Below are 71131 nucleotides of genomic sequence, written 5' to 3'. Positions count from 1 at the left end.
AACCATCTGCCTGCTTCGGCCTCCCAGAGTGCTAGGATTACAGGCGTGATCCACCACGCCTGGTGGCCCCTGGAATCTTGAAGAGAATCCAAAGGCCCTGACAGAACAGATCTAGCTGTATTCTGCCATTCGCTCACTCAGTGGCTCTGTCCATTCCTGTTGGGGAGGGGGGGTTAGTGTTGTGATTGTCAAACCAACTACTTGGGAGGCCATGGAGGGTGTGATTTTGGAGTCAAATGGAGCTGGGTTTACAATTTGGCTTGGATATTTACTGTGTGCAGGACAAAGTGATGGAACCTTCTGGGCTTGGTTTTCTTGTTTACAAAACAGTGGGAATAATACCAACCTCAGAGGATGGTTATAAGAGCTAATGACATAGTGTGTAATATGCTTAGCGGGGTGTTTCTACATAGCAAAACCCAATAAAGGTGGTCATTGATCATTATTTTTATGGACATGAAGATGCTCTGTACCTGGTAAGTATTTCACAAATTTGGTGGGCATCATGTTTTGGACAGCCTAGCATCTAAATCCCCCTTCCTCCATCCCCCCACTCCCCTAGGACAGGAATGACAGATATTCACCGTCTCTGTCCCCTGCTCCCTGGGGGCCTGCGTGGCCAACTGGATATTCCTGCAAAGGGAGAAGGAGAATCTTATTTTGGCAGAGGGGACTGAGGCAGCACCACCAGTGTCCTAGCCAGGCCACACCTGGGCTGTGATCCTGCGTGCCCTTCTGCTGTCAGGAACCCTTGGTATTTTTGCCCATTTTCTTTTCTTTTTTAAAAATTTTTTTAATAATTTTTTTTTTTTTGCTACTTTAAAGAAAAATAGAGATGGGGTCTTGCTGTTGCTCAGGCTAGTCTCAAACTCCTGATCTCAAGCAATCCTCCCACCTTAGCCTCTAGAGTGCTAGGATTACAAGCATGAGCCACCACTCCTGGCCTTCTTTTCTTCTTTTTTTCTCTTTGAGACAGAGTCTCACTCTGTCGCCCAGGCTAGAGTGCTGTGGCATCAACCTAGCTCACAGCAACCTCAAACTCCTGGGCTCAAGCAATCATCCTGCCTCAGCCTCCTGAGTAGCTGGGACTACGGGCACATGCCACCATGCCCGGCTAATTTTTTCTATATATTTTTAGTTGTCCAGCTAATTTCTTTCTATTTTTAGTAGAGACGGGGTCTCACTCTTGCTCAGGCTGGTCTCAAACTCCTGACCTCAAGCGATCCTCCCACTTCAGCCTCCCAGAGTGCTAGGATTACACACACCGGGCGGGTGAGCCACCTCGCCCAGCAGTTTTGCCCGTTTTCTTATCCTGGGTATTTGGCCTTCGGGATTCTGTGAGCTGCCTGATATGTTGCCAAAAACATGACAAAACAAAACTTTTCCACTTCATTAGCCAGATTTGGCTTCTGTTTCTTATTACTGGGAACTCTGATGAAAACACCTGGTGCCCCAAATAAAGCAAGTTATCAAAAACAGGGCTGTGAGGTTTGACACACCAGCGGGACTGACACCACGGGAGCACACTTGTCCTCCCGGTTTGTTCCCTTAGCTTTGAGAACAGGCAACTCACAACAAAGGAAAAATTGTCAACCAAAAGTTGAACCTCAAATCTGAGGAGTAAACCAAGTATGAATTAAAATAGAGAACATTTTCTCCTGTCAGATTGGCAAATGCACATACATACACATACGTGTGTGCGTGTGATGAAATGGTAACAGCTGGTGTTGGCAAATGAGTAAAGTGTCTCACGAGGTCACAGACACAGTGCCCAGCCTGGGCCAGTCCCAAGGGAGTCCAAGGAAGTGTTGGGACCTTACTATTAGAGGAACACTTTAAAGATCGCTTCCCTTGGCCTGAGCAGCTTTTCTATAGGACAAGAGCAGGAACAGTTCTTATTCCCATGTGCGTGATTTTGCCGGAAAGTATGACATGGCTGTGCCTTTAAAAACATTGTGGTGAGGCCAGGTGCGGTGGCTCACACCTGCAATCCCAGCACTTTGGGAGGTGGAAGAATTGCTTGAGGCCAGCAGTTTCAGACCAGCCTGAGCAACATAGCGAGACCCTGTCTCTACAAAAAATAGACATATTAGCCAGGTATGGTGGTGTGCACCTGATCGTACCGCCGCACCGTAGCACAGGCAACAGAGTGAGACCCTGTCTCAAAAAAAAAAAAAAAAAATTGTGGTAAAATATACATAGCATAAAAATTTTCCATTTTTAACCCTTTTTTTTTTTTTTTTAAGAGACAGGGTCTTGCTATGTTGCCCAGGCTGGACCTGAACTCCTGGGCTCAAGTGATCCTTCTGCCTCAGCCTCTCCAGTAGCTGGAACTACAGGCATGCGCCACCACACCCAACCATTTTAGCCATTTTTAAGTGTACAGTTTGGTGGCCTTAAGTGCTTTCACACTGTTGTGCAACCAATCTCCAGAACTCTTTTCATCTTGCAAAACTGAAACTCTGTACCCATTAAACAATAACTTTCTATTTCCCTCCCTCCCCTGGTAGCCACCATTCTATTTTCCGTTTCTGTGAGTGAGTTTGACTACTCTAGGTACGTCATATAAGTGGATTCATACAGTATTTGTCCTTTTGTGTCTGGCTTATGGCAGTTACCATAATGTTCTCAAGGTTCACCCGTGTTACGGCTTGTGTCAGAATTCCTTCCTTTTTAAGGCTGAATAATATTCCATTGTATGAATATACCACATTTTGTTTATCCATTCATTTGTTGATGGACAGACACCGGGTTGCTTCTACAGCAAGCCAGCAGCCCCATGGGGTGGGTGAGGGCCACTGCCGGCCAATTTGGGTCTTTTCCAAATTAGGAAAAAATGCCCGTTCTTCCTGGCAGCCCCACAGCTTGGAAAGCAGAGCAGGGACGAGATTAGAGCTCCCACTCAGGTCCCTGGCACGGTGCCCTTGCACAAAGCATGGCCCACACTACTGCACATGGCGGCCTCAAGGCAGGCATGGCTGCAAACTTTCCTCTGTGGGTGAGGAAAGTGAAGCACAGCGGCGGGAATTTGCAAGCCGGGAGCACAGGCAGAATGAGGCCTGCTTTAAAATGTAGATCTTTATTTTCTTTTCTTTTTAGAGATGCAGTCTCGCTCTGTCATCCAGGCTGGAGTGCAGTGATGCAATCATAGCTCACAGCAACCTCAAACGCCTGGGCTCAAGTGATCCTCCTGCCTCAGCCTCCCGAGTAGCTGGGGTTACAGGTGTGCGCATCGCTGTGCCCAGCTGGCACCTGTTCATTTAGAAGCAGCCTTGGAGGCTGCCCCATGGAGACACTTGGGCCTCCCTTATAGAGAGCACGGGCAGTGGCAGGGAACCTGGGAGTGGCTCAGTGGGTGTGTGACCTTGGCTCAGTACCGGCCCCCTCTCTCCTTGTTATTTAAATACCTTTATTGAGACATAATTCGTATATTAATAACATACAATTCACACATTTGAAGTGTACAATTCACTGGCTTTTAGTATACTCACATAATTGTGCATGGATCACCACAGTCAATTTGAGGACATTTTAATCACCCTAAGACTAGGATTCCTTAGCTGTTCCCTCCCCCCCACCTTCCCCTCCCCCCAGCCGTAGACAACCACTAATCTACTTTCTGCCTCTATGGATTTCCCCATCTGGACGTTTCATATAAGTGGAATTATTTAATATGTAGTCCTGTGCAGTTTTTCATGACTGGCTTTCCTGTAGCATAATGTTTCAAGGTTCATCCATGTTCATGTTGTAGCAGGCATCATTGCTTCATTTTTTTTTTTTTTTGGAGACAGGGTCTTGCTCTGTTGCCCTGGGTTAGAGTGCAGTGGCATCATCATAGCTCACTGCAACCTCAAACTCCTGGGCTCAAGTGATCCTCCTGCTTCAGTCTCCCAGGTAACTGGGACTAAGGTCCACACCACCATGCCCAGCTAATTTAAAATATATATTTTTTTAGAGATTGTCAGGTGTGGGGACCAGATGTCGGGTGCGTGTTCCCTGGTTCTTGGTTCCCAGTACCGAAGAATGGTTACTGGTTGACGGAGCCAATGAGCAGACCAAGCAGATGCAGGCAGAGCACCAGAGTCTATGAAAGCAGAGTGCATTCCAGAGAAGGAATGGGCCAACCCCCGAGAGTGGAAGAGACCATGAGTTTAACAAGATTTTCTCTTTTATGTTGATTTCCTAATTTTATGTTAAGTGAGGGGTGGAATATTTATAGTTTTTCTTAGAAAAAGGTGGAGAATTCCTGGAATGGTGAATCCTCCCCATTTTTAACCTTGGAAGGCAATTTCTGGGGGTTGCCATGGTATTTGTAAACTGTCCTGGCGCTGGTGGGTGTGATTTTTACTGTTAATGAGAGGAGGTCACTTGAGGATACTGTCACCTTACTTATATGCATGCTCTAAGGACCCTCTTTTGTGACCTTGTTCGTATCTCTACTTTGTGGCCTTTCTACCTCTTTCTGGTTGATTAGTCCATGGAGACCCCTATTGTAGACCAAACATCTGTTCAGTCCTTGGGAACCCCTTGACACATCATCTGTTCCTTCTTGGAAGCCTCCATTCTGGCCAATTTGTTCCTCCTGGTACATAAATCATCTCCTAATGTCATCTATTTCTCAATGGAACCCTGCCCCCCAGATAAAGCATCTGTTCCCCTTCCTCCTTGTCCCAACCTAACAGGATGGGGTCTTGCTATGTTGCCCAGGCTGGCCTCTAACTCTTGGCCTCAAGTGATCCTTCCACCTTGGCCTCCCAAAGTGCTAGGATTACAAGTGTATATCACTGTGCCTGGCCTTCATTCCTTTTTATGGTTGAATAATATTCCATTGTATGGACATACTGCACCTCTTTATCCATTCATCAACTGATGAACTTTTGGGTTGATTCCATTTTTGGGTGCTGGGATTACAGGCATGAGCCACCGCACCCGGCATAGATATTATTTTTATTTAGGTATAGTGAAGCCAACAGATCAGGAGATGTTTGCCATTGAAATAATGCTGTTATGGACATTTTTTGTAAGCTTTTATGTGGACGTTATGTTTCCATTTCTCTTGGGTATATACCTGAGAGTGGAATGGCTGGGGCATGTGTTGTCTGTATGTTTGATTTTGGGGAGCTGCCAAACTGTGCCCCAAAGTGGCTGCACCATTTGACATTTCCACCAGCAGCGTATGAGGGTTCTGGTTTCTTGACATCCTTGAAATACTCCTAATGGTTTGTTTTTTGATGGCAGCCATGCCCTGGCTGTGAGGAGCATCTCACTGTGGTTTTGATGTGCACTTCCTGGTGGCTCACCTTCCCTTGCTTCTCCCACGCTCTCTTCTGCCTCGGCAGGATCCGGAGGTTTCTCAAGGCCCGAGGGTCATTGTCCCACCCACTTGTCTTCCCTTCCCTCTCCCTCACCACACTCCCTGACCCCCACCCAGAGCAGCGACTCTTCGTGGTTGAGGGAAACCCTTCACGAACTCAGAATGTCAAGCCAGAGGGCCCTGTGCCTTCGCCTCGCCCAAACTGCCAAACTGTTTCACAGGTGAGGAAACTGAGGCCCAGAGGGATGAGGGCTATGGACAGGTGCTCAGCATGGCAGTGGCAGAGCTGGGTTCACATGGACAATGCAGACGTGCTGAGGGGGCTGGAGAGCTGAGTTGGAGTTCATCCATCCGTGTGACCGCGGGCCACTTTCTGAACCCTCCTCAACAGCAGCTTCCTCATCCATATAACGGAGATATATGGGGTTGTTTTGTGGATATAAAATAATTATCATAATACATGTTCAATAAATAATTTATGTAATTTTAATTTTAGAATAATTAATATTTATATACCTATGATAAAAGAAATCCAACAGTACAAAGGAGCATACAATGAAAAACAAATCTTTCCCCACCCCCTTCCTGGGGGCCACCGTGACCACCGGCTTCTCGTCTCTCCTTCCAGATCTCTCCTGTGCATGGAACAGCAGTTATTTATCACACGGGACCCTGGGGTTGGTGGAGATCATTAACTTGCCTGCCTTTCTAGGCTGGCCTTTCCCGCTTTGCCCCCTCCCGTCCGCCCCCTGCACCAGCACACAGACCGCGGGGCTTCTGCATTTGTCCAGCTCCCCCTTCCCGAGCCCCCTCCACCTGGTAATGATTTCCTAGAGAGTCTCCCAGGGGTCTCCATGGGGACGTTTCCTGCTCCAATCTCCATGGCAACTCTTCAGGTTGCCATGGTGACACTTAAGTGATTATTTGGAGACCCTTAAATAAATCACCCGTGGTGGTATATGCTAGAAGCATTTGGCTCCAGCTCTTGCGTTCAGGGCCAGAGTTGGGGCCCAGGCCCGAAGGCAGAAATGGGGGAGGCAGGAGATGGTGGTCGGGGTCCATGGCCCTTGGTCTAGGCCAGCGAGGGGCCCTCTCGGGGCAAAGTTGGAAGTTTGAATCTTTTGCGAAGTGGTGTGAGTACAAGCAGCAGGCTGGTGCAGTGTTCGCCTGGGAGATCCCGCAGCAAGGAGGACGTCTTCCCCGGACTGCGGGCTCGGGAGGAAGGGCAGCTGCAGGCAGCTGTGCAGTGACCCAGCAGGGCTTCTGCCACAGGCCTGCGGGCTCCAGGGCCCTCACTCCTCCATGCCAAAGTCTAAGGGGGAACCTAAGATTGAACCTACTCCTGCACGACATGTTCATTTATTGGACCAATATGTTTAAAGCACCTACTACGTGCCAGGCACTGTGCTAAGCACTGGGGATACAGCAGTGAATAAAACAAAGCCCTTGTTCTCGTGGAGCTTAGGTTTGGGGGTGAGAGACAATTAGCAAAATAAGTAAAACACACCAGTTAGTGTTAGGTTGCAGGGCCAGTGCAGGCGGTTAGAGCATGACAGGGTAAGCTGGGCACACACTGACACCAGGGCTGGGGTCCCCAGGCACGGCCACGGGGCTCAGCTTCAGGGCTCAGGACAATTCCCGAAAGGGAGAAGGGTGAGGTGTGAGAGGAACTGGCCAGGACTTGCGACGCCCCCAGCTGTCAGCACAGCTCAACGATACACAAAGCCTTCCGGCTTCTGGATGCCTCACGAGACGCTTCGAAGCAGACAGATGTGGCTGGGAGCTTAATCTCCACTACACAGATGGGGAAACTGAGACCCAGAAGGGAGGCAGCATGCCTAAGGCAATGGTGCAAATGGCAGAGTGATGACTAGAACTTGAGTCTTGGGTATCTTAGTCCAGAGATTGGATACCCAGGGGATTTACTGCCAGGCCTGCAAATCGATGAGTGCTGTCTTACAGAAGACTGAGTCGCTTGTCTCGCACACCTGGGAGACCAGTGTAGTCTATCCGGGGAGAGTCTGGTTGATTTTATGTCTAACACCAAGGTCAGGTGACTATGTCGTGCCCCCCTGACTTGGAACTTTATCACAGTCCACTGACGCCTGATGTGTGTGGTCAGGGAATGGGTCAGGCCCCGTCCTCGGTCATGGGACAGACCGAAGGGCACAGGCACTTGGTTCACCTGACTCTGACTTCCCAGCCACTGGCTCCTCCAGGAAATGGGGAAATTTGGAAGCACAGGCCTAAGGCCTGGGCAACCCAAAAAACTCCCTGGGGAGGTGGTGAGACTTGGGTCTTTCTACATTGGGGTGTCTCTGCCTCTACTGAGTGTGGACTATCTGCCTTCATATAGGGCTCTGGTTTGGGGCCAGGTGAGCAGGCAATAGAAAATGGTTTCTGGTCGGTTTAAGCCCCAAGAAGCATTTACTGGAAAGTTCCCTGACAGTGAGTGAAGGATCTGAGTGGCCAACCCACAGGCTATGTGGCTATTGAGCAACTTTTTTAAAAAAAAAACTTTTATTTCTCTTCTTATCTTTTTGACTTAAAAGCCTGGATCTGAGCTATTTAATTTTATCTTTAGCACTTGAAACCTGAAATGTGCTGTTAAGTATAAAACATACACTGGATTTTAAAAACTTAGTATAAAAAGAAGAGTGAGCCAGGCATGGTGGCTCATGCCTATCTATAATCCTAGCACTTTGGGAGGCTGAAGTGGGAGGATTGCTTGAGGCCAGGAGTTTGAGACCAGCCTGGGCAACATTGTGAGACCCCATTACTTAGGAAAAAAAAAAAAGTGAGCTTGAGTGTTGTGGTGCATGCTTGTAGTCCTAGCTACTTGGGAGGCTGAAGTGGGAGGCTCACTTGAGCCCAGAGCCCAGAAGTTCAAGGCTGCAGTGAGCTATGATGATGCCATTATACTCCAGCCTGGGCAACAGAGCAAGACCCTGTCTCAAAAAAAAAAGTGTAAAATACTTCATTAATGATTTTTGTATTGATTAATGTTGAGATGGTATTTTGGACATGTTGGATCAAATAAAATATGTTGTTAAAATTAATTTCTCCAGTTTCTTTACTTTTTAATGTGGCTACTAGATTTAAAATTACATATGCAACTTGTACTATATTACTGTTGGACAGTGCTGTGTCTAGATTAATTCCACAAGGAAAGGGGCCACAGCAAAATTTTGTTCACCACTGCATACCCAAGGGCAGGTATTGGGACCAGGACATAGCAGGTAGGCAAAAAAACAGCGTTATTTGTTGAATGAATGTTTGACAGTCACATTTTCCATTAGCACAGAAACATTTTGGACAGCCTGCTGAAGGGAATGTGATCTAATTTAAACGTCAGTTTACAAAAATAAACAAACAAAAAAACCCCACCATAACTCAGGCATAAAATTTGCAAGAAAGGGAAAGGGAGAGTGAAGGGTCAGGGGTTCCTTGGTCTCACCCCACCCTAGCAGCCTCCCCGTTCTCAGGGGCCCTGGGGGATATTCTAAACTTTGTCAAGCCAAAAAAAAAAAAAAAAAAGGATCCTGATCCATCAGAGGCAGAGATACGATCATTCCCCACTTCCTGTCCTCCCCGCCCCCTGAGTCTCTGTGAACAGAGGCCCCTATTTTTAGCCAGGCACATGGCCATCAGAGTCCAAACATTTTCCAGCCTCCCTGGAGCTGGAGCTGGGTTTGGCTACGTAAGTTCTGGCTGACGGGATGTAAACAGAAGTGTCAAGTAACTTTTGGGAACTTTCCTTAAAGGGAAGTGCTATTCCTCTTTCCCCTTCTCCTGGCGGGAATGCCTGGCGCTGGAGCAGCCACCTTGGACCATGAGGAACAGGAGAGGACGGAGCCACACCCAGGGGGTGGTGGAGTGCAGGCTGGGAGGGGCCCGGGTTCCTCCCTGGTAACTGTGAAACTGCTGTATCAGCCCTGGAATGAATTTTTTGTGTTAGAAAAAAAATCTTACATATTTTTTCTTTCGTGAATTTTGAGACAGGGTCTCACTCTGTCACTGAGGCTAGAGTGCAGTGGCGTCATCATAGCTCACTGCAACCTCAAACTCCTGGGTTGAAGAGATCCTCCTACCTCAGCCTCCCAAGTAGTTGGCACTATAGGTGTGCACCACCACACCTGGCTAATTTTTCTATTTTTTGTAGAGACGAGGTCTTGCTCTTGCTCAGGATGGTCTCAACCTCCTAACCTCAAGCAATCCTCCCTCTTCGGCCTCCCAGAGTGCTAGGATTAAAGGCGTGAGCCACTGAGCCCAGCTAGAAAATCTTATGTATTTAAAGCTGTTAACTTGCATTTTGTCCTACCTGATACCAGTACCTTTCCTCCTGAATAACTGGTGCCTACTAGCTTTATGTTGCTATCACTGCAAGGGACTACTCAACTACTTTCAGAATACTCAAGTACTTTCCAGAACAAGATCTGCTCCAAGATGACTTGATTTCTTTACCATCAGGTACTGATTCAAAAAAAAAAGAAAAAAAAAAACATTGCCAGGTGCTGTGTTAAGTGCTTGTAGTTCCAGCTACTCGGGAGGCTGAGGTGGGAGGATCGATTGAGCCCAAGAGTTCAAGTCCAGCCTGGACAACATAGGGAGACCCTGTTTTTTAAAAAAAAAAAAAATTGGCAAGACCTTTAGAAGGTACAAAATCAGAAAGGTACAACAGAACATAGAGTGAAAAATAAGTCACTTCCTACCTCTGTCCTTCAGCCACCCAGTTTCTGTCCCCAGAGGCAACCATTATTAATGGTTTCTTTCTTTCTTTCTTTTTTTTTTTTGAGACAGAGTCTCACTCTGTTGCCCGGGCTAGAGTGCCATGGCATCAGCCTAGCTCACAGCAACCTCAAACTCCTGGGCTCAAGCAATCCTCCTGCCTCAGCCTCCTGAGTAGCTGGGACTGCAGGCATGTGTTACCATGCCTGGCTAATTTTTCTATATATACTTTTAGCTGTCCATATAATTTCTTTCTATTTTTACTAGAGATGGGGTCTCGCTCTTACTCAGGCTGGTCTTGAACTCCTGAGCTCAACAATCTGCCCGCCTCGGCCTCCCAGAGTGCTAGGATTACAGGCGTGAGCCACTGCACCCGGCCATTACTGGTTTCTTAATACGGTCTTTGCTGACGACTTTTAAATGACAACCTCTCTTTTAAAGAGGAAAACAAAGTTAAGTTCCCCTGTTATATAATAAATCTAAATAAATATCCATATCCACATCTCTCTATAAAAAACCTTTGTCTGACTTGTCCTGGTCTTACCACTCGTGACTCTAAAGTGGGATCACACTTAATGGCCCAAATTAAAATGTTCAAGCCCTCAGCTGCAAGACTGCCAATGTCAGTCCACTGCCCTAGCCTTCCTTCTCCACCGTATAAAACACTTCCCAGGATCTACCGATGGAGCAGACGGTGGGGCAGTCGTTATGTCTGGGGAGGCTGGGTCCCCAAGGCCAGAGAGCACAGCTCCATCTGGGTGAATTAAAAAGAGCCAGAGGATTGGTTTTCACTTATGAATCCACAGACCAGGCACTATAGTTGCAAACATGTAGTGTGTACTATGTGCCACGCATGGTACTAAGACCTTTATACGCATAATCATGTTTACACCTCACAATGACCTTAAGAGTTAGAGGCTACTGTATAGGATTCCCATCTTATAAATGAATTAAGTGAGACAAAGAAATGTTAAGTCATTCATTCAAGGAAGAAAGGGGAGAGTTGGGATTTGAACCCAGGCTCTTAACAAGATGACCCTGTCCAGGAAAGCTCCATTCGTGCAGGGCCTTCCTGAGGGCCTAGTGCACCACCAGGCACAGAGAAGCTTAACAAATATTCCTGTGTTTAAATGTTCACACATTAACACTGCACGTAGGTTGGGGGTAGGGAATGGATGCATCCTTTCCCAGTGCCTGTAGGCAGGGTCCTCTGCTGAGGGCATACCCTCTAGAATCCAAGCCTAAGGGAAGGAGGCCAAATTAGGCCATGAAAGGCCCTGCAGGGGCCTGAGGTGCTGAGCCTGCCCACAGGAGCCAGTCCCTGGATCTGCAGCTTTGACCCTAGAGTGTGCAGGACACGCTTTTGCCAAATTCGATCCTGAACCTCTTTGCTCCAACCCCTTCTGCTGAAGAATTCTTTCTAGATGCAGTAATATCTGATTCACTTGTGTTTACGGCTGCACTCCTAATACCTAGAACAGTGCCTGGATGTAGCCCTAAATCTTTGTTGAATGAATGAGTTAAAGAACAGTGAAGCTAAATACCTGATTCTGGCCAGGTGGCACTTCCAATGCACAGACTTTGATCTTTCAATGCCTCCTGCTAGGGCTGAATTGCTACCTCATGTCTACGTCACAGGGGTGGGGGTGAGCGGGGCACTGAGTTGACCTCCAGCACTCAGGGAGGTGAGCTTGTGGCAGAAGATACTTTTTTTTTTGAGACAATCTCGCTGTGTCACCTGGTGGAGTGCCGTGGCATCATCATAGCTCACTGCAACCTCAAACTCCCGGGCTCAAGCGATCCTCCTGCCCCGAGTAGCTGGGACTATGGGCGCGCACAAGCAGCAATGACTAGGGATACTTCTCATTCTAGGAGTGAGAGCTCATGCAAATCTTTCACTACCCACAAGGATAGCTCTGTTATAGTTTTTTTTTTTTTTTTTTTGAGACAGAGTCTTGCTCTGTTGCCCATGCTTGAGTGCCATGGTGTCAGCCTAGCTCACAGCAACCTCAAACTCCTGGGCTCAAGCAATCTTTCTGCCTCAGCCTCCCAAGTAGCTGGGACTACAGGAATGCGCCACCATGCCCGGCTAATTTTTTCCGTATATTTTTAGTTGTCCAGATAATTTCTTTCTATTTTTAGTAGAGACAGGATCTTGCTCTTGCTGAGGCTGGTCTCGAACTCCTGACCTTGAGCGATCCTCCTGCCTCGGCCTCCCAGAGTGACAGGATTACAGGTGTGAGCCACCGCGCCCAGCCATGCTATAGTTTTACATAGAGCAAGTTGTTCCTCTTTTGAATTTTGGTAGAAAAATAAAGAGGCCTGCCAAGAGACAGCAAAAATTCAAGAAATAATGACTGTACAGTGTCAGGTTCAATCAGACATGATTCAGTGTGGATACACATGGATAAACACTGAAATAGAAACAGGGCACCATTAATATATCGGGCACAGACACTGAGACTCCAGAATGTCTCTCTCATCCCTAAAGCAGGGGGCTGTAACTGAGTCAGTGACTATTTTAATCCTCCTTTACACAAAAGATGTAAAAATGGCAAAGGACTGGATAGACCAACCACTAAAGAAATATGTAACTGTTCATGGATGAGACTGAATTTAAGTGTGTTACTTCTTCCAAACAGCCCCAGAGAGTAAAATGTTACCCTTCCATTGAGCTCTTTTTTAGTGCAGTGACATCATCATAGCTCATTGCAACTTTAAACTCCTGGGCTCAAGTGATCCTTCTGCCTCAGCCTCCAGAGTAGCTGGGACTACAGCAGGCGCACACCACCATACCCAGCTAATTTCTCTATTTTTTGCAGAGATGGGGGTCCCACTATGTTGCTCAGGCTGCTCTCGAACTCCTGGGCTCAAGTCATCTTCTCACCCTGGCCTCCCGAAGTACTGGGATTACAGGTGTGAGCCACCATGCCCCGCCTGAGCTGATCTTAGAGCTCTGGGCCGGTATAAAGCCAATGCCAGGGCAGGCAGAGGAGCGTATCAGGGAGAAGTTTAACCCGCAGCCAGTAGGGTTCACCAGTCCATGCTGCCTATGCCAGTGGTCCCAGCAGCACTGGCAGTACCAGGAGGACCAATTTTCTCGGGACACATCCTGTCCCATTGGGCGATACATTCCCTTGCATAACCATTCTGCTCCAAGGTTGGCCTCGTTTCCAGAGTGTCACACAATGATCTGCACCCGTCACAATCACACACATCTCATACAGACTCCTCAGCACCCAAGTGAGCACTAGCTCGAGCAGGATGAGGCTCCTCGGCGGTGCTGCCTTTATTACTCCCGGCCGCACGTTACGGTCACGGCCTCTTCTCCGTTCCAAGTGTGTGTCATGTGCAGAGGAAAGCAGGTGCTGCTGTTCCCTCCTACTGCTCAGTTCCACCCTCCCCTTGCCCTTGCATGTAGCCCAGTAGTTCTGGATCTCATCAGGCCTACGGCTTACCTCCTAGGCAAGTTTTCAGGAAGGCAGCTGGTGGTGGGCAGGATCCTCTGTGGCCCTTCCCAGGTTGCATAAGAGAAGCAGGGTTCTCGGTGAGATCGAGTGGAAACCCTGAATCATCATTTGTTAATGAACTCAACCCTCTGTCGTGAACCAGGCTAGCTCAATTCAAAGATACAGGGGGGACTAAACATTAAGAAAAATGGCAGTTTTTCTAAAAAATTACTTTTAATTTTTATATGGGAGGGAATAAGGAGGGAGGTTCAATTTCCTTTTTGGAGACAGGGTCTCACTCTGTTGCCCTGGGTAGAGTGCAGTGGTGTCATCATAGCTACTGCAACCTCACATTCCCAGGCTCAAGCGATCCCCCCGCCTCAGCCTCCTTAGTATTAATAGCTGAGACTACAGGTGAGTGCTATGATGTCCAGCTAATTTTTCTATTTTTAGTAGAGACGGGGTCTTGCTTTTGCTCAGGCTGGTCTCGAACTCTTGAGCTCAAGTGATCCTCCTGCCTTGGCTTCCCAGAGTGCCAGGATTATAGGCATAAGCCACCGTGTCTGGCCAAAATGGCATTTTTTCACATCACTCATCCCCTGAAAGAAGTCTGTAGGTCCACCTTGTGGATGGAGGGGGACCAAACTACAAATTTTAATATAATTTTAAATTTGAGCATTGGCCAAAAATAACTCAGGCCAAGAATTCCTAATTGACAATCACATCAGCACTGGAGGGAAAGAACTCACTCTAATACAGATACAAGAACCAATGGTTATACTAAGTACCTTAACAGCATTGAATCAGAACTTGGGAAATCAACTAGGGCTTGTCCAAAGAATGTAAGTATAATTCTACAGAAAGCCCTCTTGTCCCCACCTCAGCAGGCCCCAAACTCCAGTGAGGCTTCTCCAGGCCATGAAGAATGGGTTTGGCTATTGTCCCAGGGCAGAGCCCTGCCATGGGGGTGTGAGGTAGACGAAATCCACAGGGTAGTCAGGGGATGCCTACAGAAGACATTTCCGATCAGCTTGGGCTCACAAGACTCTCAGCTCCATTACAAATCCTAGACAGCTTAACCAGTTTGTCCAGCGACACTTCAATGCTGGCTTTCTTGGTTTCTATTGCTGCTTGATTTCAAAAGTAAAATAAAAGTAACCAAAAATTCCAAATCCCTCAAATGGAACAAATAAATAATAGCGACAATATTTACATGAGTATGCCACAGTGAGAGATCCTGGCAAGACTGAGAAATGGAAAATGCAGAAGGTGGCCTGGCCCGTGTGGGGCTTAGAGGGGGCTCACCGTCAGGTATGGGACACAGTAAGTGGGATGGGCATCAAGACCTGGCTGGGCCTCCTCCCAAGCCCAGGGAGGCAGGGTGGGCAGGAGGGGCTGGGCTGTCCACAGACGGGGTTTCAAACAAACAATAAAACCTGCAGCTCTCCCAGGCAGTGGGGTGCAGTCAGGCTCACCAGTATGAGCTGTTCCCCATCAGAAGCTGCTCTTGGGGACGCCAGGGGCCTTCTCTCACTGGCAAAGGTGGGGACGTCAGGGCCTCTGTCCCAGGGAGCACAAAGCTCTTCACATCAGCTGCAGACAGGACAAGGAGCCAAGGTCAGGAATGGTCCCCTCTTCCCTTGGACTATGTGACAAGGGGGATGTGGAATTCGTTTGTGTCGAAGATCAGGGGCCTCCTGGGAGGGCTTGGGTCCCTGTCAGCCTTGTGGAGCAGCTTGAAGAGCCCGGTTCCAATGTTCATTGGGATCCCCATGATGATGCACTCAGACACCCCTGAAACCAACAAGAATCAAGATCAGAGAGCTTCCGAACACACAGGCGGTTCCTAGGAAGGAGAAACTATTGACTTAAGTGTCAGAAATTGAGATGAGTCCCAGCTCTACTCCACATCAACTGGTTAAACTTAGGCAAATCACTCTTTTCCATCTAGAAAGGGGGGGTGGCTGTGGGGACAGGCTTATTGCCGTGCTTCTGCACGGGTGCGGGAACTCTGCATCCGCAGGGAAGGGCAGTGCCTGTGCACAGCCCAGCAGCCTGTTGGAGACTGAGCCAGCAGCACCAATTCTCCTCTCTCATCTGAGCCCAAGGCCCCCGGGAGGGTGCTACCCTTGAGAACACCCAAGACAGCAAGGACACTGAATGATGCCCAGGAATCCCAAGTGTGCCACCCAGAGCTTCCTGAGCTCAGAGCCTAGAGGAAAAGCAGATGACTGGGGACGACAGTGAGCAGACTACCACCCCCTTGGAAACCACAGCAGACAGCTGCTAGCTGCGCTCAGGGGAAGGGGCTGGGACAGGCTTAAGAGCAGCCGAGCCCTGCGAGCCACAGCCCTAATGAAAAACAGGCAGAAGGCAGGGCTGCTAGAGTTACAGGACTAAACGGGGTGCAGACTCTTTCTTCAAGCTCCAGTTTGGCTTTTATAAGATGCAAACGTTGACTTTCCATCAGCCTTCTGATTCTACAAGCAAATGGCTACTACGTTCTAGGCTTTGTGCTAACAAGGAACCAGAGAGGCAAATACCCAAATTAAAACCAACTAGTAGTGTGGGCCAACACTGGTTACAACGTACTGAAGGGGCAGGGGGAGGGGAAAACTTCAAAGTGGGGGTGGGGTGGTGGTCCCAGGCCCCAGAGGGGTCGGTGGTGGACAGAGAGTGCTGGTCTCGGGCCTGCTGTCAGGCAGGCTTGCTCTTGCCCTGGCCTCCGCGTTCCCCCACTTGCCTGCGTACCCGCCCTCGCCCACCCTAATCTCTGCTCCTTTTTCTTTCCTTACACCCTTCTTTATCTTCCTTCCACCTCCAACCCAATAAAAAGGTAAAAGGTTAATCTATGAGGCAAAAAAATACATGTACTCTCTGAACGGGGCCCCCCTGACTATCACCCATTTGGTGCATGCACAGGAGCAGGAGCTGAGAGGAGATGGCTACTGGGAGGCAGAGCTCAGCCTTGGAAATGGCAGCGAGACTTGGAATCCCTGCTTGGGCCTGACTGGTGTGTGACCTGGGGGCAGGTTACTGACCCTTTCAAACCCCAGCCCCTCACCAGCTCCCACCCCGGGCCAACAGGGTCTTGCTGCGGAATCAGGGAGGCTGGAGCAATGCCCAGCAGTCAGTGCCAGCCGCCAGGGGAAGAAGCAGGTGAGCCAGCTGCTGCTGGGACAGTGCCCCTGGTGCGCCCTCTCCCCCAGGCCAGCGTGCCTTGGTCAGAGCCACGCTTTGTGGTATGGGGGTGAGGCACAGGGTGAGGCTCTGCAGGTGACTCGATGGCAAGCGAGGTCACCTTGGTTGTCTCACGTGTGAAAGAGCTTATCAGCCCCATCCTGCAGGTGGGTGGAGATGCTGCGCATGCAGGTGCCTAGCACAGGCTCCGCCGCGCCAACGGCAGGTCTGCTGCCTCCCCGGGGAGTCAGGAGAGCAGGAAGCTGCTGGGTGTGCTGAGCCCTGGCATCACACAGAGGGTCACGGTCAGTGTGGCTGAGCACAACGTCCACGGCTAGAGAATTCCTACATGCCCAGGGCTGCTCTTTTCTTCTTGGACCAAAAACCATCTGTACTGACAAAGAAAAGCCTTCTAATGGATGTTGGGGGATGCAGGATGCTACAGTCAGGCCTTGGAGGTAAAAGATCCATCAGTCCAATTCTGTTGTCTGTGACTTTATTCTGAAAAAAATAGATGCTCTGCCTACTCGGTTTTGTTCACTCCCCTGGAAGCCTAGCCATGGTCTGAGTTGTAGACAACAAAGGCCTTTGATGCTGCTCCTAGAAGCATCAAACCTACCACACACGGAGTCCTTCTGCCCAAAGTAGGCAGCATCAAAGAGATGGTCGGCCGTCTTCTCAAAGGAAGCCAACATCAGCACGCTCTCCTTCATCTTGGCCAGGCCAAACCTGGTGATGCCCAGGACTTCACCCTGCGTCAAGAGAGAGTGTCAGAGTGATGCTCATGCCACTTACAAAAAGCTCAAAACCAAAGCACTATACATTCACTCAATAAACAAAAAGCAGCCAAACAACTGTTCAAGTCACAAGCTCAGGTGTGAAAATGACCTTAACAGCTATCTGTGCACCCTCTGTGTCCCACTGAGGCAATCAGAGCTTCACAACACAGAACCTTGCACTTGCACCTAGGTGACATCAGAACAAAGAATTAAGAATTCAGAACTAGAATTAAGAATCTGACTTTGGCCAGGGATGGTAGCTCACGCCAATAATCCCAGCACACTGGGAGGCTGATGTGGGAAGACCACTTGAAGCCAGGAGTTTGAGACCAGCCTAGGCTATACAGTGAGATCCGTTTCTACAAAAAATTAAAAAAAAAAAAATTTGCTGGGCCTGGTGGCATACACCTATGGTCCCAGCTACTTGGCAGGCTGAGGCAGGAGGATTGCTTGAGCCCAAGAGTTGGAGATTGCAGTGAGTGAGCTATGATCATGCCAATGCACTCCAGCCTCAGTGATAGAGTAAAACCCAGTCTCAAAAAAAAAAAAAAAAGACTCTAGCTTTGAAAAATATAAAAAGAATTTTAAAGTCTCAAGTTGGAATTAAATCCAGGTAATAATTCTATTCAAACGCATACTGTGCCATCATCAAAAAAGCATACTCACTAAAACTACAAAACACCACGGAAAATACTTGTAATGTTAAAAAGTCAAGATAAAAACTGCATGTACACTGTTTACTGCAACCACAGTAAAGTCACATGCATATAGAATAAGACCTAAAAGGAAGACTTAAACCTGACAGCCTTTGCTTCAGGGTAGTAGGGAACCAGCTGTTTCCCTCACCTGGTTTCTAAACATTCTGTAATACACTACAGGCGTGCTGGGGGAGGCTGCATGAAAATCTGCTGCCCTATGGCACTGCTAGAAGGGAATACATTTTTTGGGAAGAGAGGAAAAAAAAACCCAACCAACCAACGAACCAACCTCAGCATCCTCCTCCAACCCCGCTTTAGATCATGTTAACTTATCCTCTCCCTGGAAATGGCTACAGAAGTGTGATGAATGGGTTTAATCCGAGAGAAACACCTCGACTTGCCATGGGAATCTGGGCTTTTGGCAATGGCTCATTTTGCTTCAGGATAAGTCAGAATAAGGACAAAACCATGCTCCAGCTCTCTCTTCACTCCTCCAGCTGCAGTGAGTTTGCCATGAGGTTGCAATTCTCATATTGGGATTTTACCACAACACCCAGCCCAACTACCATGCTTTTGGTTTTTGGGTGACGGTGACAGTGTATTCTACATATCTCAGAAGCTCCCGAGCATCACTCTCCTGAAAGTGAATTTTGGGATGTCCAGGCAGCCTGGGCGCCTCCCCCCCACGAACCTTGTAGGTCATCAGGTCGGAGAGCAGCATCACGTGCCTCCTGTCGATGCTCATGCCGTGGTTCACCATCGTGTACTGGATTTCATTGATGATGGTTGTCCGGGCAGCCTCGATGCCCAGAGTTTTCTCCACCTATGGAGAGCCAGGGATGAGTGGAAGCAGACACTTCTATTTCCTCCTCTGCCCTGTAGGTTCAAAGCAGACCCTGTGCCAAGGCGGGTGGATCGTTTGAGCTCAGGAGTTCAAGACCAGCCTGAGCAAGAGAGAGATCCCATCTCTACTAAAAAAATATAAAGAAACCAGCTGGACAACTAAAAACATATAGAAAAAATTATGTGGGCATGGTGGTGCATGCCTGTAGTCCCAGCTACTCGGGAGGCTGAGGCAGGAGGATGGCTTGAGCCCAGGAGTTTGAGGTTGCTGTAAGTGAGGCTGACTCCACGGCACTCTAGCCTGGGCAACAGAGTGAGACTCTGTCTCAAAAAAAAAAAAAAAAAAAAAGCAGACCTGTGCCACTTTCCACAAAGGAATTGGTGGGCAAATTTTAGTGGTAGACCCACAGCAATGGGAAAGGCAGAGCAGTGTACCAGGCACCAGCTGAGGGCCTGCCGTGACGCCGTGGGCTGCGCGTACCTCGTAGGTGTTATTGGAGGTGGTGCGGGTGCCCTTCACACCGTGGGTGGCCATGACTGCACGCAGGTTATCGCCCTCCACCAGCAGCTTGTACTTCTCCTTCCCGCTCTGCTCGTCGATGTGGATGACAGCCCTGGACACCTCGGGGATGCCCTGTACCACCACCTGGATTCGGAGACACAGAAGGCAGCGTGGGCTGGGTGTGCCGGGCCCTGGGCTTTGTCACCCCCGCCCGCAGCAGTGGTCATCAGTGACGCACTAGACCTAAGAACGGCTGTGGGCTGTTTCGGGGGTTTGGAAGAATAGCAAAAGTTCAGGGGACTGCGTTTCATTCTAACATTGGTTTTATGACGGAACAGAGAGGAATCTAACAGGTGGAGTTGCCGTGGCAGCGCCAAGCAGCAAAAGAATCTGACTGATTCCTTAGGGATGAGGCCAAGTAGAGATGGGACTAAGTGACAAAATCCTTAGGGTTCCCATTGGTGAGCGTTCACACTGCAGGTAAATGCTGCGTCTCCATTAGAAGTGACTTGTTTCACCTTGGGGAGGTCCTCTTTCAGGAACTGTAGCACGTAGTACATGGAGCTCTTGCTGTTCTCCCTGGGAGTGACACACACCACAGCCTCGCCGTGAACAGCCACGTCGCCGGGCTTCACGCGCAGCTTGGACATGCAGATGGAGTACCGCACTGTCTCAGCGTTCACCTGCAACGTGGCCACACGTGGGCGTTACTGACGGAGGTTTGGAGGCTTCGATGCCAGTGTTTTTCACTCTTTATTTCATTATTGTCCCTCTAAGAAGTCTTTATAGTCATTTTTTTCCTAAACACCCCCACTATGAAACTTTAATGTGGCAGATACATTACATGTCTGTTTAGGTACTGTATGTGTATCTGTGGTTTATGCATAAAAAGAGATTTTCATCACCCCTAAAGAATGAATATTTGCCCCACTGAAAATTCACACTCAATTCATGACAGCACAGGCAGCCTCTGTGGGAAGCCCGAGAAAGGCTGGAGGTTGGCGGGCAGGGCCATGCAAAGCCTCAGTGAAACCTCCCCCTTCTCTGACATTACCACGATTGCTCACGTGCCATGTTCCTAGCTGCCGCTCAGTTCTTCTGGTGAAAGAGCCACAAGGCAGGCAGCAAAAGACAGGTTACAGAAATCCCCAAACTCAAGATCTGGCTGCTAAATTTCAGAGTCAACTCTCACACGGGGAACACACGAAGTTTCTCAGGACGCACCCTATCTCAGTGTGTTTGTGAGAAAGGCTGATAATCTTTTAACTGTGACCTTCCCACGAGCGCCAAGGTAAGAAATTGGGTTAATCCACCCATCTGAACACACTCCCCAAACCAGCCACGGGCTGTGGAACCACAGATGAGTAAGGCACAGCCAGCCCTAGGGCCCTTCCAGACACTGGGAACATGGACAAGGAGACCAGTTATCACAATACTGTGCCCCAGTGAATGGTGGTGTGGTGTGCACAAAATTTCAACCAATTTCCTGTGTGTCTTTTGATGGCCACAGCTATGTCACAGTCAGGTTTAGAAAGAGAAAATGTGAGGGGACAACCGGATCACAAGAACCAGACAGCAAAGCAAAGCCTTCCTCTGCAATGCTTCCGCTGTCTTGCTCAGCTCGTGCCCGAGTTTACCGGCGCCTATCTTGGGACTAACAGGACGACTTCCTCCACACATTTAATTACGCGACTCACTTCCAGTCTCAGGAGTCTGATCCGTTCCAGGGAGAGCTTGACGAGAATAAAGCAGTCGTCAGGCAGAAACACTTCTTCGATATACTCTGAAATCTGCCGTGGCAAAAGACCAGAGTGTTAATTCGTCACTTTTCCCTTTGCTAAGAGGAGACAACTGCTTGCCTTTTTTGAAGAGCTGGAATAGCGTGGACACGACTGACGGGTCAGTCCCCTGCAGCTGGTTTTCAACACTTCCTTGCACCACTGCTGGGCTGGTTTTCTTGTTATCCACAGGAATGTCTTCCTACCTCTCCCAAGAGGGTTTTCTCAATTCTCCCTTTGACGAGGCGAGCGTAGTCAGCGTCGTCGTCCTTGTCTAGCTGTGCTGTGATGATCGGAGTGCTGTGGGGGCAGAGGAAGAGGGATTCGAGCACAAGGGGTGAGCCTGTGTGAGGGCCACTGTTTGTTAAATCCGAGCACTATTTAAATCCTAACGTTAATAGCCACTGCAACTGATTGAGCGTTTGCTGTGTGTTAGGCACGCTACTAAGGACTTCACGTGCATTCTCATTTAGAGTTGCTATTTTTGGAGCTCCCCAGGCAACCTATTCCATAAGTGAATGAAAAGGCTTTCAGAAAATTTTTCCTTTCAAAGTGAGCCTTACCTCCTCCTCTTTGGTCCTAACAAGCGGTTATTTTAGTTCTGTTCCCCGAGTAAATGGACCTTTAAGTAATACAACTTCCCTCATCCCTCTGCTCCCTCCCCATCACTTCTTCTCTAGGAATACCTCCACTAGCTGTCAGCTTCTGTCCTTACTGTTCTAGACGGGGTCCCAGGAATACGTGCTCCTGGGACTGAGCTGACCAGCTCAGCGGCGGCACAGCTCCTATAACCACCCTCGACCATCGGCAGCTGCTGTTCTACAACCAAGTGCTGTGCTCTTTCACTTAATGTCATTTATTGTCATTTTGTTAGATTCAGATAAGTAAAATCATGAATTCTCTCATCAAATGCACTGTAATGTATTTCTGATTCTTCCAGCCTCAGATCAATGACAAATCCTATCATGAAGTCATGGGGTAGGGGTGGGGTGTCACAGAGTACGGCCACAGGCCAAGTGGCAGATGTATCAGTCAGGCCTAGGTAGGCTGGAAATAACGACATTAAAGGGATGATGAAATCTCCACTGACACATTGTTCTAAATTTTCCAGTCATTTTTTACATTTTCATATGACTTGTGGCCATAAAAAAACATTGCTTCCATTTGAATGTAAGTTTCAACTTAGTTTTTTCTTGAGTGGCTTTTTTAAAAACTAAAATATGATTAACACAGCAAGCACGCCTCCCGGAGTCTGAGACACTGTCCCATTGGAGTATCGCATGCATGCATGTGACCCGAGGATCACTGTATCTCAGGAAACATGACAGGTGCGTGTGAGAGCAAGAGGGAGATGAAGCCAGGCACCTGATAGCCTTGGACGCGTTGATGATCTCTTTAATCCGGGGCACGCCCAGGGTGATATTCATGGAGGCCACGCCTGCGAAGTGGAAAGTCTTCAGGGTCATCTGGGTGCCTGGCTCGCCAATGCTCTGGGCACAGAGCGCACCCACCGCAGAACCAGGCTCCATCTGCGCCCTAGGAGAAGGTGTGGATGAGAGTCCAGCAGGACAAAGAGAAGTCCAGCAAAACTGCTGGGGAGAGGCTTCTGGTTATCAACTTTCAACAGAAAAAAATACAGATGCCACTAGGGTCAGGAAGGAACTGACAATGGGCCAGGCTGTGTCTGTGACAGAAGAAGAGTCTGGCACAGACAGGGGAAGTGATGGTCACAGAGGGGGCAGCAATGCCACTGAATTCTGCGTGGCTACTCGTGATCAGCACGTGATGTCTAGAGAAGATCTAAGTGGTCTGTTGACCAATGGTACTGAGGGTGGACAGAGCAGCTGGCATCTGCCGAATTTACTGGTACTTTCTCTGTGGAGAGAAGACACTAGGAAATCTGTTTGAAATTATTTCCACATCTTGGAGTACTCAGCCTAGTGACCCACTGGAGTCCCTAGACAAGAGGTGACAGAATCTGCTCAAATACTGGCAGTTACTAAGTGGTGCTGATCCAGGATTTTGTCCCCAGGGGGAAGCAGGAGGGACATGCAAGACCTGTGTGAATGCCCAGCAGTCTGGGGCAGTCAGCACCCCTACCTCATGTACTTGTCCCTACAGGTCTCTAGAAACTTTTCCACTTGGGTGGGGGTGATGCGGTCCAGCTGGTACAGCACACGGGGCTAGAAGGACACAAGCCAGGGGCAGAGTTAGGGCTGCAGCACCTGCAACCTCCTCCGCGTCCTAGGATACCTGGGGAGGCCGTTACCTCTGTCGTGCCGTTATCATTGATGCCGTATTTATCTCTGGTTTTCTTGATCTTCTCAGAAACCCCCTTAATGAATTTTTTTATTTCCTGAAAGATTAAACAGCAAACATCAGTTGTATGTTTCTCATTTACTTGACATAATTCATTCCATAAACTTTAGTAATATATGATGAGTCCGTTGTATTTTAGCGGTAACTATAGGATAAGGGATTATAATGTGGATACTGGTTCTATTACAAAGTGGTTTCTCAAGGAACACACCACATGGTCCACACCCCAGGTACACACTCCATTGGGTAAAGTGTCTGTAAGGCCTTCTACTTCGCCTGCTCTCATGGCACTATCCGTGGCCCTAACACTGTGCGTGGAAGCCTCCTCTCCTGCCCTCCCCTCATGCCACAAAGTCTACATTAACACAGTTCAGCTCAGCTATGACTCTGCCATTCATACTCTTCTTCTCTAGATTGATTAATTTTTGACTGTTTCTTCTCAAGCTATTATGACCAATTTAAATGTCACCAGCTATAGGATGGCTCTGTAGACACCACATGCACTTCAAACACATGCTTTGCACTTACCTTCATTTCAAAGAAAACACCCCCCAACCCCAGCTTCTCTCCCCCTCTGATCGTGACCCCTCCCCTGGGCCAGTGCCTCGCTGCCCTCCCATGCACCATCAGAACTCTGAGAGGACTCCTGGACATCACCCTCAAAGACAGGTGTGGAACATTAGCATATGTGCTATCCCTTCTGTCCTTAAGAGCAGCGCTCAGAGCCCCCATTGCTGACAAAGTGGAGTCAGGAGGAAGGTGAAAGTATGTCAGGCAGGGGATCGACAGGGCAGGGACTACAGACCTGACTCTCTGTTTCTTGGCGACCACTCGGAGGGTGAAACCTATACTCTATCTGTTTGACAATTTACAGCGTGTCCCTGAGATACGCCCAGCCCGTCGTCACTCCTAAAACCAGGATCAGCCAGCACTTCCCTTGGGACGTGCTCACGGGGAGGCAGCGCCTACAGAGGAGCAGTTGGCACCCTGCTCACAGGTCAGTTGTCAGGCGCTACAGGACTGGCTCTGGAGCACTCCTCAGGGTGCACCGATGGCACACGTCACCCACAGCCCCAACAGTCCTTCAGAGGCCATTACACTGCAGCCCTGGGAGCCGGCAATCAGCTCCTCTGCTGTGACCCAGGGATGCTTTTTAAGAACATGAAGAAAAGTGGGTAGATGGACTGCCCTTCCCTTCAGCAGCCTCCCAGAAATATAATTTCCTTCGATGATTTTGGACAAACCATTGGTGGCAATGAGCTTGACTGGCAGGCTGGCCGACTGCAGGCATCCAGCTGCTCTGTGTGGATGGCTGGGGACAGACCACACACATGGGGGGACGGGCGGGCTGGTGTGAGGGCAGACTGCATACTGTGGTGGCCGAGAAGCCTCACATGGCCTTCTTGCTTGATTCCAGGGTAGGCTGGGGGGCCCCAAGGGAAAAGGCCAGCATGCCCTGCCCAATGTCCACTCAGCCTCGCACACTGCTAAAAACGCCTAAGCCTGAGCCAGAAGCCCACTTTTGCAAAAATGAAATCCTATAAGGTACCCACAGAGAGCTTAAGACTTCCTAGTCTCATTCTATCTGAACCTCGCAAAAATAAATCTTGTTGGCCTCCCATGACTGTCTAGCAACTTTCAGTTACTAGCTTTTCTGAAAGTAAAATAGTAGACTTTATGTTTTTGGTTAAATAGCCTTAGCATCTGTATGTGCATGGTCTTATGCCTTTCCCAGCCACCTGCTGCCCAGGTTGGCGAGACCTCCCTGTGGCAGCACGGCATTAGCCAATCTCCCTAGAGTGCAGGCCGCTGTTCTGAAAGAGGTCAGGGGCTTGATCAAGGCAATGGGCCTCTCCACAGAGTCAGATTCTTTCTCCAAAGTCTGCTCTCCGAGCAGGGGTTTCTCTGATGTCATCTTTGCTCACTGGGAAATTCATTCTGTCTCCTAGGAACCCAGGGGGCCAACGGGCTACCTGGTGCGTGTGGGGGGTCCACCACACCCTGGCTGTCCTGTTTCCATGAACACAGCTTGCTTGTGACTGCCCTTGTTGGCCAACTCTTTCTTCCCACTGAGAAAGCGTGGAGACACATGGAGGGTTACCCTGCAGCTCAGCCATTGTTCTACACAAAAAGGACTTTTATTAACTTGTAATAACTTGGAAATTCTCAGGAGGCTCTTTTTAAAGAGAAACTCTCCAGACTCACTTATTAATTACAAGTCTGAGACCACATTTTCAGATACAGTCAGCTACTGCAAACCAGAGGTGAAAAATAAAGCTGGAGAGGGCTGTGGAACAATCTCTCCTAGCTCAACTCTGCCTAATTGCACCGATGCTCAAAGGCATTCACATTTGCCGCCACTGGATTTTCCCTGTCACTCAGTGTAAGGAGCCTCTGCTACATTAGTGATTTTCGTCCCCTGCCAACTTGTCTGGCTGTGGCTGGGTCCTTTAGAGGAAGCTCCCGAAAGCCCTCTTGGCGCAGATGCTGCCATTTGATCCCCAAGTATTAACGGCTGCCTCACCTATTAGCACAGGAAACAGGAGCAAAACCTAAGGCCACGCAGACCCAGGGGACTTTCATCTGCGAGAAACTCTGCACACATATGGAGCAAAAAGAGCACACAACTAAAACCATCCACCAGCTCAGACTCTGGCAAGGACAGTTCGCCTGCTGCACTATTGGACACGTTTCTAGTGGGTTTGCGGAAAGGAATGACTTTCCCTACACAAAGGTCCTGGAAGTTAGGTTAAGAAAAAAAAAGCTCACTTGGTAGAAATGAAAACTGAAACAAGCTACTAAAAATTCAGACCGAATCTACCCATGCATACTAGAGGGAACTCGCAACACGACAACTGGCAGGCAATTAATCACACGATTAACCAGCAGTTAGATTCCCACACTCCACAGCATGTCCCTGAGCATGGGCCTCGGCCGCTAGCAGGGGCCAGGGCTCAGTGCCACTTAGGAGCTGCCTCTGTCACCTCAGCTCTGGGCTAGAGCCGGAGAATGCTTCCCAGGCTCAGACAAATCTGTGCTGGCCAGCGGACGTTAGACCCTCTCGGCAAATCTGAGCTCATCAGGTTGTGAGCTACTGGCAGCGAGGACATGTTTTGTCATCCTTGCGTCCTCGGGATCTGCAGACTGTGGGACATATGGTGAGGCCCGAACAAGTGCTCAATGAATAAACAAATACTGCTGGGCAGGAAGTCACCTGTTAAACCCTGTCAAGGGCAAGAAAGGAACCAGTCCAAAGCGAAGCGTGTTTGCCAGGACTGGGACAGAAACTCATCGTCTCCGGTGCTGGCAAACAGCTGGGTGCTGCTGGGGTCAGGCCCCTGCTCGCATTCACAGCACGCTAGGCACAGTACCTCGTTATACGTCTCGTAACCCGTCTCAGTTAAGGTCTTTGAGAATAAATAGAAAAATAAATAAGTAAACATAGCCATGAAGAAAAACCAAACCACAACTCTAATTTGTTAGTTTAAAAAAAAAAAGAAGAAAACCTCTATGGAAGAAAAACAAAACAAAAGGCACTCATTCAGCCTAGCCATACACCTGACTGTAAATTAAAATCTGGAAGACTCTCTCTTTTACTTCTCACATCTCAACACACTCATGGAAGGAGTGGGGAGATCCTTAAAGAAAACATTCTAACGTAAGCTTTGCTTACTGTTTGTATTTTTGGTATGCTGAAAGGGATACTTTTTTTCCTTGGCCTGCTGGTCTTGAGCCGCATTTGAATCTCCAATCAGTGCAGAGAGAAGCCATTTGCCAATTTCTGTACCCCTTTGCTTTTGATCCTAACCATGACTATAAACATGAAGGAGCTGCTTGAGCAGGTCAGTGCAATTACTGAAACAAAACACAAACCGACCAAAAAACCTCAAGAGGGCATCAAGGCCAATAGTGCCCTGGAAGAACAAGGAAGGCTGACATAATGGATTTCCCATCCATGATATGTTAAAAGTGGGAGCAATTTAAAATAAATGGGATTAAAACAATGCTATGCCTACTAACAGTTACTGGGATTCAGAATGACAGGGAAGAGTCAGTCCACAGGATAAGAAAGTGGGTAGCAGGCTGGTGTTAGGGATAGGGCTTAAACAAAATCAGTTCTCTAAAGTGTGCTGCTTCTTCTTCTTCTTTTTTTTTTTTTGAGACAGAGTCTCACTCTGTTGCCTAGGCTAGAGTGTCATGGCATCAGCCTAGCTCACAGCAACCTCAGATTACTGGGCTCAAGCAATCCTACTGCCTCAGCCTCCCAAGTAGCTGGGACTACAGGCATGCACCACCATGCCCGGCTAATTTTTCTTTTTCTATGTACATACATTTTTAGTTGTCCAGCTAATTTCTTTCTATTTTTTTTTTTTTTTTCAGTAGAGACGGGGTCTCACTCTTACTCAGGCTGGTCTCAAACTCCTGAGTTCAAACGATCCACCCGCCTCGGCCTCCCAGAGTGCTAGGATTACAGGTGTGAGCCACCGCGCCCGGCCCCAAGTGTGTTTCTTCTAACAGCATGATGCTTGTGTGAAAGACACAAACTAAGAAAGATATGAGATAAATTCTTCATGTAGGCTGTGAGATTTTTGCCCTGGCCACTTCTGAACTTTTTTTTTTTTTTTTATCAAAGGAACAACAGTATGTTAAAAAACAAACAAAAACCCCAGCTTATAAAATCCACCTGCTGGCACTTGGCAAACAGAGCTCTCTGTGACAGCCAAGCTGGGTGCGGTCACCAGCACCCGGAGGAGTTTACCTGCAGGAAGCTGTCCTGACAGCAGAGGAACTCGTTCTTCCTCATGACGGACTCGGTGGTCAGAATCAGTTCGTTTTTACTGAGCGCAGGTTCGCTCGGACACGGGAAGACTGCCTCGAATATCAAAAGGAAATTGAGTTATGTGTGTGGGGGCAACAGAAAAGGGGGCAGTATTAGCTGAGAAAACTCAAAAGAGATAAAATGACCTTACCCAGAGAGAGCTTTTAGCAACCTGTGATTTTTCTTTCAAAATATATTGTGGGGCAGGCGCGGTGGCTCACGCCTGTAATCCTAGCGCTCTGGGAGGCCGAGGCGGGAGGATTACTTGAGCTCAGGAGTTTGAGACCAGCCTGAGCAAGAAACAGTGAGACCCCGTCTCTACTAAAAAGAGAAAAATTAGCTGGGTGTGGTGGCGAGCACCTGTAGTTTGAGCCCAGGAGTTTGAGGTTGCAATGAGCAATTCTTTTTTGTTTTTTAGACAGAGTCTCGCTCTGTTGCCCAGGCTAGAGTGCTGTGGCGTCAGCCTAGCTCACAGCAACATCAAACTCCTGGGTTTAGGCGATCCTCCTGCCTCAGCATCCTGAGTAGCTGGGACTACAGGCCTGTGCCACTATTCCCAGCTAATTTGTTCTATTTTTAGTTGTCTGGCAAGAATTCTTTGTATTTTTAGTAGAGACAGGGTCTTGCTCTTGCTCAGGTTGGTCTCTAACTCCTGACCTCAAGCGATCCTCCTGCCTCGGCCTCCCAGAGTGCTAGGATTACAGGCTTGAGCCCCAACGGCTGGCCTACAATGAACTATTAATATGATCATGCCACTGCACTCTACCTGGGGTGACAGAGCCAGACTCTGTTTCCAAAGAAACAACAAGATGTATTGTGGACTCTGCCTTTTACATGAAGGTGAAAATCAGATAAACTGATATCCCATCCTACAGATTTCTGGGTATTCAGCTGGTGCTGTTCCATTACTTCCCAACCTTCACCCCACCACAGATTTGCATTAAAAATATAAATTGTTATTTAAAAAGCCCCAAACATTTCGAGAGCAAAAATACTCTCCCACCCCTCAAGCTTGTGGGATTTTCCCAATGTTTTAATGGCTGCATTACTATTCTTTTGTATGGACAGACCATTATATCTGACCTGTCCTCTATTGATGATTTGCCCCCACTGCAAACAACCTGGAAAAAACATTCTTGGCATATTTAGACCATTTCTGGAGGGCAAATTCCTGTTAAGTGGAACTATTGGTTCAAAAGGGACATACATTTAAATTCAGATCAATATTGTCAAACTACCCTCCAAAAAGGTTGCTCCAAACTATATTCCCAGTTAAAGTATGTGAAATGTGTCTGCTTTTCAATACCCGTGACTTATAAAACTGGTCCCTAGTACACTCTACTAGACACAGAGAGAAACCAAAGCCCTCTTCTGTTGGTATTTGATTACTACCAATACTAGACTTTCAATTGACAACAATTTATTTTTTCTTTTTAATATTGAAAAATTATGCAGAGTAACATAAAGACAAAAGATAATAATCCAGTGCTTGGGTAGACAGGACTGAAGTATTAACTGTAAATGATATTCCAAATGGTACCTCCATTGTAAAGAAACATCCTCAAAAACACTCTAACTCCGGGTATAATGATAAATCTTACTTTGATGTTGTCCAGAACCCTTTTAAACTCCAAAGGTTCATCTTTTCCTTCCATAGCTGCAGGATCTAAGCCATCTCCTCCATAAATGAACTGGATAATATCACCAGTAGAGCTTCGGACTGTCAAATCATACTGGGAGCAAAGATCTTCAAGGGATTTTACAAGCCTTCTCTAAAGGAAAAGGAGGAGAAAGCTCAGCTGCTTTGAGAAGACCAGTCACATGTGCAGAGGATGAGGTTTGCAACTCAAAGTTTCAAGGTTAGAAACACTTAAGCACATAAAATTCCTTTATTAAAAATCCTTTAAGGAGTCCCCTTACCCCAAGAACAAGACTATGAGTGCCTCACTAGCCCATGCAGTGGGATTTAGAATACACTCCAGCTCCAGTGCTTTATAGAATACACACAATTTAAACCCCATTACCCACAAAGGACTCTGCAAACACTGTTTTCCTAGGCTGTTCTGCCTTCTCGCTCTTTCTCCCTAAGGTATACATTAATGCAGTAGCTTTTCATTTCTAAACAAACCTTAAGCCAGGACTCCTACAGACTTCAATATGAATTACAGAGGATCAGGTGCAGGCCCTCTTCTGGGACAGAAGGGGAGAAGAGAAAACAGGGACAGCATTGTGTCTGAACCAGCGGGCAGCAATCGCTTCTCAAAGCTGCTTAGGAGGAGAATCGTCCACCGGCAGAACACTCCAGCCAGCAGTGCAATGGTGGCTCAGTGAATTAAAAAGAAAGAAATCTTCCTCCAGGCAACTTCAAAACAAAAATCTCTTATGCTAGAACCAATTAGTTCTAGGTTAACACACTGCTCTGGGAAAGTCATACTTTCTACTTCAGAAAGGTAGAGATGAAAAATAAAGTCAAAACACATTATGGCAAGAGTGGTAAAAGCATTTCACAGCCTGTTGGGTTTTCGACGAAAGTAGCACACTCAAAAACTGAAGGGCAATGTCTCATCAAAAGATGATTAGAAGTATCAGATGCAGAAAAGACTATGAAAATAAGCATCTACTACCTCGACTCCACTGTCACCCTAATCACTCTTGTTTGTTCCAGCCTGCTCAGTCACATCTCTGGGTTGCCTATCCTGGTTTCCTAGCTTGCAAAGGGCTCTCTTCCACAGTCAGGAGAGAGAAGACACGAAGACACACCAAGTTCATGGGCTAGCAACTTGGAGTGTCGACTTTACCTGGTATTGTAATTAGTTAAAAACATTAAAACTTTTTTTCCCAAAAAACCCGAACATAGTTAAATTATGAAGTAGAGAATAGAAATGACAATCAGAGACTGAAAAGACAGCGTCCTCTGCTTGTGGTCTTTTGGAAGAATACAAGAGGGACATATTTTTCACTCTTCTGCCATTAGGGGTACAGCTGTGGCAAAGTTTGAGAAGCACAGGCACAGAGAATGCTTTAGTTTAGCCCTGGTGCCCAGAGCTTATTATCCTAGAGCTACACACTCACTGGGGAAGCAGCTTTCCCTCTGAGTGTCCAAGCCCTCCAGCAGGCACTAGAATAGGTCGCTGGAGTTAATCAGAATGATATTAGTAATGAATTACATGCCCATATTCTCCTCTAGGAGAGCTTTGGTATATGTGGCTCTGGCCTGGTCTTTTTTTTTTTTTTTTTTTTGAGACAGAGTCTCGCTCTGTTGCCCGGGCTAGAGTGAGTGTCGTGGTGTCAGCCTAGCTCACAGCAACCTCAAACTCCTGGGCTTAAGCAATCCTACTGCCTCAGCCTCCCGAGTAGCTGGGACTACAGGTATGCGCCACAATGCCCGGCTAATTTTTTCTATATATAGTTTTAGTTGGCCAGATCATTTCTTTCTATTTTTAGTAGAGACGGGGTCTTACTCTTGCTCAGGCTGATCTCGAACTCCTGACCTCGAGCAATCCACCCGCCTCGGCCTCCCAGAATGCTGGAATTACAGGCGTGAGCCACCGTGCCCGGCCTGGCCTGGTCTTGATCAGTCAAGGTATACAGCATGATTTGGAACATACTACCTTTTTAAAAAACTGTTCATTAATTGTTTAGGGCATTTACCTTTCTAAATTTTTTCTTTTAAGTACCAAGATCAGAAAAATCATAGCTCACGTGCAAATGTGTAAACGTTCGATACTCACAGAGCCCTGTCCTTGCTCTGTTGCTAATGGCCTATATTTCTTCAAGTTACCTGCATGTATCCTGTTTCAGCTGTCTTTACAGCTGTGTCCACTAGACCTTCCCGGCCGGCCATTGTGTGGAAGAAAAACTCGGTTGGTGTCAAACCGGAATAAAAGCTGTTAGCCACAAAGCCTTTGGCAGCTGGGAGCTAAAGAGAGGTGGAAAAAAAGAAAAATCAAACAAAAAAAGTTCAAGCCCCACAATTCTGAAATCCATTCCAATCAGAATCTGCCCCACCTTTAGACTATAAATTCCTGGCCAATATACTCTCATTAAATGGCAGGGCACATGCCCTTTCCTAAAAGAGAAATACTTGAGACAAACCATCTTACCAGACATAAGGAGGGTGAGGTCCTGGTCAGGGCTGGCGCTGGTGCCAGTGGCAGGCCGATAGCTCAGGAAAGGGAAACCTGCGCTCGCACTGCTCTCCTAAAGCAGGTGAGCAGTCACGGACCTCGGGGGCACCCTGCTGACAGAGGCCGCCTGGCCATTCCCTGGGAAATGACCCCTTCCTGACATCCTTCCTGTGGGCCAGACCTGGCCACCTCCGAAACACCGCCATGCATTGCCAGTGTGTACGGGGTTTCATTCTGGGGCACTGAAAATGATCTAAAAGTAGATTGCGGTGACTATACTAACAGTCACTGAACTGTATACTTTAGATGGGTGAATACTATGATATATGAAGTACAACTCAATAAAACGGCAAATAAAAAAATACATACATATAAAACTCCACATGAAGTGGCCAGTGGTGTCTGATCTGGATAGGTCTGTGTTCCTCAGGAGGTCATCTAGATAAAGAGGCCTTCAAAGTTCTACCGGATCCACCACTGCTTACCTTTGAGTGTTTTTCAAAGTGAGGCAAGGACCTGTTTTCGAAGCCATCTGGCACTCGAGAGCCGCTGATGGCCTGCTGTCCCACACAGGCAATCATCTGTGATATGTTAATGAAGGAACCTGGGGACAGGGGTTGGAAAGGGAACATTCATTTACCAAAATGACATTCACTGAAGTGCAAGCAGACTAACCCCCATCTTTTACTGTCCACAGTCCAGGCATACAATCAAGCTGAGATGGAGCTGTCGGAAACACAGGAATGGCAGAGTGAGCATGAGGAGCTTGGGAGCAAGTTTTGGTTAGAGGAAAGGCTGGGGAAGCACCAGGTGAGTCTTCCAGGAGACTTCAGCAACCACGCTGGACTTATGGAGGACATTATGATTAGGACATAAAGAGGGATGGGGGAGGAATACAAAGTGGGAGGAAGAGTGGAAAGTAAACACACACCCCAGGAGCAGGAAGCAGGAGAACAATGGGGTAAAAGGCAGCAAAGTTAGAGACTGGACTTTCTTCTATAAAATAAATTTACAGAAATAGGAAGAGCACAGAGTTGTTGAATCTGAATGCAATATCACGAAACCTGGGCCATCCATGAAATTAAAGACTTTTGCCGCATTACTAAATACAATTAAAAAATCCCTAGTTTGCTTCTTATTTTTAAAAGACCAAGTTTGCTCAGAGCACTCTCAAACTCAGAAACCCACACACATTACCAACAAGTTCTACCAAGGGAGTTAAATTTCCTAAACCGCAAGTAAGTCTCTCTTTCTGATTTAAAAAGATATGTGCTTAAAGAAATGAAATGCCTGTTTGAAGTTACAACTATGACATTTTCTGGAACCAAACCAGCCCAGGTGGAGGAGAACACACCACCAGCAGGCACCGGACGGGGTGGGCGCACCTTTGGAGCCACACAGAGCCATGGTGAGGGGGCTGTTGCTCTTGTCGAGCTCCCGGAGGCAGGCGCTGCCGGCGTGATCGCGGATCACAGACAGCTCCTTCAGGATCAGCGCCTAGTGGGAGAAAAGGAGAGACTCACGGTGACTTGTCCTCTGGCTCCGTGGATTACAAATGTTCAACGTGACATTTAAAGAAATTTGAAAATATTGAAGCAAGATGTCAGATTTCCAATCAAGGAAGGTTTCAGAGCCTCAGAGAAACAAAACGCCCTAGCTATACAAATACGTGCAACTTCCCCAAGGTTCTAAAATCAGTGTGGAAGGGAAAAATTGATTAGTAACAAAACTTGAAAAATTCTTTAAATGGCCCATAAGGTAGACTGTATGGCTTTGTGTATAGTACCCTATACAACAGAGTATCTGTATATTTAGCTATGTGTACACACATACGCACCCCTGTATAAATGTATAAAGATAATATGCAGCATGTAAAAGAGAACTGCTTGCCCTGTCTATAAATTGTGCCCACTTTTTCTTGTCAAGCACACATGTGAATTCCCACAAGCCAAGCATGTGATGAGGCGACTCTACAGGGATATTTTGGCCCATGACCTCATTCACACACCGTCAATCCTCAACACATAACTTGGGACGCTGAGTCAATTAGGAGTCATGGTTCCATTAAAAATTGATGTTGCCAAAGCCTCACGTAATATTCTAGGTAGGTATCAGTGAGAAACATCCATCTCTCTCTCTAAAACTCAGTGAGATTAAGAATGAGCTAATGGTGAAAATCTCACACAATTCTGGTTTCTCCCTGCTTCAAAAAATTTCATCAGAAAACTTCTCAGTGCTTAAAGAGCCTTTCTTCCAGACTCAGATATGTTAGAGCTTAGAGCTATGGGCTGCAGCAGGGGAGGCAGAAGAGAGCCTGTTGTACCCAGACTGCTGACCTGGTTGCTGGAGGAAGAATTTCAGGCTCTCAGAGGCTGGTGGTGATTCTGCCTCTGACCCATGTGGGTCTAGCTTTCAGCTACACCAGTTTCAAATGTGAGGGGCAGCAGACTGGGTACATGATGATTAGACATGAATTTTCCCTCTTTTGTATCAAGTCTTTTTTAAAAACCATCCATTCAATCCCTTGAGCCCAGTGGTTGGAGGCTGCTGTGAGCTGTGATGGTGCCACTGTACTCCAGCCTGGACAACAGAGTGAGACCTTGTCTCTTAAAACAAAACAAATAAAAAAAAGACAACCAATCCCACCCCCCACAAAAAACCCCCACCCATTCAAAGAGCCACGGGGCCAGTGTCCACCTGAAGGATGCTAAAAGCAGAAAGGGCAGAAGTGCTCAAGACCGACTGCAGAAGGGGCCCGAGTGTGCCATCGGAACAAGAGCAGCCCCGTGTGGCTCAGTGAACAGATGGCCGTGTTCTTACCACCTGGAATGGGAAAGCTGGCAGGGAGGTGGGGACCTGTCAAAGTCCTCAGGAAACAAATGAGTGCACAGCCAGCCCAGGGCCCAGACGGGACGGACACCACTGCCTTGACTTGCCCACTCTCTTTTGCCACCGTCTCTTAATGGCTCACAGCACAACCCCAGTGGACACCGTTTCAGCCACTGTGCTCACAAAGTGGGTACCCTGAGCCACAGGGCCAGACTCACTTCCAGGGTTTCCTCGGCAGTGCAGCCGGGCTGCTGCTGCAGCTTGCCCGTGTTCAGGGCTTCAATGTACTCATCGCATTTCTTGTAGCCAGCATTCAGCAATTCATACTTGGCCTTCAGCAGTCCTTGGCCAGGTGTGACGTCACCGATCCCAATAGAGAATCCGCGGTTAGCTGTAGAAAAGTTGGCAGGCAGAGCAGGAAGAGAGAGCCATAAATAAGACTTAGTAAACCTATTTAGTACAGTTTATACCTGCTTGATATAGTTTGTACTATATATGAAATACTTACGTAGTTTAAAGTATAAAAAACTTTGTATCGTCACAGAATTTGTCACAATTCAGTAAATAATAGCTTCCAGTCTCAGTCCCTAGGAAATTATTATTATTATTATTATTTTTGAGACAGAGTCTCACTCTGTTGCCCGGGCTAGAGTGCTGTGGCATCAGCCTAGCAGCTCACAGCAACCTCAAACTCCTGGGCTCAAGGGATCCTCCTGCCTCAGCCTCCCGAGTGGCTGGGACTACAGGCACATGACACCATGCCTGGCTAATTTTTTTTCTATTTTTAGTTGTTTGGCCAATTTCTTTCTATTTTTAGTAGAGATGGGGTCTTACTCTTGCTCAGGCTGGTCTCGAACTCCTGAGCTCAAGCAATCCTCCCGCCTCGGCCTCCCAGAGTGCTAGGATTATAGGCGTGAGCCACCGCGCCTGGCTAGTCCCTAGGGAATTACACAAAATACAAAATGACTAAGACTCACTGACTCCTCTCAGAGACCTTACCACCCAGTGGGGAACACAACGATGTTTCTAACTGGCTACATTATAAAGCAGGCCGACATTAAATTCCAGAGTGGCCTGAGAAGTGAGCTATAGAGAGTGAGCCATCTGACTTCTGGCTCTAAGAGAGCACAGTAGAGACTTGTCTGCCCTCCTTCTCATCTCAGAAGTCATCCCAAAACACAGAGAATAGGGACTAAATGTAAACTCCACCTTTGACGGAAATAGGTGCCATCAATTGTCTCTACTGTAACATACTGTATGTAGGAATAAAGTAGGTGAAGAGTGGCCACTGGCTTAGCCGGGTGGGGAAGGGGATGCCTGAAAGTGTCTATAAATGAGGCCGAATGAGCCTGAAAAGGCTCAGTAATGAGATTACTAGGTCCTGCAGATGCTGGAGACAACGAATATGCTGCAAACAAAGAAACTCATGGAAAGTCTACATAAGGAACAGGCTCCAGGCCCTTACCGCTATGGGAAATGGGAGTTTACTCCCTGAGAAATACCATCGTGGAGGCTCTGGATTTGGGGATACTAGGCACAGGCAGAGGGAACAACTGAAAATAAGGGCAATGAGGGAAAGTCTGTATTTTCCAGAGTTGAGAAACCTTAGCCTGATTCCCTGCCCAGCTCCCTGAATCTCAGCAGCTATGTCTCTACCCCTTGGGTAGGAGATTGAGCCTGGAAAGGGGATTTCTGGAGAAATGAAGCTTCCCTAGAGAAAAGTGTTACTGATAGGGATATCTGGTAGTCCATCAGCAAAAAAGCTGACTAAGAAAAAAAGAGAAGACACAAATAAATAAAATCAGAGATGAAAAAGGAGACATTACAACTGATAGCGCAGAAATTCAAAGGGTCATTAGAGACCACCATGAGCAACTATGTGCCAATGAATAGGAAAACCCAGAAGAAATGGATAAATTCCTAGATACATACAACTTACCAATATTGAACCAGGAAGAAATCCAAAACCTGAATAAACCAGTAACAAGTAATGAAATAGAGGCAGTAATAAAAAGTCTTCCAACAAAGGCCAGGACCTGATGGCTTCACTGCTGAATTCTACCAAGCATTCAAAGAAGAACTAATACCAATCCTGCTTAACTATTCCAAAAAATCGAGGGATGTGCCCAAACTCATTCTACAAGGCCTGTATCACCCTGATACCAAAATCAGACAACGACACAACAGAAAAGGAAAACTATAGGCCCATATCTCTGATGAACACAGATGCAAAAATTCTCAAAAACATACTAGCAAATCAAATTCAATAACACATTTACAAGATTATTCCTCATGGGTTTCATTCTAAGGATACAAGGATGGTTCAACATATGCAAAGAAATCCACGTGATATATCATATCAACAGAACGAAGGACAAAAACCATACGATCATTTCAACTTATGCTGAAAAAGCATTTGATAAAATTCAACATCACGTCATGATAAAAAGTCTCAAAAAACTAGGTATAGAAGGAACTTACCTCAACATGATAAAAGCCATATGTGATGGAACCACAGTGAGTATCATACTGAATGGGGAAAACCTGGAAGCCTTTCTTCTAAGATCTGGAACAAGACAAGGATGCCCACTCTCACCACTTTTATTCAACACAGTACTGGAAGTTCTAGCTAGAGCAATCAGACAAGAGAAAGAAATAAAGGGCATCCAAATTGGAAAGGAAGAAGTCAAATTACCCTTGTTTGTGGATGATATCATTTTATATCATCCTAAAAACTCCACAAAGAAACCATTAGAACTGATAAATACAGTAAAGGTGCAGGATACAAAACCAACATACAAAAATCAGTAGCATTTTCTAAGTTTTAGAAAAAATAGTTCTACAATTTATATGGAATCACAAAAGACCTGGAATAGCCAAAGCCAGTCTGAGCAAAAAGAACAAAACTGGAGGAATCACATTATCTGACTTCATGTTTTACTACAGAGTTGTCGTAAACAAAAAGGCATGGTACTGGCATAAAAACAGACACACAGACCAGCTGAACAGAATTGAGAATCCAGAAATAAATCCACACGTCTATAGTGAACTTATCTTCGATGAAGTTGCCAAGAACATACAGTGGGGAAAGGACAGTGTCTTTAATAAATGGTGCTGGGCAACTGGATATCCACATGTAGAAGAATGAAACTAGACCCTTTATCTCTTACCACATACCAAAATCAAAATGCATTAAAGACTTAAATCTAAGACCTAAAAGTATGAAACTACTAAAAGAAAACACTGGGCCAACACTTCAGGACATTGGTCTGGGCAAGGACTTCTTGAGTAATACCCCTAAAGCACAGGCAACCAAAGCAAATTTAGACAAATGGGATCACATCAAACTAAAAAGCTTCTGTACAGCAAAAAAGAAAAAATAAAACAATCAACAAAGGGAAGAGACAACCCACAGAATGGAAGAAAATATTTGCAAACTACCCATCTGACAAGAGATCAATAACTAGAATATATAAGAGCCCCAACAATTCAATCAGAGAAATGCAAATCAAAATGATAATGAGATATAATCTCACCCCAGTTAAAGTGGCTTTTATCAAAAAGACAGGCAATAGCGAATGCTGACGAGGATGTGACATATACTGTTGGTGGGAATGTAAATTAGTGCAACGACTATGGAGAATAGTATGGAGGTTCTTCAAAACAGTAAAAATAGAACTACCATATGACCCAGCAATCCCACTGCTAGGTATATATCCAAAAGAAGGGAATTCAGTGTATTGAAAACATGGTTGCACTTCTATGTTTATTTCAGCACTATTCATAATAGCCAAGATTTGGAATCAACTTAAGTTTCCATCAAAGGATGAATGGATAAAGAAAATGTGGTGTGTGTGTATACGTGTATATATATATGTGTATACACACACACACACACACACACACACACATACACACACAATGAAATATCATATAGCCATAAAAAAGAATGAAATCCTGCCATTTACAACAGCATGGGTGGAACTGGAGAATATTAAGTGAAATAAGCCAAGCACAGAAAGGCAAATCTTGAATGTCCTCTCTCATATGTGGGAGCTAAACATTAAAACCAATTGATCTCATGGAGACAGACAGTAGGACGGTTACCAGAGGCCAGGAAGGGAGGAAGGGAGGAAGGGCGGGGGGGCGGGGGGGACAAAGTGGGGATGGTTAATGGGTGCAAAAATATAGTTAGATAGATAGAATGAACAATATTTGATAGCACAACGAAGTGACCATAAATGACAAGAAGTTAGGGTATACTTTAAAATAACTAAAAGAGTGGAACTGGAATGTTCCTAACACAAAGAAATGATAAATGCCTGAGTTGATGTATACCCCAATTACCTTAATTTGATTAATTCACATTGTATGCCTGTATCAAAACACATGTACCCTATACATATATACAACTTTATGTACCCGTAATAAAAAAAAGCTGGCTCCCAGCTCAGTCAAGGAACTGAGAAGTCCATCAAACCAATCAGCTGCATTTCCAATCAGTTTCAGGCCTTATTCCTAAAATACAAATGGATAGCCAGGGACCATTAGATATTTGAGGAACATTTTTAACATGAAAGATAGAAGACAACAAATGCACAGCAAAGAAAAACTAAAAGGAAAGAGAAAATTCAGGGAGCAAATACAATAAAACTATGAACATTATCTAAGAGGAATCAGAGAAGATATATCTAGGGATCAAGGCAAGGAATTCTTAAAAACAAAACAAAACATTACCTGCAAATAAGAATAATGTAAAATACTGGAAATTTAGTAAATGGTAGTGAAGAACTTTAAGAAGTCAATAGACATATTAAAAGATAAAGTGAATCTAGAATAAAGAAATGGATATAGGGAAAAGAAGATAAAAAACTAGAGAATCAATCGAGAACCTCTAATATGTAATTTCCAGAAAGAAAGAAAAGAAGTAGAGAAAATTTTCAAAGAAATAACAAAAGAAAATTTCTAGAACTGATGGACACACAGTTGCAGATTTAAAGAGCTTACTGGGTGTTTAACACAATAAATGAAAAAAGATTCACACCAAGGGTGTATCATTGTGAACTTTCAGAACAAGAATAAAGGATTTTCAGTTTCCAGAGTGAAAAAAACAATACAAATAAAAAAAATTTGGGAATAAGAATAGCAATACACATTAACAACAACTCTGAAAGCTACAAGGGAATAGAGCAATACCTTCAAAATTCTGAGGGAAAATCATTTTCAACCTAGAATTGAATATCCAGGCAAGTATAAGAGTGTAATAAAGACTTTTTTGGCATGCAAACGTTCCCTGACACATAGCACACTCAAAACGTGAGTGAACACAATAGGGAGCTACTGCAGATTTTGAGAAGAGAATTGAAAAGTAAGTTCAAATCTATAGTCAAACTAGTCAGTACTGAGTTAATTTCATTAATAAAAGCACACATGATTTAGCCTGAAACAAGTATCTTTTTTTGTGTGCATGTGTGTGTGGTGGGGGAGAATGAAACTATAAAAGAACGAAATAACACAAACCTCTAAAACTCTAAGAACTGCCCCAATAAAACGAGGACGCTGAGTTACTCACACAGGTAGACGGGAGCCAGCCTGGCCAGCCGTGACATGGCATCAGCAGCTTCGTTCTGCCCCCAGTCTCGCAGCAAAATGTAGAAGATGTTGTTCTTGGATCCTGATCCTAGGGTTCCTTTGTCCATGCTGCCACTCATCAGCTCGCTGTTCTGGATTGTAACGTCTGGAAGAATGATGATGATGATGCATTGAGACAATTACTTACTTATTACTCTGCCTCATTCTAAAATGAATTTGAGGCAGTTAAGAAAATATGCTCCCAGGATAAAAGTTAAAGTAGAACTTCTTATTAAAAAATTTGTTTTTGGTCGGGCGCGGTGGCTCACGCCTGTAATCCTAGCCCTCTGGGAGGCCGAGGCAGGCGGATCGTTTGAGCTCAGGAGTTCGAGACCAGCCTGAGCAAGAGTGAGACCCCATCTCTACCAAAAATAGAAAGAAATTATATGGACAGCTAAAAATATATTTAGAAAAATTAGCTGGGCATGGTGGTGCATGCCTGTAGTCCCAGCTACTCGGGAGGCTGAGGCAGGAGGATTGCTTGAGCCCAGGAGTCTGAGGTTGCTGTGAGCAAGGCTGATGCCACGGCACTCTAGCCCGGGCAACAGAGTGAGACTCTGTCTCAAAAAAAAAAAAAAAAAAATTTGTTTTTGAGGAGGGGGGGAAAAGGGAAATCTAGAAGCTTTTGAAAAATATGAAAGCTACAGTTAGCTAACTGGCAGTCCTAAATCTGAAATGTACTAGTTGACCCTCACTTTCTTCATCTGCGAACTGTGGATGACAGTATCAAGCACTTGTCATCCTTACATTACGGAATATTTGGAACATCAGATGGACACATGTACAGCAAAGTGCTTTGTAGACTGTAAAGCAATTTGTTATTGGTCTAGGATTTGAAAACCATCAGTAGCAACATCATGAATAGCCTACACAACAAAATAAAATTCAGACCTAGAAAAAGACAAAACACAGACAAAATCTAAAACAAGAAGCCAAAATATCTTAAAGAACAGAGAGTATACTTTCAAAAGAATAAACCTGAGGAAAATCAGTGCCCTTCAAATATTTATGCTTCATTAGTAGACAACAGACACCCTGACCTTCAAAGAAACTCTACAATTCAGTTCCTCAGTACAGAGTCCTAGAGATCCACTTCTAGGCACAAGGTCTTCCCGGCAGAGTCCATTCTAAATCAGTGTTACTCAAAGGAGCTGGCTGAGGGACTGCTTGACAGTGGTCTAGGGTGAGCTCGGCAGCTCGTGCCAGAAAGGAAAGCAATGGATGTGCCGAACACTGGTCTGCGGACCATACTTGGGGTTGTCCTGGATCAGAGGATGCAGACAACTTGCATTTAAATCCTCTCCCTGTTACACCTAATCACTAATCATCATATTATCAAAAACCCACTGACCAGGTGAAACAGCTAAAAAAAGACAATGAACACACTATTGGAGACAAAATAATAAATTATATGCCTTAAATTAATAATGAGACCCTTGTTGATGGCAAAAAAAAAAAAAAAGATACAATAAGAGAAAAATTGCATTAACTGGCAAAAACTAGTAACTTAAGACACAAAACACGTTTAGAGAAGAACATTCTAACCACCAGATCATGTGTCTACATGACTCCTACCTTTTAGAGAGACGGGGAATTACACCTGAGAAAAGAAACACCCGCTACATATCCCTGAGGAGTACACTTCCTCCCTAAAGCCTTGGAGAAACATGGATTTGCTCCCAAGTGAGCTAAGTACCGCCCACTCGCCTTTCTGCCACACCCCCTCCGCACGCCAGTTCCTCCGACTCACAGGAATCATTGACACAGAGATCTTCCCCTTTGCCACAGTACTGCTTGCCCTTGGTTCGGAGGTTGGCTCTCACTGGATTGTCATTGCTAGGTCTCAGGATGACACTGAAGATCTGCTTTCCAGTCCACAGGGTGACAGGCTGAGGGAGAAGAGGAAGCCGGAGGATCAGGGGCTGAGCTTGGCCCCAACCACCCTTCACACAGACAAGGCCACAAGGTCCAGCAATTGCACTGAAACCGAGCACCAACATGGTCACACGCCCTCACCAGTTCATCCACACGGACACCAACACACACCTGCGCAGACACACACAGACCCTGCGCGCACCTTCAATATCGTAGGTGGTGGGAGGCGAACTTTAATTTTCTCATCCTTGCCAACCAGGATTGAAGCAATGATTTGGCAAGCCTTGGCTCGGTCAAAGAAAGTGTCCTTCAGAGTGAGGAGATAGGCACCTAAGAGTGTTAAGAATCAGCGCGTAACAAAGAAAAGGAATGAAATTGTGAGAAAACCACAGAGTTTCGATTTTAAAATAAACTTGAACTATTACTAACAGGGTGAATTAAAATGTACAGCTTTCTTCCAACTAGGACCTCTTCCAACTAGGATCTCAGCTCCACAGTAAAGTGACTTTGTTTTAGTCACTGCTGTATCCCCAGGTGCAGGGGATAGATTCTATGCCAGATACTAGGCCTACAAAATGCCTAGATCATGGGAGGAGCCCCCAAAATACTTGCTGAATCAATGAATAGTCAATCAATAAAAAATACCTCAGGTAGGCTCAAAACCAAACTTAGTAAACAAAGAATTAAACAAAGGCAATTAAATAACTTTTCTAGGCTGGGAGTGATGGCACACACCAGTAATCCCAGCACTTTGGGAGGCCCAGGTGGGAGAATTACTTGAGGCCAGGAGTTCAAGACTAGCCAGGGCCACACAGTGAGAAGACCCAGTCTCTACAAAAATTAATAAACAAAAATGAGCTGGGTGTGGTGGCGCATATATGCCTGTTGGTCCCAGCTATTCGAGAGGCTGAGATAAGAGGATTGCTTGAGCCCAGGAGTTGGAGGCTATAGTGAGCTATGATTGCATCACTGTACTCTAGCCTGTCTCTAAAAAAAAAAAAAAAAACAGAAGAAAATAGCTTTCAAGTCATCACAAAAATCACTACGAATGAGAATCACTGTATTCCACACTCAGAAATCTCCTTTCAAGTGAATTTCACAAACCCACCTGTTAGAAAATCCTGAATAGCAGCAATCAGTGGTTCCCCATTCCTTGGGGTTACAAGATTAGCTTTAGTCTGAAGGAAAAGTAAACACACTAAGTTAGCCATTCTTAGATGCAAGATGCAGTCCAAACATCTGCATCACAAGGATTTGGAATTGTTATGAACAAATAAAGAACAGCAGAAGAATGAGGCCAAGAAATGGAAGCCAGGGGTCTTAACCCCAGCTTTGTCACTAACTCCCAGGTCCTTCATCTGTCAAAGAGAAAGGAATCATACCAGCAAGATTGACCTTGGAGATTCCTACCAACACTAAAATGAAATACTGAGTGAAGTTGTTTTGGAATTCTATAAAAAAATTCTACACATATAAGACTTTGTTATTAATCAATGCACTTCTTCAAAAAAAATTCACCTTTGTGAATGAGGATGGCTGTGCTACCTCTGAAGTCAACCAATGGTACACTTCTCCACAATGATGGCAGAACTGTTAAATTTCCCTTGGTTAAGACATTAAGTTCCAAAACCAATCAACTCAACAACAGAATGTAATTAAACATTCAATGAGTGCCTACATGTGCAAAAAAAGGGTGCTAGTTGATAACACAGAATTAACTCATGTAAAGGAGGCTCTGTGTATCACAGTGCATTTGATCTAATCTCAATGTCTAACTGGCTGGTTGCAAGCTGGTTGCTACTGTTCCTAGCAATATTTCAAACATTACTGTTTGTTACAAAAATAATAAGTGTCTATTATACAAAAAAAAATAAGTGTCTATTATAGAAAAAAATATAGACAAGTTAAAATAAAAAAACTATGCATGAAATACTAAAAGCCTTAATCAAAATTGGTTAGAAGCATCACATGAGAAATGGTAACAAGTGTTTTTGGAAGTAGGAACACTTACACCTATAAGTTCGTAACATAGGAAGCTAGAATACTAGAAAAAAGCAAGCTCTAAATACTCAAAGTTGGGGACCATTAAGCTTAAGAGGGAAGAGCCCTACGCAGCAGATACCATGCACCACTGTGCTATGGCTGGATCGGAAGTGAACGGCACACACAGCACGACACTTAGAGTGCAGCTGCAAGTGCCTCAAGAGCAGGCACGCGCCTCACCATCACCAACTCCTGCAGCGTACAACAGGCTTTGAAATAAACGGGCACTTCCTAACCGTCTGTAAGATGCAATGGCAGCAAGAGTCATTACAAAATGGTTATGTTTAGTGTGTGTTTTAAGAAGACAAAGAAGCATGTAATATACTTTAGGAAGGTTTTCATTCAGAAGGTTCACTAAAATGTACTGTTGCTTACAGAATCTTCAGCTACTGGAGAATCTACTTATAACGGATATCTTCTTCCCTCGGGACACCCAATAGTGGAACTGCTATACTCCTTTTCATAACTGGTCCTCACATATGTGTATTCTCCCAGGCACTCACATTTATAGGTCAGGAAACACCCTCTCCCCTCTATAAGCACCTGCTACAGACCTTAACTCACTTATATACTATAATTTCCAAGGCAGAGTCTTCAAAGGCTCAAAAGAAACCAACAAAAAAAGAGACGACAATATAGGCAGTCAGTCAGTGGTCCACTTAAGAACAGAAAGAGCCTGGCTTCTCTGCAACTGTTAGTCGTGGTGGTGCTTTCAAACAAGGCATGTTCTCCTTCCCCTCCTTTCAGGAGCTGCTATACAAAAGCTGGGCCACGCAACCCTACATACCCCCATCAGAACAAGTGCTTCTGCTTTAGCTTCTTCTGTTTGAGGAAGATGAAGGTTCATTTCATCACCATCAAAGTCTGCATTGTAGGGTGTACAGACACACTCGTTAAATCTGAACGTCCGGTGGGGCTTGACCCTGGCCTGTGGAACACAAAACAAAACAAAACAAAACAGGAAAAGGACTTAGTCATTTACCCAAAAGCTTCTGTTTCAAAACATTAAAAAATGGTTTCCTGGAAAACTGGACACTGTAAGGGAGTACATTTCTATTATGGTCTGTCAAGTGATATATATCATCTGTGGGCTCATTCAGGAAGCTTTATTAGATCAAACTAAAGGAGGGAATCTCAACACAGGAGCCAAAGCCAAGGGCTCCCACTGGCCAAGGATGTTAAGGTTTAGCGTAGCAAAAAGATTAATGATAGAAGTTGATTAAAACATACTGACTACATGAAAGCCCATGAGTTTATAATGACACTGAAAAAAGGGGAAGCCAACATAAACAAAGAACCCAAACCAATCTAGTTGAAAGTAACCGAACACCAACTTCTTACTGCCCTGGCTGACAATAACAGAGACAGACTCGGCCATTGATGCTGCTTTCCCTTTGTGGACTGCACTTCTGGGCAAGTAAACAGCCCTAATTAACAAGGGAGCATTTGTCATTACCAGAATTCTGGGTCATAAACGTGAAAGGAATGACAGATTAGAAACTGGGGCTTCATTCTGCAGCCCCAAGGAAATAATGTAGGCAATGGTCATAAATGGACGAAACCATTAGAACAAAGGCTGATGAGGAACCTTACAGTAGGGTAGACATCAGACTGAAGCATCTGAATCCCTAACCTACAGGGTGGGGCAGCCAGACGGTGCCTCCTGGAATAAGGCAAGAGGAAGAGTCAGCACCATGAGTGATTCCTGCAAAACAGTTGGACCTGAATCTGGTTATACCTTCAGAGCTAATTTCCAGCTTATAGGAATAAAAGGAAAACTGAAGAAACACTTAATGCCACACCCATATATAGACAAATTGAGGACATGGGACATTCTTTGGGACGAATGACCCGGCTCCTTCAGCAATGATGCTGAAATTTAAGAAAGGAGCGGGGACTGTTCTAGATCAATAGAGACTTAAGGCATGTATCAACTAAATGTAACGTGTACACTTTGTCTGCATCCTGATTCAAACAAATTGCAACAAGACATTTTGAGACCACTGGGGAAATCTGAATATGAACTGTGTACTAGAGAATACTAAGAAATGACTGTTAATTTTGTCAGGTTGATTATAGCATTGTGGTTAGATTAAGTTTTTCTTATAGAAGTAAACTGAAAACACATGGAAAAATGATAAGGCATGTGGGTTCATCAAAGAAAAAAGGGTAAGATAAAACACTTCTGGCCAAATCTTGAAGATTATTGCATATGGAGGATGGGAATATGTGAGTTCATTATACTATTCTTTCTACTTTTGTGTATATTTGAAAATTTTCAAACAAAAAAAATTTCTATTTTTTTTTTTTTTGAGGTGGGCTCTTACTATGTTGCCCAGGCTGGAGTGCAGTGGCTATTCACAGGTGTGATCATGGCACACTACAGCCCTGAAATGCTGGCCTCAAGTAATCCTCCTGCCTCAGCCTCCTGAGTAGCTGGGACTACAGGCACGAGCCACTGCACCAGGCAAAAGAAAATTTCTATTTTAAAATGTTCCAAAGCCAAGTAAAAGCTTCCAGAAAGAGAAGGCTTTTGTTAACCCTCTAAGTCCACATAATCATAAACCCATAATCATACACTGCTTGTTATTCCTGTTAGGTAAAGAGACTGATGTAATGTGTTCATTAATTACCCCAAACTGAATCTAGCAAAATACTGCCATAAGAGCCTGCTTAAACACTGCAAAGGCTCATGGATTTAATGGTTTTGCAGATAGGAGAATTTATGAATATTGAACAAATTAAAGTTGCATCTCATTTCTATTTTAAATCTCCAGAAAAAGGAACTGCTGCTGTTGCAAAACTAAATCACCAAAAAAATATGGTTCAAGGTCTTAGTTGGAGGACTACTGCAAGGAAAAAATCTTTTAAGCATTTTAGTTCCTTAGTTTATATGTAAAGTTAAATTAAATGTCAATTTTCTGTCATATATATTTTACATAAGTTTATGTACATAATACATATATGTGTATATATTTTTGCTTGCAAATGAAATTATGCTAGTCACTTTCACATTAGTTTTCAATAAGAGCTGGGTGTGGTGGCTCTTGCCTATAATCCCAGCAATTCTGGAGGCCGAGGGGGGAGGCTTGCTCGAGGCCAAGAGTTTTGAGAACAGCCTGGCAGCCTGGGCAACATTGTGAGACCATGTCTCTAAAAAAAAAAAAAAAAAAGAAAAAGAAAAAAATTAGCATTCACCTGTAGTCCCAGCTACTTTGGAGGCTGAGGCTGGAGGATCGTCTGACCCCAGGAGTTTGAGGCTACAGTGAACCATGACTGTACCACTGCACTCCAGCCTAGGCAACAGAGGATAGACCCTACCTTTCTCTCTCTCCCTCTCCCTCTATATATAACTAACTAAATAAATAAATAAAAATTATGCTGGGTGTGGTGGCTTGGGCCGGTAATGACAGCTATTCAGGAGCATCACTTGAGGCCAAGAATTAGAGACCAGCCTAGACAACATAGTGAGACCTAGTTTCTTAAAACAAATAAACAAACAAACAAAAAACCCCATAGTAAATGTGAATGAGAGATCACATTGGGGTAAAAATAAAATAATTCTCAATTAGATCCTCTGTTTTACTGTTGTGGATAAATATTACATTATACTAATAAATATTAAAAATACTGAAGGAAAGCTTGAAATTAAGTTTTACTCAAACTAAAAAGTGAGAGAAGAGGGAGATCAAAAGTTACATCTGTTCAGTTTAGACTTAGTTATTAAACAAGTTATGAAAATTGAGATTATGGGTAGTTTTAATTTCAAGAGTTCAGAATTTAGCACTGTACGCTCACAGCAAATTGTCACTGACAGAAAGTGGTAAGAGCAATCTCATACTCACCAGGTGAGCCATGATGCTCAGCTTGTGCAGTGAGGGCTGCCGATTGAACAGCACCACGTCGCCATCGATGAGGTGTCTCTCTACGATGTCACCATACTTGAGCTCCTGAGCCATCTTTTCCCGATTTCCGTATTTCAGAAACCTGAACGTGCAACAGCACACATGATGTGCGGGAACACAGTTCGCTGACCACATTTCTCCCTCTTCAGATCAGGATTCAATCTTTAAAATGATCCTATTTCACCAAATCTAAGATGCCTCCATTTAAAAATCATTAGTTTATGTGTCACCAAGAAAAAAAGCTGCCCATTAAACTATGACAAATTGACTGTAAGATATATCCTAATTTTAGAAATGTTAAAATATGAAAAGAGTATGTTTTAGCATTACAGAGATACAGTAATGAGTCAGCTTCTCTCAAAAGGCCCTACTGATGACATCCTTCCCAGGGGATAAAAGGCATCGGTGGCCAGTTCATCTCGCCGTGAAAGCCAGAGCTGGCGAAGTGAGCACCACTGAGTTATGAGTACACTGAAGGAAGCCCTGAGAGTGCAGGTAACACAGGAAACGACCCACTGTCATAGCCAAGGTGTTCTGTCCGCCTGGACCTAATAACATTCCGTACTAGAGAACAAATGAACACTGCATGTACAATCAATGATCAAACAGAGCAAATGACATACTTAGACTCACTGCTATGTGAACAGGTATTTTCCACATGTCAAAATGTCACAGCAATTGTATTCTGGACTACTTTCTATGGCTAGGACGGGACGGTGAACTTCATCATAAGGTAGTTAAATTCAAGTGGACTGGGAAAGCTTTACCTTTTCATCTGTGTATGTCTCTGCTGAATGAAATTTGCTCCCGGGTGAACTTCAGGGCCATTTTGAACCAGTTTCCTCAAAAAACTGATGTTTGCTTTGTTCACCTGTAGCACCACAATAAAAAACAATCCAATACTTCCATATCTTTGTAAGCTAGCAAACTACACTGAATTGTACACCTTGATCTTCACTTTACTTGTGTAGATTCTAGGAGAAACAGAAGCACCCCGGGCAGCCTGCTGCCTACAGTCTTGAGTGTAATAAGAACAAAAGACTGGCAAACAGGCGCCCAAGTTTCAACTCAGTCATTCTGGGTGACACGGCCAAGTCCTTTCCTGGGTTTTGGCTTCCCCATTGGTGAAATGAGTAGGCTGGATTGATCTGTAGGGATCTTCCAGCACAATCTGTGACCCTAGAAACAGGTGGCAACTTCATCTGCAATAATTTACCAGTGGCTTCTAAGGTTTAAAAGTCGTGACAGCAGCACCACAGGCCCTAGTCTGCACTGGCTGTGTCCTGCAACCTCTTGGACAACTGTCTTGTGGAACATCACTTCAGAGAAAGAAACTCCTGATCATTAGCCACTCAACTGGGGACGCCTGACACAAGCTTTACCAAAAGCATCTATGATCTGGGCTAACTGTAAATCTCAGGGTAAAGCCAGTCAACATTCTCTTGTTTGAAAGCCCCACAGTTATCTAGATCTCAATTAAAAAAAAAAAGTACTGTAAATATGATTTTACATTCGCTGTGAGTTCGAATTGAGTATAAACTGGTACAGCCTACCTGGGTATGCAGCAATAGCCTTAAAATGTTCATATGGTTTGACTCAGTGATTCTACAGTTTTAAAAATAATAACCCACTCCATGAAAATTAACAAGGGATGGTGTTTACCATTTGGTTTGTTTAAAATATGAGCTATGAACCAATATACAAAGGTGTCTAAGACGTTATTAATTGGAAAAAAGTTGCAGAACTGTACACGGAATGTATATAAGAGTAGATACAGATGAAGCCAAACACAATTGTGGCTGTGTATGTTGTAGCTATTATACACAGTAATACATGTATAAACAACCTGGAAAGACACATACACTCATATAAACCAAACTGTGAGTTTGGTGGGTTACTGGGTACTTTCTACTGTTTGCTGTCTGAAATATCAAAATATAAAGAACTAGACTTAAAATAAAGAATTGAGCAGCTGAATAGTACCTACCTTCTCAGGAAAAGTTAGAATTTTGGCCACATGAACTGGCACTGCTACCTCGTCAATCCGGAGGTTGGGGTCCGGTGAGATGACTGTTCTGCCAGAAAAATCCACTCTCTTTCCTGAGAGATTGCCTCTAAATCGACCTAAATAAATAAAAGTATGTCACAGGCCCTCATGGCACACTGTGTGCTGTTTAGGAGTAATAAGAACAGAGACTGAGGACAGCCTGTGCCTTCCACCTACACAGCGTGGACGTACAGGCCACAGAAAGGCAGCAAAGGCAGCGGGCCGGCTTGGCCAGGTTTTATTGGAAACCTACCCTGTTTTCCCTTCAGGCGCTGGACGAAACCTCTGGTCCATTTTTTGGGTGCCATGTTGAGGGGGATGCCTGAGAGCTCGCTGTTAATGTAGAGGGCGCACTGCAGCTGCAGGAAATCCCAGTCCTCCATGATCATCTGGGTCTTGGCTCCTGAGATCCGATGCTAAAGTGAGCATAGCACAAACAGAAACACATGTGGTCACCTGGATGTTCCTTGCATTTTCCTGACCAGAAGTTTTGGATACACTACAAAACTTACAAGCTAATGGGAAGCACTGACCTTTTTAATAACATCATTTAGAAAAATGATTTCTGTCAATTTCATTGTCAGATCATCTTCATTGGTGCCAGACTTCAAATCGCTCACGACAGAGGGTCTGATACACAAAGGGGGCACCAAGAGTCGTGTGAGAATCAAATCAGAGGGCTTTCCAGCTTCCGGGTTCATCAGAAGCAGAGGGACATCTTCAGCTGGGATTTGTTTAAATAAATTCAGAACTATTAAGGGATTCAAGTTTTCCTATGGAGAAGAGGAGAGGAAGGAATGAAGATAGCATGTTAGTTTTCCATAGCCTGAGCAAGGTTTTACTTCTTCATGCTTTCTAACCTATCCAGCAACCATTAACTCAGGATAAGTAATGACAGAGATTTCTGTTAATGACATGCTATTCTGCGAGAGCCTTAAAAAGGTATGTGCCATTTATTCCAATTACTTAAGCCAATAATTCCACTTCTCATAATTTGGCAATAAGAAAGTTCACAAAACCTGTTCTTAATACTGAAAAATTGGAAACAGCTTGATAGGTTACTGGCTAGATAAAATCATGGTATATCCACACATGGAAAATCATGAAGCCACTAAAAAAAATGACACAAGGAAAAAAAGAAGAAAAAATGACACTTATAACAGAAATGTAGCTATTGACCATAAAATATTAGTAAATGAAATAAGCACGTGTATGTATGGTCTCATTTCTGGGGAAAAGGTACATCTTTGCAGAGAAAAGGAAATGGGAGCATTCACTGAGGTGTTAACAGAACTGTCTTTAGGTGGGTGGAATTAAATCTTTTCGCTTCTTTTTAATATTTTCAAATTTTCTCTAATGAGTTTATATTGCCTTTGTATGAACTCATTTAAAATGCTATACTATTAATAACTCAACCCATGCAAAATATCACAGAAATTCAAAGATCAAAGATAAGCTTGTGTCTTCTTGCCTACTTACTAAAATTTTCTGGGGATTTAAGATAGTGTGACTGTGAGTGTATGTTACAGGCAGAATTTGCTAAGCATAGCATAACGAGACAGGGAATGAAGAAATGTTTGAATAGCTGCTGCCTGTAGGGCATTGCAGGAGAAAGTTACTGTGGTCCTGCTCTGGAGGACACTGTAGTGTAGCTGGGCACAAGGAAGGAATCAATCCCACCAGAGAGGTATCCTATCCAGGTCATTGCCCAGAGCAAAATTCCCTTCCTTGGCTTCCCCATCTTCCAGCCATGGGTACCTCACAACCACCTGAGGCAGTTAGGTAGGAAACTTAAAACTGATTTAACAGAATTGGAGGGACGGGACAAAGGCCAGACCTCACCTGGAGTACCACAGTCAGTACAAGTTGAGTATGCCTTATCTGAAATGCTTGGGACCAGAAGCATTTTGATTTTGGGTTTTGGAATATTTGCATTATACTTACTGGTTGAGCATCCCTGATCTGAAAATCCCAAATCCAAAATGTCTCAATGAGCATTTCCTTTGAGCATCCAAAATATTTTGGATTTTGGAGCATTTTGGGTTTTGGATTAGGGATACTCAACCTCAACAAGAGATTAAGAACATCATGGAACTGAAGGGCATCTAGGAGGGCACAAGAATCAGCAAAAATCTGGAAGCCATGTCTTAGCAAGAGCAGGTACCCACGAGGGATAACAACTGCTGCCAAAGAGGCACATGGAGGAGGCTGCTGATTTATTCTGCTACATACCAGGAAACAGAAAACAGGGGCCAATGGAGAGACAGCACAGGAAGGGCTCAGTTTTGCACAAGGAAGACTACCCTAACATCTAGAGCTCTCTGGTGATGGAGTGCGGGCTGCCCGGGGTGGTGGTGACATAACATGGGGCCAGCAAGGTACCAGCCAGAGCAGCCTGTCACTGAGTCTGCTGAAGACGCTGTAGAAGGCATTTTCAGCCGGTAGGGGAGACAGGATTGACGAGGTCTATAGAAGGATTCCTGTCTGTATGTCCACCAGCCACTGGATTTGCCTTAATGTGGATTTGAGTGTGAGCATACGTCAGCCTTGTGGCGATAGAGTCCGTGGTTTCTGTCCAATCCCCCAAGGGGTCTGTGACTTAAAAAAGTTCGATAACCACTCTTCTAGGGTCTCTTCCAACAACTCAATCATGCTTTGCTGCCCATAAGGGATGTGGTTCTGCATTCCTGAAAATTAAATGGGCGGGGGAGGGGGGGGCACATGTCAGGACACGGACACACAGTGAGTGATGTGTTCCACTTCGTCTGCATGCTGCTCTCTCCCTGAAGGGTGAATGTAAACGTACTCAAGGACGCTGCACCCTTGTGTGAGTAAGGCTCTTTCTGACACAGGGCTGCCTGGAATGAGGCAAGTGGTGAATTCACGTGTTGTCCCCTCCCCACTTCCCTAGATAGTGTAAGCAGACCCAGGATGAGTAATGACCCAGGATGAGGACCTGCCACTGCTCCAAGCACCGTGACAGGCATCAAACAAAAATGGATCTTGCCAAAGACCCAGCTTAGCAGAAGAAATAAGCAAATATACAAGATGGAACGCAAGTGGTATGATCAAGTGTTGTATGTGGCACAAATAATGTATGTGTCGTTCAGGGAAGGGCAGGATCAAAGCAGGGTCCAGACAGCAGAGGAGGCTGCTAAGGAATGCGGGGCGGGGGACCCACTGGGAACGCAAGCACACAAGCAGAGGTGGGGGAAACCCTCACCTGTTCTCACTATGATTGTGATTGTGACAGCAGCGGCAGTGGCCTCAGTAAATACTACTGCAACTGGGCACCATGCTCCCAGCACTGGCCGTGTGCCAGGCGCTGCGCTAAGCACTTGATCTGAGACTTATCTGTCAGTCCTCACAGCAGCCCTAAACAGATGCTCTCATGATCTCCATTCTACAGATGAGGAAACTGAAGTCCTGGTTGTGTCACATGCTCCAGATCACAGAGCGGGTAAGTGGAAAGGCTGGCTCTAATCTCTGGTCTGTCTGACCCCAAAGCCAAGGCTCTTAACTACCACCCTAAATCTCTAGGGTGTTAACTTTGGTGAAAAGCGGGGTGGGTTGGACAGGGAGGTGACGGCAGCTGGGGAATGCCCTGAGAGCCAAGCTGGATACACCAGACAGGTGACTCTTCATTGGGAGGTGGGTCCCTCTGAGGCCACATCACTGAACCGGCGGGAGGAAGGTGGTGGAGGGGCGGGCGTCAGGGAGGCTGGTCTGACACCAGAGTAGTGTCAGAGCAGAGTGAGCTCAGGGAAGACAGTAGGCAAGGCTACAGCCAGAAGGGCACGTGACCCCTCAAGCTCACTAACCAGGCTGCCAACGGCTTGAAGAGCTCCTGGCTTCCACAGCTGTAGAAGGACAAACCTACCTTCTCAACCTGCAATTTTGTCAACTTCCTCTGAAGTTGTTTAACACTAACTGCCTCCGAGATGTCTCCACTTGAATCAATCGCTGACGTCCACCCTCCCCGATTCCAAGGCTACCACCTTTTCTCCAGATGCCCACACATGGGCACTCGTTCACTTCTGGCCCCTCCCCTGTGACATCCATTTCCACAGTGGTTGGCCAACTCCTGTCCCTTCTTATTGCACAAGATTTTCTTGTACATCATTATCCATGTCAGGAGTAGGATCTCTTTCAGTTTATGCCCTACACAGCTAGGATTTTGAAATTTTTCACAATAAAAAATGTAACATGTTACCTGCACAATTAAAAAGTTGTTATTATTAAAAAATAACTAAAGTAAAAACAAAACAAATAGAGTTATAAGACCAGTCCACATTAAACCCAGTGCCAGAAAAACACCTGTTATAGTCACATAAATGTTACAAGAGAGCTGTCGAACTTACTAGACTTCTCATTTTGGACGAAGGAGCATGTACTGGGGTGGAGAGGGAGCGTGTGTGTGAGACATGTGCAAGCCGCAGGCAGAGGGCGGACGTGCGTGTTCAGGCTCACCTGTGCCCTTCCCAGCAGAGGCTCCACTTCTTTGTTATGCTCAATGGCTGTTTCAAAAGACTGAAGGAAATTTGATACAATGGGATCCACGACTTTTTTGTTGGTCTTATATTTCTCATGAATTATCTTGAGTAATCCACACTTCTTTACAGTTCCTATAAGGGTTAATTTGTTCATGAAGAATAAAAAAGTTAGGTTCTTAGATTGGCTAGAGGTTATAATCTGGCTAGTAAGATCACTGAAACAGCTACAGCAATGAAAGATGAGAGGCGCATTTCCCAGTAGTACACCAGTTGCTATGCTCTTAAGCCTAGTTTACGAGGAAAGAAGCTGACTCCAGCACATCACACACAACTAACAAACAGAAGAGAGTGAATGAACATGGCTATCATCAAGCATCCCACTCACCATTAAAAGCACCACAGTGATGGCAAATGCTTTTCTTTCGGCACTTATCAGAGATTTTCTTCTTCAGTCCTCGCTTCTGAAGGTAGGTCAGGCCGGGCCTCTTTAGATAATCTAGAAACTGCTTCTTCTCTTCTTGGGACAGCATGATGTGGCAGCAGGTTTTGCAGATCATCTTTTTCAAATTAAGCAAAACAGATAACAAGATAAGAGCAAATGGGAAATTCTTCTTTTTAAAATGCCATCCCCTTGTCCTGTGCACTTAACTGGGTGACCACACATACAGATCTACATGTAGATATGCACAGAGGCAGTTGTGTTTATCAAAATACTAATAGTACTCACAGCCAGTGGCAGGATTTTGTTAACTCATTTTTTCCTTTGTGCTGTTCTGTATTTTTTGAATTATTACTAGTTTTTTTTTTTTTTTTTTTTTTTTTTTTACAATGTATGACCACCATCTTCTCCAGGAAAATAAAAAAAAAATCCTTGAGTAATTTAATGTAGTATGAGATGAAAATATTATGCATTTAATATGAAAACTTCATCTAGATGGATCTCCCACCACTCTCGATTCCTAAGCTCACTCTAGTGTCCCTGACCGGTCACTTCAGAATTTATGCCTGTGTGCTTACCTGGAGGATGCCTATGACTGCTCTGAAGTACCCCACGTGGAAACATGGCAGCTCCAGGTCGATGTACCCATAGTGGCCTAGGCAGTCAGCCAGGTTTTTCCCACAGGTTTCACATGGACGGTCCTTCTCACTCGTACCCTTTGGAGAAAAGCACGCCCAGTGATCAATGGAGACCACTGGACAGGGAAGAGGAAACAACCCTCACACCTAGCCGGGTGACTCAGAACCATAATCAACTGGGTAGCTGCAGTGTATGCACACCCAGCTGACTGAGGCTGGAGCCCCTGACTCAGTCTGAGACGTGTGGGGGGAGCTGGGCAGCTGGAAAGAAGCCCCTGCTGCTTCTAATCTGGAAAGCCACCAGTTTTATCAGCAAGGCAAGACACAGGTACTGGGATGGGGCAGAGGGTCTTACCATCCTATGGTCAAGCACCCCATACAGCAAAGGGGCGTGGTGGTTGTCCTGGCTGTACAGGTTCTTACTCACAACTTGGATGTGCGCCTGCTGGCGCATCTCCTCAGGTGACTTCATTCCAAAGCAGATGTGGCTTCTAGAACGGGAAGAAAAAGGGGAGCCGGTACATCAAGGTGATCACATATACAGACCACCATAACCAACCCATCCTCCCAACTCGCTCTATAGGATCTTCCCACCAGTACCAAATATAATTGAACCTCTTCAATTTTTCCTTCACAAACATCCTTCATCCATTCGGAATCCAGTTTCTACTCTCACCATCAAATCAATGGTGCTCACCAAGGTCATGCGCTGACTGCTGAATCCAACAAGAACTTCCTCATTTTACCTCTCTGCAGCATTGGCTGCACCCCCGCCCCCCCAATCCTGAAGTCCTTTTCTCTCGGCTCTGGTGACACCATTCATGCTTTGGGTTTTCTTTCCCTCTTTGACTGATCCTTCCCCAGTGTCTTCTGAGGTCCCTTCTTCTACTGCCATCCCTTAAATACTGGCACCCTATCTCAACTAGTGTTACAACCTCTGTCCCCTTATCTTTGCATTATATACATTCCTCCTGAGTGACTGTGTCTCTCATGAACATGTCATCTGTCAAACTTCTCTGCAGGCCGCCTACTGCTACTCAACTGGACATCTGTATAGATACCTTCTAGACAGCGCCACTTGGATATCTCACAGGCACTTCAAACTTGGCATACTGAAAACAGACCCCAATACTTTCTCTCCCATATCTGTTCCTGCACTCGTTTTTCCAATAAATTGGGTGTTTACTATGTGCCAGGCAGGTACCATCCTAGAGGCTGAGAATATAGACTAAGTAAGACAGACAAAGCCCCTATAGCACAGAGCACACAGTTCAGACTGGGAAAGAGAGACAATAAACAGATACAAAAAAGGGAATAGATGCAGAAAATTAAAATGATGTAAAGAGGCAGAGATTCCAAGGAGACCACTTTATGTTGCATGGTCAGAAAGCCTTTCTGTAAAACTGACATTTAAGCTCTGTTCTAAATATGAGGGAGCCAACCATAAGACAAGTAGGAGGACAAGCATGTGAGGCAGACACAATGACTAGGGCAAAGGTCCTCGGGCTGGCAAAAGCTTGGCATTTTCAAGGAACCAAATGCAAACAGTGCACTGGAGCACAGAGAGCTAATGGTACATGATGAAGTCAGTGAAGCATACAGGGGCCACATCATGAAGGGATTGAGAACTCTTGGAGAGAAATTAAATGCTAGTGCACTGGAAAGCTGCTAGAGGATTTTAAGCTCAAAGTGACATAGATCTAATTTGCATTTTAACAGAATCACTAGAGCTGTTTTGTGAGATTGTATTATGCTGAATGGGAGTGAGTGTTGCAGTGGGTGCGAGGGGCCGAGGTGGATATGGAGAGACCATGAGGGAGGACACTGCTTCATCCAGGTAAGACACCTGTTCCCATGAATAGTAACCATTCACACAGCTGCCCAAGCAAGAAATTCTGTATGTTAGCCAGGCGTGGTGGTTCATGCCTGTAATCCTAGCACTTTGGGAGGCTGAGGCATGAGAATCACTTCTGGCCGAGAGTTTGAGATACGCCTGGGGAACATAGCAAGACCCAGCTCTACAAAAAATTAGCCAGATGTGGTAGAGTGCACCTGTAGTCCCAGCTACTTGCGAGGCTTCACCAGGTGGATAGCCTGAGCCCAGGAGTTTGAGGTTGTAGTGAACTATGACCGCTACATCTAGCCTGGGCAACAGAGTGAGATTCTACCTCAAAAAACAAACAAACAAACAAACAAACCCCCCCCAAAAAAAACAGAGATGGAATTCTGTATGTGTATCTCATTTCTCTCATCTCTCATTTGTTCCTTACTTTCCTCACTACCAGTATTTCTAATTTTATACTCTAAGTCTCTGTGAAATCCACTTTTCCTTCAATGACTCTACTACCCTAGTGCAGGCCACCATCACCCCCTGCCTGGATCTGTGCAATGGCCTCCACGGTCTCCCTATTTCTAATTCTTTTCACCGTGAATCAACAGATCTTCCAGAAGCAGAACTTTTACCAAGAAACTCCCCTGTTTAAAACCCTTCAAAGGTTCCTCACTGCCTGCAAGATGACTCCTTGACACAGCTTCAAGTCTCCTGCTTTCTTCTCATCACCCACCCTCTCTCCCTCGGGCACGCCCCTTGAAGAAGGTTGTTCGGTCTGCCTTCTTCTGCCTGGACCCCCTAGATGCTCTCAGAACATCCTATGCCTACCCCTGTCATCGCACTTGTCACATGCAGCCTGACTTGCGCACTAGACTAGACTAGGCAGCGAAGAAGGCCTAATTAATGTTGTATTATTTTTTTTTTTTGTGAGACAGAGTCTCGCTCTGTTGCCCGAGTTAGAGTGCTGTGGCGTCAGCCTAGCTCACAGCAACCTCAAACTCCTGGGCTCAAGCAATCCTTCTGCCTCAGCCTCCCAAGTAGCTGGGACTACAGGCATGCGTCACTATACCTGGCTAATTTTTCTATATATATATATATATATATTTTTTTTTTTTTTTTTAGCTGTTCATATAATTTGTTTCTATTTTTAGTAGAGATGGGGTCTCGCTCTTGCTCAGGCTGGTCTCGAACTCCTGACCTCAAGCGATCCTCCCGCCTCGGCCTCCCAGAGTGCTAGGATTACAGGTGTGAGCCACCGCCCCCGGCCCATGTTGTATTATTAATGCCCAACACTGGGCCCAACACAGAGTATCCTCCTCAGTGTCTGCTGCAAGAATGATTGATTCATTTTTATACTGAGAACTCTAAGCAGAGGCCATGGCCTAATAAACAATCTCTGAATGCGAAAGCCCAAAATATCAGCTTCGTTTCTTCATCCATCTGCTTGTAGTACAGCTTTCTACTTGGCAACTCCATCCCTTAGGTCGGCAAATACTGCCTCCCTAACAGGCGCTTGCGGCAAAATCCGAATTAGACACAGTCCCCGCCCCAGATTGCTCCCTCGCTGCATCTGGGGAAAGATTCGCTGAACGAAAGACGTCACCGCAGACTTCGGGAGAACTCGAGCTTCGGCCCAGGGTGCACGCACCGCCAAGACTCAGGCCATTCCACCTTCTCCGCCCGTGTCCGGGGACCCCCCGGTGCCGATATCCGCTCGGCCTGGCCAACACTCTTTGACCTACCCCGGTACTTCTAAGCTTTGGTCACACCTTCTGCCGACTCCTGGCCCTCCCCTTCCAATTGTCCCTCACCTCTGACCCTTAAAGACCCGGGACCGCTGGCCTCGGACCCCCTCCGCCCCTTTCCTCTCCGCCCTGCGGCCAGTCTTGATCCGTCTTACATTTTCTTGGCCACATCCGTCTCCCGGAACTGCTCCTTCACCATGGTGACGGCTGCCGGGGCGCCTCCTCGGGACTCGGGCGGCCAGGCTGGAGAAACGATGCTCCCTGCACCTCCCGACGGTGCTTCTCGACTCGCCGCTAACACACCCGCAGCTTCCTCTCGGCCACCGTAGAGCGCCCCACGTGCCCACTTCCTCTTCCGCTACTCGCCTGCGCGTCTGTCTGCCAAGAGAGGCTCCCGGCACTGAGCTTTGTGCACGCTCCCTACACCGCCATCTGGCGACACTGCCTTAAAACTGCATCAGGGCCTGCACTGTATTTCAAAAATCCTATTTCCGGTCTGTTGAGCCAGGTCGTCAGACACTTGCTGAGAAACTATTAATACATACAACCCTTTGCCTCTAGACTTTTAGACAGCCAGAGAGCCAAAAATTGCATAAAATCGAAAATCATCATCAACATCAATACCATCTAAATTAAGAGCCCATGATTGATTAGGGGAAGAAGATGGAGGCTATAAGAAACCGGCCACAGAACAGAGAACACCATGTTGACCAAAAAGAAGACTAAGCAGAGCAGAAAACATGGACGCGAATGTGCCTCCAGTTCATAAAGTTATTTTGGATAAAAAAGAATAAAACTTATATTCTTGATTACAAAAACAGAAGCTCAAAATTTGTCAGTTTAGAGTGAAAACTGAGCTATGGTAAGCTACAGAAAGAAAAGGGAAGAATGGGAAGCGAAGATCATTCAATGTATTGAAGAAATAGTTTGCCTACAGCCTGTTACAGCCTGTGGAAGGTGATCCTAGTGTAATATCTCCGTGCATGAAACTGGCCAGGAAACCACACCACCACAGGGCTCAGCGCTGTCGAACCTGGCACTAATTCCTTACTATTTGTGAAAAACTCTAAACAGTACCTAACAAAGTGGTTCAACACCTCTGAATGTTAAGAAAGGATGCTATCTTATTTTCAGATGCCAACGATCCTTACGAGTAAAGCATATCAGGTTTTGCTAACTTATTTCAGTACTCAACGACTTATATCTTTGGAGTAATGTTGACAATATTATACCAACAAGATTTCGATTGTGAGTGACTTATCATCTAGAGGTTAAGAGTGAAAGTTCTGGAAGTACAGTGCCATTATGAAAGTCTAGGTACCACCGCTTAAAGGTTGTGTGTTTAACTTGATTACCTCTGTAAAGAAAAAAACAAACCAAAACAAAAAGATTTTTTAAAACAATTGTGTGACCTTGGGAAACTTCATTGTGTTCTAGTTTCCCCATCTATGCAGGGGTGAGTAATAGGTACCCTATTTCTTAGAGCCGATGGGAAGCTTAAAGTGCAAAATGAAGGTAAAACTAGAATGTAACAGGGATGTAGCAATCACTCAATGAATATTAACTATTCTTATTCAGAAGAATATGAGAAAGCTCCCCTCAAAGCCTGCACCCTGTTCTCGTCCACACTATTTTTGGGAAGTACGTCCTAATTTTCCTCTTTGAACATGCACATTTACGTTCCTTATCTTTATATGTCTGTTGCACTTTAAGGAAAACATTTCTGGATCAACCAAATATTTATTAAAAGTTAAGAAATAAGATTTGCAGAAAAAGCCAAAGATTTTTATTTTGAATCAGACTTAACCACAGAAGCTTCAAAAACAATATTTATGAATACTAAATTAAAACGGGGAATGTTGTGTACTTGAAATAACAAAGGTTTCGGGTCAGGGTTCCTGCAGTTTCCCTAAGCTGTAAAACGAAGGGGCTGCTCAGGAGGATCTCCTAAGGTGCCCTCCAGGCTCATCCACCTCTAACTCGGAAGGGAGCAATTTAAACTACGTTTGGTTGACGGTAACTCTACGTACGTACCATTCAGCATAATGAATTGAAGTGAATTTGAACACGTGCTTGCGGACACCTAGCTCGCAGGGGTGTGGCCAAAGGTCAGTGAGGCGGGATCATAGGCATTTTCAATCAGGCATTAGCACGGTCAGCTTCGCGATCCGGGCCACGCCCTCACGTCGGCGCCACCAGGGGTCCTTCCGTGCGCGTTGATATGATTGGCCGGCGAAGAGTGGCTCTCTTTTCCTCCCTGGCTGCTTGAGCGTCGACCGCCATCATGGTGAGTTTCCTGCACCCGTGCAGTCATCGGCCGCATATCCGAGCCATCCTTCGTTTTCCGGTCCTGCCGTCTGAGCTCCAGGCGCCCGAAGCCCCGTTGCTCTTCTCTGTCCGTGTCTGGCGCAGGCTGGTTGCCGAGGGGCCGAGGGCCGCTGGCAGGGAGTCAGGGCAGGCGGGCTGCTCTGCCGAGCTGCGCTGCAGACACGGACACGCTGGGCTTTGGTTTCCAGGTCCTGGGCACTGCGAGAGCAGCTGCTGCGCTTGTCGACCGCGTGGGGCACAGTAGATGGAGTGGGGGATAGACACTCGCCTGCAGTCCCGAATTGGGCAAGGCAGGTTGTAGGTGATGGCAGCCCCAGAGGTGAAGAAGAAGCCGGCAGCGCCCGGGCTAGTTGCGGCGTGTGAAACCGTTCCCAAGTGTAAGCTAGAAAACTTGTCATCTTAGTTAATGGTTCTTCTCGCCCCATATTGGGGAAACTGAGGCCCTGGAAAGGGATACAACCAGAAGGTGGTCTTGTCAGTCACTACTTGTTAGCTTGATCATTAAAGGCTCCAGCTCCCGTTTTTAACTCCACCTGCAAACAGTTTTTTCCTCTCTGATTCTTTATCTTCAAGAGTTCCGTACCACTGAGGTGAATTTAATTTGGTGTGGTTTCTCAAAACTGCAGTGGAAAGAAGTCTAGCAAGTTAGTTGTTGCTATGAAAATCTCTTCCTCCGTTTTGATAATGTTCTTTTTTTTGTCAGCATAAAATTGCTGAATGCCTATATTGTTTGGTAGTTACTTAATAAAATGCCTTGTTTTGTGGGCTTTTAGGTGGCTATCCCAGAAGGGTAGATTACATGGAGGAAGTGAGTGCAACGTTAGTGTCAAATTTTTGCAGGATGTTATAAACACAGTTCTGTGAGTGTAACTTTTATATGAATTGTGGTAGTTTTTATTTCAGAAAAGTAGTTCTTAGTTGAGGGTGAATTTTGCTCCTAAGGGAGCAGTTGGCAAAGTCTGGAGACATTTTCGATTGTCACAACTGGGTGGCATGTAGTGGTTAGAGGCTAGGGATTCTTATAAATATCTAATGTACAGGACGTTTCCCAAGCAAGGAATTATCCAGAGCAAAGTATCAGTAGTGATGAGGTTGACAAACGTTGCTCTAGAGTGATAGCCATAATGTAAAAAGTGCAGTAAAATTTATATATTTACATAAAACTGTTGAGTGTCATGTGAGTTTGGCATAGTTCTAGGTCTTGGAAAATCACAGCAAGGTTAAGAAAAGGTTGAGTAGTTTTATTAACTAGGGTGTTATGTTTTCAGAACGACACAGTAACTATCCGGACCAGGAAGTTCATGACGAACCGACTACTTCAGAGGAAACAAATGGTGAGGAAGGGCACATCAATATTTAGTTCATTGTTCTTTATTTTAAAGATTTGTTTTATTATAGTGAACACTAAATTTGATACTTCCTTTTAGGTCATCGATGTCCTTCATCCTGGGAAGGCAACAGTACCAAAGACAGAAATTAGGGAAAAACTAGCCAAAATGTACAAGACCACACCAGATGTCATCTTTGTATTTGGATTCAGAACTCACTTTGGTGGTGGCAAGACAACTGGCTTTGGCATGATTTACGATTCCTTGGATTATGCAAAGAAAAATGAACCCAAACATAGGCTTGCAAGGGTAGGTGTCTTTCATTTGTTAAACAGTTACTGAAGATTTATTTTTTCATTAGCATTGTGTTGGTGTAGTAGAATGAGCAAGACCAAGAGGTCTGGGAGGGACAACATATAGATGTGAAGAAATGTGAAGGGGTTAAGAAAAAAGGTTATTTGATAAAATGCACAGGTAGAGTGTGGGGTTCAGAATTGGAGTCTGGTGTTTGAGGTGGGTTCAGAGGGCAGAAAAAATAGTCCTCATGGAGATGGAATAGGGGATAAGGGTTGTTATCCACAAGGGAAGTAGGGGGATGAGTTTGGAAAGGTAGCCTGGCACCAAATTCACTGAGGCCTTTTAATACCCAATGACCAAGTTTGGACTTAATCCTGTATGTAGCCAGGAAACATGAAAGGTGTTGGATCGTATGCTAAGTGCCAAGCACTATAGAGTGAACGACAGCAGTGAACAGGCAAGCTCCATAGCTTACGTTCTAGTGAACAAGCAAACATTATTAGCTTGAAATGCTACTTTTATGTTCCCTTTTAACCTATTTTACTCCTTTCTGTAAATCTTGCCATACAGTATCTGTGAAGGAAAATCCTGGTGATACGGTAGATAAGTGCCACACTATTTCTTTTTCTTGAGACAGGATTTCACTCTGTTGCTTGGGCTAGAGTGTAGTGGTGTCATCATAGCTCACTGCAACCTCAAACTCCTGGGCTCAAGGGATCCTCCTGTCTCAGACTCCCGAAGTGCAAGGATTACAGATGTGAGCCCCCGTGCCCAGCCCACACTATTTTAATGGGATTCATGTTCTGAGAAGGCATTGCTGAGGAGGTGACATTGAAGCTGAGATCCCTGTAAAGATTTAGAAACAGTGTTCTGTTCCTTTTAGGCAGCAGGAACAGGAAGTGCAAAGGTGGGCAGAGGTGTAGATTGGAATCTTCGTGGTGGGGAGGGTCAAGATCTTGGTAAAGGCTTCTTTTCATCAGGGAGTGATAGGGAGGTGAAATGGAAGGAGACCTTGAAGGGAAGCCAGTTGGGAGATGTGTTATTTTGGTGATGCAAAAAGAAGAAAAAATAGCTATGGGTTCAAGGCTGGACAATAACAGCTAATCTTCTGAATTTCCCGTTCAAAGAGTGTCAGGTGGACCATTTGTTTCCTGTGAGGGTATTTGGTACTTTCTCTTCATTCGTTTGTTCCACTACAAACAAGTATTAAATGTACTTGAAAGGTTTTGGTTTGGAAAGTTGCGTTTCTTAAGCTCTGACTTAGTTTCCCTCCCAGGCTGGTGGGTGTTGATGAGTTAATGCTGACAAGTCACATAGCTAATGCGCCTTTCTCCTTCAGCATGGCCTGTACGAGAAGAAAAAGACATCAAGAAAGCAGCGAAAGGAACGCAAGAACAGGATGAAGAAAGTCAGGGGGACTGCAAAGGCCAATGTTGGTGCTGGCAAAAAGGTATAGTTCATCAAGGAAAACACAGAAATGTCATTAATTGTAGGTCTTTAGTTTCTAGAAAAGGAGGAGTTTTGTTTTCTTAATAACTTTTCTTAATGTTTTTTGTTTTCTCTCTTCCTCTGGATTACAGAAGGTAACATGCTTTGAGAAGCTACGTAGCATAGTGTCTTAACACCTCAGTAGAGTAGCTTATCCCAACCCTCACAGAATAGCACAACATGGGGGCCACATTGGTTCAGTGATATCCTGGTGGGTACCTTTCAAGACCTACCACAAAAAGTTTTCATTTTACTGCTAATTGGCATAGACTGTTATAGGAGGAGCAGATCTTGTTCCCTGGGATATAACTTATTTTCTTAACATGGACACTGGTTTAAGAAGCAGTTGGACCAATGTGGCCTGTTTTTTCCTGGCACGCTGGAGAGGCAGCAGAGATCTCAGATTGCTTTCCTCTCTGGTTGGCCAAGACCTAAGTGATTTTAATGCTAAGCTACCGGCTTTGCCAGCTGCAAATAGTCGAAATAGTTTTACCTTTTGAATAGTTTGAATGGAATTAAGGTGTTGGGTTGTTAATTTACAAATAATCAAGTGTTCTGTGAACTTTTTTTTTTTTTTTTTTTTGCTTTTCCCCTCTACTTTCTTGGATTTCTTGTTCATCAGAAATGAAGTGTCTAGCAGGTACTGAGATTATGAGCACGGTGTGGGGATGCATCACCTTCACTGAGTTTGCTTTGATGCTTTGCATGTTGGCTTTCGGACGACAGTTTTAAAGTGTGGTCTATTACAATGCCAATGCTATATTTTAAGATAGTATATTATGAACAGAGGAGAAAAACTCTAATCACTTTTATTTTGGAAACTCAAAAATGCATGTTACATGATGAAGTGACTCACTGGAGGAAGGTGGGTGCTCTTACCTGATAGTCACCTTTTAACTTCCACTTGGGAGATGCTGCGTTCCAGAGAATCACATATGAAGGAGATGGCTTTAGTTAACACTGGGCTTGGGAAGGCTCTCATCTAGGGAGCAGTCCTTTCCCTCTGGAGCCAGGAGACAGATGATTCTCTGGCAGCTCTGGTAACAAACTGGTCCATAAAACTTGGCAAAGCCTCTGTCCTAGTGGTAGCCACTCAAAACTGCCTTTTATTGTTTCCATTGTTTATTACTTAAACTCCAATATTCAGGCTGGTGTCTTTTTTTAAATAGAAAGTTTTTTGAGCTATTTGTATATTCACACCAAAGCTTTTGATAGATATGCTTTTTCCACAGGCATTTGGTCAGAATGGCTCACTACCCTATTTTAAACACATTTTGCACATTGAATAGCCCATGTTTGTAATGTGGGGTGGGAGGAGTGGGGTTTTGAAACAGTGATGGCTGCAGCTCCAGTGGCTTCCTTTTATAATCAATCACTCCCTGCTAGCAAGGCAGTAAACTTAGTATTGCCTGCCCAGGACTGTAATTCCCAGTGCCATGGAGTTAGCAGTAATGAATGAACTGCCAGCAGAGCTACTCACTGCTTAGAGCTGCTTCCTGTTTGTGAGCATTGTACCTGTTGAGAGAAGTTGCAAAGAGCCAGTCAGAATTTGTCTTCTGACCTAGGTCTGAAGGATGTCTAACACATGATTCTTTTCTTCATTCAGCCTTTGAGTCCCACGAGTTAGGGCGCTCAGCCTTTGGGTCCCACTTGTACAGAGGGGCTACCTGTGGGGACCTGAGCCATCAATGTTCCTGCTTCAGGTTGAGCGGGTGCATCTCACTAGCACTGCTCTGAAAAGCCAGTTGGAAAATGAATGCATAAACGAGCACATAAATTCTTTGGCTTATGGGAAAAAAAAAAGTCAGGCATAGCTATGTTCCTTTTAATCCTGTTTTGTTCAGATGTTAGAATTGGTATTTGTTCTTGCCTTTTGGTTGCGATGTTTTTTTTTTTTTTTGAGACAGAGTCTTACAGTGTTGCCCAGGCTAGAGTGCCGTGGCGTCAGCCTAGCTCACAGCAACCTCAAACTCCTGGGCTCAAGCGATCCTCCTGCCTCAGCCTCCCGAGTATCTGGGACTACAGGCATGCGCCACCATGCCTGGCTAATTTTTTCTATATATATTTTTAGTTGTCCATATAATTTCTTTCTATTTTTAGTAGAGACAGAGTCTTGCTCTTGCTCAGGCTGGTCTGGAACTCCTGAGCTCAAACGATCCACCCGCCTCGGCCTCCCAGAGTGCTAGGATTACAGGCGTGAGCCACCGCACCCGACCTGGTTGCAATGTTTTAAACTAAGACATAAGTAGTCTTATTTGAGGAATAACTGTACTATTTTTACTTAATCTAAATTGTGCTTCCCTTAAAATACTAATTTGTATTACTTTTGTGGCTGTGAATGAATGGTGTCTTTTAAAGCATTGGACTGAGACAGCTTTTAAAAGACTTGCCTGATCTTTTAGAGCAAGAGTCCTCAACCTATATGAGTTGTATAATTATTTCATTGTATATTACAATGTAATAATAATAGAAATAAAGTGCACAATAAATGTAACACACTTGAATCATCCTGAAACTATCACACCCCGTCCCTGATCTGTGGAAAAATTGTCTTCCATGAAAACAGTCCCTGGTGCCAAAAAGATTGGGGAAGGCTGATTTAGAGCCCTCCCACTGAGGTTAAATTAGACTTTAGTCTGTGATGATTCTCAGGTCTTGACAGTGGTATTAGTGTGCCCAACCAGAGCAGAGGGGCTGGGGCGCAGGTGTGTGTACTTTATCAACATGTAGGCAGTGGCATCCTGGACATTGGCATAATGATCTCTTCATTGCGAAGTTACATGCCACCTTGTTTGCATAAGAGCCACAGTAATCAGGCAAAGTGTTCTCAGAATTGGGAGGAATAGAATCAATGAGTGTATCTTAAGGGGTATTCTGTATACAATTGCAAAGAACCAAATGGTCATCTTTAAGGTCTCCCGATTGCATGCACTTAAATGCAGATTATTTTGGAGTTTGAAAAGGGACTATTAATGAAATGTTTCTTTCCCTCTTCCCTCTCTTTTCCCTTCCCCGCCACTGATTCAGTGAGCTGGAGATTGGATAACAGGTATAATTCAAGCTTTTGATGTAGATCGCTAGACTCCTTAGTTTACTGATGCAGTAGTTTCAAAGTAGATCATGTGAAATAGATTTAGAAGTAGATTTACAAATGTTTTGAAGAGTTGTAACCTGTTAAAATACTAACAGTGACATGGTTTTGTTTTTAAAATTTAGTAATACTTACCCAACCCATTTTTTTTGTTTCATTCCTAACTTGAGTCTTTGTAAGTTTTTTTCATAATGTTTACATTGTTATGATTACCCAAATAACTCGATGTGTTCTAGGTTACTAATATTTGTTCTGCATGAGTTTGTTAAGTTTGGAATTTGTTGAAGACTAATTTTTAAGGTATTTTAAAGGCAGTTGCTGACTAACCGTCTTTTCTCTTGATTGACAGCCGAAGGAGTAAAGATTCTGCAGTGACGTTATCTGCAGCCATCACGTGGATTTTTCACAGGAAGATTAATAAACTTAAAAACTTTCGTGTGTCTGGTTGTTTAAAATATATTTAGTTTTGTGGGGGTGTTAAAAGTTAGTCTGCTGTTCTGATTTAAATTCCCTCCCAAGTTCACATATTCCATTAAGCATTCAGTGAAAACTTGATGTAATGGGGTGGTATTTGTCCTTCCCTTTAATGGCACAATGTCAGGTGTAGCGCGTCAGCAGCGTATTGGGCCAGTCTGGTATGCTACATGTTAATATTTGCCATCAGCGCAGGTGGTTAGTATCTAAAAGAGACACTTGAATCTGGACACCTTTTGGTTTTCCTAGATCCCAACTTAGTTCTTGTTAACGTTAAAAATTATTTGCTGGCCTCAGTAGAAGTTAAAATGACTAGATCACATCCTCTTCATTTACCTTCAAGTAAATAGGACCTGTGAATAGTTATCTGTGTATTGCAGGTTTCTACTCATAGAGCAAATGAGTATTGTATGAGTGGGGGATTTGAAGGAGCCTCCAGTCCAGTGAATATTTGGGTGTAGTGTATACTTGTCTGGTAAATAAGTTATCTGATTGTGATTTTTGTGAACACAGAGGGTCATCTGTGTGCTGCTATTTCTTTGCCACATGCTGATTCTTAGGCTGACTTATTCAGAACTAGGGGCCTGAACTATGGGGGTTGGTCAGTTGTATGAAGTTGGGAGATTTGAGGATGGGATATTTTAGGATGACAGGTGATTTGAGAGGTTAGGGAATATGAGTTGGAGAGGTTCAGTGTTGGAGAGGGGTTGAAAAGAAGCATGAAGAAACGAACGACAGTGGGTTATAGGGTTTGGATGCTGTTTTTTTCCTATAGGTCATGTTCGTTGATTGGTTCATGCCTTGGGTTCATCTGGGAATCAAGTTTGTAAATGCTGTGAGAACTATGGAAGAAAGCTCTAGAGAAATCTAGGAAGCAGTGGGGAACTGAAAGACCTGGTTGCTTGGGCATGAAGGGGACCTAGGAAGAGCAATAACCATGGAAGCAAAAGGGACAGGAAGGTTGGCAGAGCCTTTTGGAGTGAGCATGGTGCGGCCCCGTGCTTGGAGCACCTACAGACTGGAGGGCAGGTAAATTAATGTGCCTGAGCTTTGTGGCCAAGGCTGCTTGGCATAGGTGCTCCATTTGTGGCTCTGCTGAGGCTGCATATTTGGTTTTGGGGAACCCATGGCCCTGTGGGTTCTCTTGCTAAAGAATCTGCTCGCTTGCCTAGGACCAGGAATTAAGATCAGTCAGCCTACTGGCAGGGCAGGGGTGGAAGACGGGAGGAGGAGGGGGCATTTAGGCCTTCAGAGCTTCAGTTTTCGCCAAAGTGGAGTAGTGTGTGAAGTGACTGAGTGCATAGACGCCAAAGGTCGTGCCTGTGGGCAGTAAGATGCAGTTTCCTGTGACTGAGCCTGAGTGGGAGCGGAGAAGGCCTGTGGTGAGCAGCCTGCAGGGGCAAGACTGGCGGGGGCATCCTGGGAGGTCTGGGGGGACAGGATGCGAAGTGCCGCTGGGAGCAGGGCTAGTGGAAGCAGTGGAGCAGGAACAGAAGGGAAGGAGCTGGTTTTCATAGGGTAGGGTATCGGGCTGATGTGAAGATAAAGGGCACAGCTGCAGGAGCCTGACTGGAGTGAAGGTTGGCATCAGAGTCACAACGTGGGGATGGGGGGCTTTTCTATTTGGCTGTACTCGGGGCAGAAGTCATTTATCAGTAGCCTCTTTGGAGAGGCTTGGATTTGGATTAATGGGCTGGGCCTGTTTTTCCAGGGAAATTGGCTTGGCTGGGATGTTGCAGAAGTCAAACTGGCAGTGTTGGCCTGTAAGATTTGTTAGGCTTAGCATTTGGGAGCTTGGTAAGTTTTATGTAAAGATCCAGATTTCCAGCCTCTTGAAATAGCTGAAGAAGCAGGACGCGTGGTGACAGTTGGCTGTGTCCCTTGGGAGAGGTGTGTGTTCTCCAGTCCTCCCCACTTCTCCAATAGCCTGCCTCTTGTCTACCTTCCCTCTGGTCTTGTGTCCCCTCTGCATGCTTCTTTTCCATCCATTCCATCTGGGTGTTTTCGGGGAAGTCACCTGGTCCCTTGTTTGGGTTAACTTCTCTTTAAATTGGGGTTCCCAAGGGCACCTGCTCAGCTGCCCTGACTCAAGGCTATTTTGAGGCTCAGGATT

The 71131-nt window shown here is 45.3% G+C and overlaps 2 protein-coding genes across 7 annotated transcripts; one reads left to right on the top strand and one right to left on the bottom strand.

Annotated features, from left to right (window-relative positions):
- Positions 1–14245: 14245 nt before the first annotated feature.
- Positions 14246–60346, bottom strand: POLR3A (RNA polymerase III subunit A). Of its 2 annotated transcripts, XM_045568291.1 has the most exons (31): positions 60168–60346; positions 56792–56927; positions 56377–56514; positions 55745–55916; positions 55337–55491; positions 51400–51639; positions 51120–51282; positions 50807–50943; positions 49587–49690; positions 48760–48901; positions 45702–45842; positions 43980–44049; positions 43074–43201; positions 42747–42885; positions 40938–41102; positions 35584–35756; positions 33922–34033; positions 33022–33140; positions 32191–32328; positions 30011–30181; positions 28350–28463; positions 23541–23627; positions 23372–23454; positions 22637–22807; positions 21478–21571; positions 21191–21283; positions 20012–20176; positions 19473–19637; positions 18840–18971; positions 17291–17423; positions 14246–15285 (listed from the first exon to the last, which is right to left on the bottom strand). In XM_045568291.1, exons 1-31 carry the CDS (start codon positions 60209–60211, stop codon positions 15137–15139), a joined length of 4173 nt encoding a protein of 1390 aa, XP_045424247.1. In that variant the 5' UTR covers positions 60212–60346; the 3' UTR covers positions 14246–15136. The 2 variants fall into 2 exon arrangements, with proteins under 2 accessions (XP_045424247.1, XP_045424248.1); XM_045568292.1 differs by lacking the exons at positions 55337–55491; positions 55745–55916; positions 56377–56514; positions 56792–56927; positions 60168–60346 and adding an exon at positions 53249–53433.
- A 1863-nt stretch (positions 60347–62209) lies between these two features.
- Positions 62210–68978, top strand: RPS24 (ribosomal protein S24). 5 transcript variants are annotated; one of them, XM_045568286.1, is made up of 8 exons: positions 62220–62299; positions 63609–63674; positions 63768–63977; positions 65305–65415; positions 65546–65548; positions 66076–66093; positions 68481–68502; positions 68894–68978. In XM_045568286.1, exons 1-6 carry the CDS (start codon positions 62297–62299, stop codon positions 66079–66081), a joined length of 399 nt encoding a protein of 132 aa, XP_045424242.1. In that variant the 5' UTR covers positions 62220–62296; the 3' UTR covers positions 66082–66093; positions 68481–68502; positions 68894–68978. The 5 variants fall into 5 exon arrangements, with proteins under 5 accessions (XP_045424241.1, XP_045424242.1, XP_045424243.1 ...); XM_045568287.1 differs by lacking the exon at positions 65546–65548; XM_045568288.1 differs by lacking the exon at positions 66076–66093.
- The last annotated feature ends 2153 nt before the right edge of the window (positions 68979–71131 follow it).

The sequence above is a fragment of the Lemur catta genome, chromosome 14 (assembly GCF_020740605.2).
Source record: "Lemur catta isolate mLemCat1 chromosome 14, mLemCat1.pri, whole genome shotgun sequence".
In the NCBI taxonomy this organism is placed as follows: domain Eukaryota; kingdom Metazoa; phylum Chordata; class Mammalia; order Primates; family Lemuridae; genus Lemur; species Lemur catta.
This window is presented reverse-complemented; position numbering and strand designations above follow the sequence as displayed.

Bases quoted from the DNA above. Each gene is read 5' to 3' on its own strand.
- POLR3A (XM_045568291.1), bottom strand. From the start codon at position 60,211: ATGGTGAAGGAGCAGTTCCGGGAGACGGATGTGGCCAAGAAAAT. The intron at 56,515-56,791 runs GTAAGACCCTCT...TTTTCTCCAAAG, and splicing joins GGGTGCTTGACCATAGGATG to GGTACGAGTGAGAAGGACCG. The intron at 55,492-55,744 runs GTGAGTGGGATG...TAACCCTTATAG, and splicing joins TCACTGTGGTGCTTTTAATG to GAACTGTAAAGAAGTGTGGA.
- RPS24 (XM_045568285.1), top strand. The intron at 63,675-63,767 runs GTGAGGAAGGGC...ACTTCCTTTTAG, and splicing joins TACTTCAGAGGAAACAAATG to GTCATCGATGTCCTTCATCC. The intron at 63,978-65,304 runs GTAGGTGTCTTT...TTTCTCCTTCAG, and splicing joins CCAAACATAGGCTTGCAAGG to CATGGCCTGTACGAGAAGAA.